General features: G+C 30.8%; 6 protein-coding genes and 1 long non-coding RNA gene across 17 annotated transcripts in view; 3 read left to right on the forward strand and 4 right to left on the reverse strand.

Moving 5' to 3' along the window:
* LOC111697365 (organic cation transporter protein) overlaps positions 1–926 on the forward strand; it is an 11145-nt gene extending 10219 nt beyond the window's left edge. For both annotated transcript variants that reach the window (XM_023467347.1, XM_023467348.1), the window contains exon 13: positions 622–926. In XM_023467347.1, coding sequence (XP_023323115.1) covers positions 622–684 — 63 coding nt within the window. In that variant the 3' untranslated portion in view covers positions 685–926. The remainder of the gene's footprint in view (positions 1–621) is intronic.
* Positions 927–3776: 2850 nt separating this feature from the next.
* On the reverse strand, positions 3777–11588 carry LOC111697362 (uncharacterized). The gene is made up of 11 exons (XM_023467344.1): positions 11498–11588; positions 11303–11364; positions 11132–11186; positions 10052–10098; positions 7996–8051; positions 7263–7334; positions 7041–7053; positions 5240–5345; positions 5128–5186; positions 4607–4707; positions 3777–4243 (listed from the first exon to the last, which is right to left on the reverse strand). Exons 2-11 carry the CDS (start codon positions 11336–11338, stop codon positions 4210–4212), a joined length of 579 nt encoding a protein of 192 aa, XP_023323112.1. The 5' UTR covers positions 11339–11364; positions 11498–11588; the 3' UTR covers positions 3777–4209.
* A 2796-nt stretch (positions 11589–14384) lies between these two features.
* On the reverse strand, positions 14385–17573 carry LOC111697363 (uncharacterized). Its single transcript, XR_002764273.1, has 3 exons — positions 17520–17573; positions 15443–15585; positions 14385–14520 (listed from the first exon to the last, which is right to left on the reverse strand). It is a non-coding gene; the product is annotated as an uncharacterized LOC111697363 (long non-coding RNA).
* Positions 17574–18520: 947 nt separating this feature from the next.
* Positions 18521–36132, forward strand: LOC111697346 (uncharacterized). Of its 9 annotated transcripts, XR_002764270.1 has the most exons (15): positions 18521–18620; positions 19472–19513; positions 22219–22322; positions 23837–23972; positions 24692–25235; positions 26218–26538; positions 29448–29717; positions 29926–30237; positions 30294–30348; positions 30450–30509; positions 31229–31400; positions 31851–31944; positions 32074–33719; positions 35609–35688; positions 35960–36132. XR_002764270.1 is itself a non-coding variant. In XM_023467320.1 (14 exons), exons 1-14 carry the CDS (start codon positions 18578–18580, stop codon positions 35992–35994), a joined length of 3834 nt encoding a protein of 1277 aa, XP_023323088.1. In that variant the 5' UTR covers positions 18521–18577; the 3' UTR covers positions 35995–36062. The 9 variants fall into 9 exon arrangements, 8 of the variants coding, with proteins under 8 accessions (XP_023323088.1, XP_023323089.1, XP_023323085.1 ...); XM_023467320.1 differs by lacking the exon at positions 35609–35688 and having other exon boundaries at positions 35960–36062; XM_023467321.1 differs by lacking the exon at positions 35960–36132 and having other exon boundaries at positions 35609–35745.
* A 293-nt stretch (positions 36133–36425) lies between these two features.
* LOC111697347 (cornifelin homolog) lies at positions 36426–47572 on the reverse strand. Its single transcript, XM_023467325.1, has 4 exons — positions 47478–47572; positions 43180–43230; positions 38445–38555; positions 36426–36634 (listed from the first exon to the last, which is right to left on the reverse strand). The coding sequence occupies exons 1-4, from the start codon at positions 47550–47552 to the stop codon at positions 36518–36520; spliced, it is 354 nt and encodes a 117-aa protein (XP_023323093.1). The 5' UTR covers positions 47553–47572; the 3' UTR covers positions 36426–36517.
* A 4219-nt stretch (positions 47573–51791) lies between these two features.
* On the reverse strand, positions 51792–55594 carry LOC111697364 (cornifelin homolog). Its single transcript, XM_023467346.1, has 5 exons — positions 55520–55594; positions 54016–54066; positions 53102–53212; positions 52811–52909; positions 51792–52458 (listed from the first exon to the last, which is right to left on the reverse strand). Exons 1-4 carry the CDS (start codon positions 55589–55591, stop codon positions 52826–52828), a joined length of 318 nt encoding a protein of 105 aa, XP_023323114.1. The 5' UTR covers positions 55592–55594; the 3' UTR covers positions 51792–52458; positions 52811–52825.
* Positions 55595–62716: 7122 nt separating this feature from the next.
* The window catches only part of LOC111697354 (sialin), an 11638-nt gene continuing 2630 nt past the window's right edge, over positions 62717–71724 (forward strand). For both annotated transcript variants that reach the window (XM_023467335.1, XM_023467336.1), the window contains exons 1-11: positions 62717–62919; positions 63581–63665; positions 65163–65266; positions 66107–66189; positions 66257–66334; positions 67038–67193; positions 67983–68070; positions 69491–69576; positions 70105–70172; positions 70334–70492; positions 71312–71488. In XM_023467335.1, the coding sequence (XP_023323103.1) occupies positions 62907–62919; positions 63581–63665; positions 65163–65266; positions 66107–66189; positions 66257–66334; positions 67038–67193; positions 67983–68070; positions 69491–69576; positions 70105–70172; positions 70334–70492; positions 71312–71488 (1097 nt within the window). In that variant the 5' untranslated portion in view covers positions 62717–62906. The remainder of the gene's footprint in view (positions 62920–63580; positions 63666–65162; positions 65267–66106; positions 66190–66256; positions 66335–67037; positions 67194–67982; positions 68071–69490; positions 69577–70104; positions 70173–70333; positions 70493–71311; positions 71489–71724) is intronic.

The following is a 71724-nucleotide window of genomic DNA, read 5'->3' on the forward strand; positions in this document are numbered from 1 at the left end:
AAAATATATATATTATGAAATTTCAACTTTTTACGAATGCATCGAATTCGACATTTATTTAAGGTTGTGATATCTGAAAAAATTTATTTTAAAATAATTGAATTATTTACGATCTGAGTGGAGTTAATGCAAATGATTTTTATGGGTCCTATGCTCTTGATCGATATCAAATTTAATTCAATATCAGCATATTTATACCCTCTTTCATTTTTTGCAACACTCCCTTTCAGAAATAAAACAGATTATTTAAACCGGTTTTTTTTTGTCCTGGACCCTACCCTTTGCAAAAAAAACTGTTTAAAATTTGTTAAAATATGTTAGATAAATAAGAAAATTTGAATCTCTCTCTAGTGCTTTATTTTGACAAAAAAACATCCCGTAGACCGGTATAAGGTTAATGAAAACCTTTATCAAATAAATCAATTAGAATTTTTTTTAGTTAACTTGAGAACCCAGCTTTGTCTGGAAACCTTTATTATATAAATATCAAAGAACACTCTCGAAATTCTACCTACCAAAAACTGGGACAAATCGGTCCAGAGGTTCTTGACATCTGACACACAAACAGACAGACATACAAAGAACGATTACAACTTTATATAAATAAATTTTCCTTTTCAGGAGTCTGAGATGCTAAAGGTTAACAGCATTCCTTGGAAGAAAATCAAAAAGTGTTCACCATAGTTTTTTTTGGTTTTGCATTTCAGTTTATTTAGTTGTGCATAAGTTTTCTTTGGTTCTGCATAAGTTTTCTTTGGTTGTGCATAAGTTTTATTTGGTTCTGCATAAGTTTTCTTTGGTTGTGCATAATTTTTATTTGGTTCTGCATACATTTATTTGATTCTGCATACGTTTATTAGGTTCTGAAAAAATCTATTTGGTTCTGCATACATTTATTTGATTCTGCATACGTTTATTAGGTTCTGGATAAGTTTATTTGGTTCTGCATAAGTTTGATTGGTTATGCATAAGCTGAACTAGATTTTGCATAAGGTTTAAATGCATAACATTTTTTTTTGATTCTGCATAAGTTTTAATTGGTTTTGCATAAGTTTTTTTTTGATTCCGCATAAGTTTATTTGGTTCTGCAAAAATATTTTTTGATTTTGCAAAATTTCTGTTTGGTTCAGCATAATTTCTTTTTGGTTCTGAATACGTTTATTTGGTTCTGCTTATATATTCTATTCTCTTAGGATGAAACAAAGCAGTCCAAGAATATTTTAAAAGAAATTTTTATAGAATAAAAGTATCTAAGCAGTGCTATCCTTTTTGGTTTGTCATGAATATGATCATAAAACTATTATTATCATAAGTTTTGAGCTGACAACTTTAGAATGGAATATCCTTAATCCTGATGGGTTAATTAATCTGGAGATTAATAACAAGACAAGCATTATTTAATCTGGACATTAAGAAACAGAGGAGATCAAGCATTAATCTCGATATTCACCATTTTAAAGTTTTGAGCTCAGGTTTAACATTTTTTTGGTTGATCTGTTCTGGTTTGTTGTTGTTTTTTGTTTGTTTTATTGGCATTTATAGAAATTGTTTATTAATTGTTCTCTAAAATGTTAATTCAACAATATAATCGGAACAAATCCTGAAATTAATGTGAATACTTATAAAATCACAAAAGATGAAATGAATGATAATAAAATAAATATATAAGAGAATATGCACACTATTTAATAAATTTATCATTATTATATGTTCACTAGACAATATTTGATCGCTGAAAATAAACATATACGTAAATGAAACCTTGTTAAAATATAACTGTACCATCTCAAATGCACGGATTTCCCCGTGGAATTCTAAACACATTTAAGAAAAAAAATGTCGAATTTATTTTAGCCTTTGTTACCCCTCCCCCGTGTACAATGGATTCCCTAAATAAATTCAGCCCATTTGGTTCAGCTGTTTAGCCAGCTAAAGCTCACATATAAATGTATATGTATATATATATCTAAGAGCTACAAGCTTATTGTATACTGGCGTTGCCCGTGGAAAAATTGGTTTGAATGAAATTTTTTTTAAAAAGTAAAAAAAATATATTTAAAAATCGATTAGAAAGAACAGCAAATTAGAAATTGAATATATTTTATACTTATTATTATTTTTTTTATACAATATGTATTCTTAAGTATTTCTAAGAGGTTAGTATTGGTATCATAACCTTCTTGTATATATTTATGCTTTAATTTTTTATGATAATGAGCTATGAAACAAAACTACAATCTTACATGAAATCAATTTTACAACTATTGGAAATTTTTATTTTAAAAAAGTAAGAAGTTAAGAGATGGTCATGGTAGATAGATAGATGGATAAATAAAGTTTGTTGCAAAAATACATGCATTTGTGTACAAAACCAGTTTACAATTACAAATTGATGATTATTTTAACAGAACAAGTATAAAGCAATTAGATGGAAAATAGCTCTTGGCTGTTTTTATTATTTTTTCCACCTAATCTTAATAATAATAACAAAATATTTCAATTTAATAGATTTAAGGAGAACTATTAGAGATCAGGGTGCTTAAAGTTTTTTTTTTCATTTTTTACTTTTGGGTATTTTTGAGTTTTAATAGGCTCCACAAAACTTTGAAATATTCATGACTTTTACATTTTATGTTTTAGAACTGTGCTATATAAACACTGGACGTAAGGTTAGGTATAGTGATGGTCAGTTTCAACTTTATTAAATACAACTTTGACTGTTTCAATAACAATTAATAGTTAATGAAAACGAACAGATATTTTAAAAAACGAATCAGTTTCTTTGATGGAAGTTTACGAAGGCCATTTTTACAAATTCACAAATTCTCAAAAAATATAAGGGGTTATATATTGCTGCTTATGTCGAAAAATATTCATTGGTGATTGCTACTAATCTTACTTCTATCTGTTGCGTCTATTAGGAGAAAATTGTTAAAAACGACTCATACCGAAGAACGTAGCGTCCATACAAATTCAGAAAGTTTCAATATTCAACTCAGATCGTAAAAACAACACTTTAATTCCAAACAAACCATTTAGATATTACAACTAATGATTTTGTTCGACAAATTCTATAAAGTTGATACTTCATAATATTTTTTTAATTGTTTTAGTTAGGATGAAATTCAAACAACGATTAGTTGGCCGCCAGGTGTCTCAGCTCTAAATGTTCTGCATGATTCCATGTGGCAGAGCCACCTAGCGGACTTAAAAAATCGTTACTTTAGGTGCATTGAATATAAAACAAATAAAAATATTATAAAGTATAAACTATAATACGAATACGTCGAAATATATTCGATGTAATATAAGAATGATTTGTTTGGAAGTTTAATTTTTTTACCGATCCCAGTTGATCCAAGTCGAATATTGCAATTTTCTAAATTTTTATGGACGTAAGATTAGTAGCAATCACCATCGAATATTTTCGACGTAAGCCTATAACCCCTTAATTTTTCGCGAACTCTTCCTTGAAGAAAACATTTTTAAACCTCGCTTAAAAAATCCTCCCAGTTTTTTAAAACAATTATGGTTTTTGCTTTAAAACTATTTGTTTGTCGTTAGGTTTTTTTTCGTCGTGAAAAGTTTAAAACTATAACATTTCATGGTTTAAATTTTTCAACAGTTAGTTGAATTATCTGACAGGGATAAAAACAGTGTTTGACCCATAATTTCATAAAACTGCAAAAAAGATAAGCGAATGTTACACTAAAGTTTGGATAGTGCATGGACATGAAAAACACCAATTGTGCAGTGTACGCAAACCCAATATTTAATGATTTCACACTACTTGTATTACAACATATTTTCTTTATTACATCTTCAACAAGCTATATTCGCAAAAAAATACTTAATGCAGGTCTTGATCTATTCCGCTACAGTCTGGGGTTTAAATGTTGTATTAAAAACTGTGGAAAAATATGAAAATTTTAATCTTTCAGATTTTGGACATAAAAAAAAACTAATTGTAAAATTTACTGGCATTAAGTTTTTAGAAAATTTATCATAGCACAAAAGGATGCAATTTTTTTCAAATGTTTCTTGAACTTTCGAATACACTGCCTCAAAAATTATATCATTTGGTTCAATTTTATTTTCTGCCGCTCAGCGAATATCATTAAACATATTTTATTTTATCACATTTAAAAAAAAAATATTTGTTTTCAAACACAATTCTTTTCCACTCTTGATTCTCTGATCCGTTTGTTTTTACACTGCAGTGATCATTTCTGTATACGAAACCCTGGAAAATATGAAATTTTTTGGAATTTTTGAAAAAAAACCAATCACGTGGACGAACGGTAGATGTAATTTCAATTCCGATATATTGTAATTGAGTCTTTGCCTCAAATTCAAATTAAAACTTTGATATTTTCAATTCAGATTAATATATTTTACATAATTAATAGTTTGAAAGATTTAAAGTCACGGGGTTGCAATGATACATGGATTAGCAAATCAGAGTTTGTGACAAAGACTCACCTCGTGTATAAATGAAATAACAAAAGAAGATTAAAAGTCAAAATTGGCACAGTGGTGTGAAGCATTATGAATGGGAAATAACATTCCCTCTTTCCCCTGGTCGAAATTTATCTTTTTCTTTTACCTTTGTCTTCTGTAACTTTCCTTTTTCATTTCCAGAAACATCACTTTCACCTTGAACCACAGAATTGTAAACAGTATTCCGATACAAAACGGTAACAGAGCCTTTATCATCATCATCATCATTATAATCATCATTATCATTATCATTATCATCATAATCATCATCATAATTATAATTATCATCATCATAATTATAATTATCATCATCATTATCTTCATCATCATTATCATCATCATCATCATCATCATCATCATCATCATCATCATAATCATGATCATCATCATGATCATCATCATCATGATCTTGATCATCATCATCGTCATGATCTTGATCATCATCATGATCATCATGATCATCATGATCATCATCATTATCATCGTCATAATCATCATCATCATCATCAATATCATCATCACTATCGTCATCATCATCATCATCATCATCGTCATTATTATCATCATCATCATCATCATCATCATCATCATCATCATAATCATCATTATCATTATGATGAATATTTCCTTGATAAACTGATTAGAGAGGAGAATCATAATGGACCCGATATACAGACTAATAGTTCCTGAGTAGAAGAGATCAGATTAACAACTAATCAATAAAATGAACTATTTATACCTATGAGATACACCACAAGCCAGGGAATCATGAGATGAGGTCTGTCCTTCCCTATTCCACATATCAGTAACACGTTACATATAACACAAGCTACCAAGCAGATTATCTAAATAAATCATTTTATTTATACTTTCAGTGGTGACCATAAACCAGTGGAATAATTGTCTTTGTCTCTCCGCTAAGAATTTGATTGTCAAATCTGTATCTTTGAAAACTGATGGTTTAAACATTAAATATTTCAAGCTTATATTATTTGATTAAACATAGTTGATAGTTTGAATACCTCAGGTCTACAATATTGGGTTACAAAGATATAGTAGGTATTAGCAAGTTAGAGTTTGTGGCAAAGACTTAATTTTATTTTAAGATTATTCAGAGATAATTATACGGTAAACAGTTGCTACGAATTAAATTAATCCCTCCTGGTCCTGGTATTGAAACCCTTCAGGATAAACAGAATTGAAGGATTAAGAAGTTAAAACTTCTTAAGTCAAAACTAGGGCTGGGTTGTGGGCAACTGGGTCCATATGATTCCATTTCTGATCACAAACGTGAGCGGGGTTGAAAGTACATTTATGGGCATGAAAATACACTTTATATGTGTCATTGTGAACTTTGACAAGTTTTTTTGTGTTCGTGTACTGTACGAAATGTACTGTACTGTACTGTACTGTACTGTACTGTACTGTACTGTACTGTACTGCACTGTACTGTACTGTACTGTACTGTACGAACTGTACTACATTTCAGAAATGTTGTTAAAAGATTATGTCATATCAGTGATCAAAATAAGAGATAATTTTGACATACAGAAAAATAAACACACCCTTAAACAGTTTAAAATTCTAAAGTATATGGCATTTTTCTACAACAATTGACATTATACTTCCAATTATTCTTTTCTAATATCAATCAATCAACATTTGGGATCGTATAAGATGGAATTATATGGACCCCAGCAGCTGGGCAAGATAAGCCTTTTTCAAGCTGTTTATAGTTAAACTCTTAAAAGCAACTTTTTGGTAGCGGTTCGTTTCCATTTGTTAACGGTATTTTCTATTCTTTCTCCGCTCCTTGATAATTTCATTAACGGCGTTTAAGGAAGATAATTTAAACGGTTTATCGTTGGAAGCCCTTGGCACAGCCTGGATATCGAGCTAGAGCTTTAAAGTTTAGCGTTTAATAACCTCAGAGATATTGAACGGAATGAAAAAAAAACTATATTCGCTTGTATTATGGCGATCCCTGTATTACTTAATGTTAGACATTGCGACTCTTTACTGGGACTGTTTTGAGTAATTTTAAAGATGGAAGTTTCCTATACACTACGGTTCCCTTGAACACTATATCTTATCAGTAATGTTGAAGATGTTCTTTTATAGGTAATAAATTCTGATAATTCCTGAACGTTTTCATGCGGTAGAAATGCGCAAGTCAATGTTGTTGGGAAAGCACAACTAAAAATAATCAGTTTTCTATTTATTAATCATGGATATCGGATTCCTACTTGATCAGACAAAGCTTTAAAGGGTACCGTTGTGCATCAACCACTATAAATAAATTGCACACAGTTCAAAAAGAAATTATACCCGTTATAATAAATAATATATAGACTCAATTTATATCGTAAATCTGAAAACATATATTTCATTTTAGAAAAGAAGAAAAATGCAGGAAAATTATTGACACATCTTTTATTTTGAAATTTTGAAAATACACCTCTTGTGCTATAGTCACTAATCTGACCGCTGCGCTAGATTTCAAGAAAATATTCCCCTTAGAACTAGTTAAAAATTCTCACCTCGTTTATTCCACTGCAGAGTCGTGATAAATAATTTTCTTTTTGTTTTTTGACTAATTTTCAATAAAATGAATAACATTTTTAGTTTTAATTTACAACTAATTTGCAACTGGAAGAGAAAAATGCTTCAGGTTTGCGACAAGTTTAGCAAATCTTAATTAAAAATATTCCAAGAAAATAGTACAATAAAAAATAGTACAACAATTTGAATTATTTACATTCCTTAAGTACATTTCTACAGTGGAGGTTTTGTACTCCGTTATTTTTTTCTTTCTCACCCATTCTTCCAACTTTCTTCAACGAAGAACACAATTAACAAAATATGGATAAAGTAATTAAAATAGTGATAATTAATGATTGCCATGATGATGACAATTAAAGCCATTGTATAGTTGTGATTTCAGAGATAACAAAATCAAAATACTTTCAAAAAATGGAAATTTTTATAGTTGACACTTTTTATATATAGTTTATCTAGATAGATAAAACATTTCATAAATAGATAGATAGATAAATAGATAAATTGGATGTTTCTAAATAGATCAGACATTTCATTCATAGATAGAACATTTCTAGACAGATAGGACATTTCAATATAGAGAAAACATTGTATAGATAGATAGATAGCCAGGATTTTCTAGATAGATAGGACATTTTGATAGATAGGACATTTCTTGATAGAAAGGACATTTTATTGATAGATAGAAAATTTCTAAATAAATAAAACATAATTAGATATAGGAATCTTTTTAGATAGAAAGAATATTTCTAGATAGATAAAACATTTCTTGTTACAGAACATATTGGATAGATAAGACATTTCTATATAGATAGGACATTTTCTAGATAGATAGGACATTTTCTACATAGATAGGACATTTTCAAGATAGATAGAACAACTTTAAATTTCCCAAAAATGATAAATAATGATAAAAAAATAAATGTCTATACTTACTTCGCTATAGTGGCATTCTTCATGCTTTCTTTCAGGACTGATTGAAGTTTTGTGTTCTTAATAAAAAAGCATGTTTAAACATTTGAACCTTATCGGGGTTCTAGAATTAAAATCTAAAAAATTTGAAAAAACCCATTATTCTATTGTTTACAGAGCTGAAAACTTTATAAAGGTGGATATAGAGATCAATGCTTGATCTCCTTTTTTTCTTAATCTCCAGATTAAATAATGCTTGTTTTCCTTTTGTTACTAATCTCCAGATTAATGAACCGATCGAGATTAGGGATATCCCATTCTAAAGTTTTCAACTCAGAACTGTTAATGTAATCCAAAATGCCACTCTCCTCCAGAATCGGGATATTTAATATCCAACCATGGAATAAGAATAAAGGGAACGGAAATGGCGCTGGTCTGGCATGAGAAAGCCAGGTGCACTGCTTTGCAGACAGGTTCCTTATCACACACGCACACTCTTTTGGTACAGACACACAATATGACTACAGTCAAGGAAAGTACAGAACAATATCGTCAATTATAATTAAGCTTGAATAATGAAAATTTGGCTTATAGTGTTGACTTAAACATATAAATAATATATTACATGTATTTTAAACTTATTTTTAAGTAAACAATTAACAATAAATAAATGTACTCTCATAGACTGTACAAATAACGAGATTCTTTTGTACTGTATAAAACGACAGTACAACTTTCGGTTCCTTATTACACACGCACACTCTTTTGGTACAATTGGGATGTTAACGTTTTCATTTTTCAGAAAAACGATCGTTTCGTTATGAAAACGACGACGAAAAATCGAAAACGAAACGAATTTAATAAAAACGATAGTTTTTCAAAACGATCGTTTTTTATAAAATTGTTCGTTTCGTTAACGATCGTTAACGACAACCCCTCGTTAACGACAAACCTTCGTTAACGATGGTTAACGACGACCCTTTGTTAACGATCGTTAACGACGAACCTTCGCTAACGATCTTTAACGACGACCCTTCGTTGACGATCGTTAACGACGACCCCTTCGTGAACGATCGTTAACGAAGAGAGGAAACCGACCTGAAAACATCTGTACTTATCATTGAGTAGTTTTTAAGAAAACATCTGTACTTATCATTGTGTAGTTTTAAAGAAAACATCTGTACTTATCATTGTGTAGTTTTTAAGAAAATATCAATGAGTTTTAACTCCCCCACAACTGTTAAACTTCATGTAAGAATACACTCAATAAAGTTGCATGTAATTTTTTTCTCCAAAAACGACCATTTTGATAAAGTTCGTCGTTTCGTTAACGATCGTTAACGACAATCCTTCGTTAACGATCGTTAACGACGACCCTTCGTTAACGATCGTTAACATAATTGTCAATACAATTTTTTTTCAAAAACGATCGTTTTTCAAAAACGATCGTTTTTTTAAAAACAATCGTATAATCGTTTTAATAAAAAAGATCGTTTTCAAAAACGATCGCTATTCGTTTTCTAAAAGTTCAAAACGAGTGGGTCGTATTTAAAAACGATCGTTTACGAAAACGATTAACAACCCTAAGTACAAGCGCAAACACATGACATTTCCGCCCCTTCTTTCCAACCCGCCTAATCTATATATAAATAAGATTTTGTTCTCCTTCTTTCTTGAAAAAAGTGGGAAATTCTCACAATGACTGTCTTTGTCTCTGCAGTTTGCAGCAATAAACTGTACCTTGCTTTAAATTGATATCACAGGCTTTTATAATCAATTTTCAAGTAAAACAAGGATAACTCAGTCTTTCTTGATCAAAGTAGGGTTTAATGGTACCGTTATAAATTGACCATGTTACTCTTTAAATAGACTTTTACAAATAATTACATCAACAGTCCCTTTCTGTTTTATATCCCGTGGATTGTCCCTTTTATAAAGCAAATATTCAGTTTATAACCTAATTGCTTTCAAGAGCAAGAAAAACGCTAATTATCTGCACTATAAATAACTTTTCGATTTAAAAGAATTTCTAAAGCAAAATTTTTTTTTCGAAAATAAAATGAAAAACCAAAATACTGACCTCTTGGTTTGAGAAACTGCCAGCTTCGTATAAATTTGGTGATTTCCCTTAACAAGATAAATTTTGTTTCCCTAATTAGATAAATTTGATTTCCCTAAACAAGATAAATTTGATTTCCCTAATTAGATGAATTTGATTTCCTTTAAAAAGATAAATTTGATTTCCCTAAACGAGATGAACTTGATTCCCCTAAACGAGATAAATTTGATTTCCCTTAACGAGATGAACTTGATTCCCCTAAACGAGATAAATTTGATTTCCCTAATTCGATGAATTTGATTTCCCTTAACGAGATGAATTTGATTTCCCTCAACGAGATAAATTTGATTCCCCTAATCAAGATGAACTTGATTTCCCTAAACAAGATAAATTTGATTTCCCTTATTCGATGAATTTGATTTCCCTTAACGAGATTAGTTTGATTTCACTGAAAGATAAGTTTGATTTCCTTAACTAGATGAATCTTATTTCCCTAAACGAGATAAATTTGATTTCCCTAAACGAGATGAACTTGATTCCCCTAATTGAGATTTTGATTTCCCTAATTAAATGAATTTGATTTCCCTTAACGAGATAAATTTGAATTTCCTAATTAGTTGATTTGATTTCCCTAAACGAGATAAATTTGAATTTCCTAATTAGTTGATTTTAATTTCCCTTAAAGAGATAAATTTTATTTCCCATAAATTTTATTTCCCTAAACGAGATGATTTTGATTTCCTTGAACGAGATAAATTTGATTTCCCTAAACAAAATGAATTTGATTTCCAAAAACGAGATGAATTTGATTTTCCTAAACAAGATAAATTTGATACGAGATGATTATAATTTAAAATTATTATAATGAAGCTCTTCGCTCATATCTGCATATAAATTTGTATATACAATGTATAATGCATATATATAATTAAATGTCAGAGCTATAGGTGGCCAAACGGCTCGACCAAAGGAAAACCTTGAGTAACATCGGCAAGCAATTAACTTTTTGTAATCGATTCTTTTTTTAAAATTAGATTTAATCAAAAATTCCACTGGGAACGCTGTAGTTAATCAATATACAGCATTAATAAAATAATAAACCTGTATTTTCGAGAATGCTTTGTAGTTCCGAATGTGCGCTACTGGAGTTGAAAAACTAAAAAAAATAATGTTTTTCACTTATAAAGCTATCGACCTTAAAGAATTTTCAAGAACATATTTACTTCACAATCGTTTTTGCTGAATTATTTTTTTTTAAATTCTTAATTAAACCTTTTCCTGTTTGAGCTCATAATGTCTTAACCTCATATCCTCTATAGTTCCAAGAACCGCAACTGAAAATAATATTTATGTCTAATCATCTTGATAAATTATCAATCATCAATCAACCTTCATTTCCTATAAATCTGGATAAAAGGAACCATTAACGACACTTTTAAAAGGACTGTACACGCAATTTCAAGTTACCTTTTATTTATAAATGGACATTTCCAATTCATAACGGTATCCTTGAACCCTTTAACAAATATTTAAGGACAGAGAGAACTCATTGTACATATGTACCTGTTCAATTCTGTGAAAAAACCGTAAAATTAAGTGTACGCTGGCGTACTGTTTGAACTCAGCATTGAGTGTACGCTAGCGTACTGTGTGAACTCAACATTGAGTGTACGCTAGCGTACTGTGTAAACTCAACATTGAGTGTACGATAGCGTACTGTGTGAACTCAACATTGAGTGTACACTAGGGTACTGAGTGAACTCAACATTGAGTGTACGCTAGCGTACTGTGTGAACTCAACGAGGATGATGTCACATTTATTACTGGAAAATCTTGTTTATTTTATGTCCCTCGCGGTTTTTAAAAATTATAATTTTTATATTCTACTACTTTACGAAAGTAAATATTCCTTTTAATATAAAACATCTTTTACACAAAGAGTTCTACAATTGCAAGAGTTTTTGTTGATATATTGATAAATCTAATGTCTCAAAGGTACCATTGTGAATTTGGGTTGCTCATCTTTAAATGGAAGGTCACTTTCTTATTTTTACTGTCAATAAAAGTATTCAAGGACCAGGATACCATTTTAAATTAGAAATATAATGTAATAGTTGATGGTCAATTGGAACTAAAAGGATCTTAATTCTCATCAAGGTGCTAAACATATTTTTAAATAGTATATCTGCAATAGTAAAATAACAACTAAATAAACAATGAAAAATCTGCGAAATTTTAAGCATTATGAAAGAAAAAGTGGTGCCATAGAAAGCAACAATTAAAAGTTTTTTTGAATCTAAATATTTATATTTCCAGTTCTAATAATTTTTTACAATTTAATTACATTCTGTTTTACGTTTAAATCATTATCCTATTATCCTATATAAATTGAACTGGAATTGTGGGAACTTTGTATTTGCGGATTGCGTTTTCAATTTTTTAATTTTTTAAAATTTTTTTATGTATTTTAATTTTTTGGGTTTCGGACTAATAAAATAAATAAATGCACGATGAAGTTAACGTTTTTGTTAAAGTTTTTGTAAACGTTTAAAAAACGTTCACACTTAATATTAATTTGATATTAAAATCTGGCATATTTTTCTGGCACTTGTAGAGCATAGTTAAATATAGGGTGTCAAATCTACAGGCATACAAGATGCCAGGTTTATTGAAATAAATAGTGGTTTACTCCTTTGATTGCAAAGATTAATGTTTGATCTTTAAAAGTTCAAGTTTTAAATAATAAACGAATAAATACTTTCTATATTGTTCTGCCCAAGGTTTTTTTTTTTTTAAATAAAAAGCATTTCTTTCACAAAAAAATATTATCCTAGACACAAACATGCTTTTTCACTTATCGTCAATTTGGTCTTGTTAATAAGTAAACTAGCTTTTTTTCTTTTTTTGAGCTCTCTCTCTCTATATAGATATGTATATATAGAGAGAGACATTAAAAAACATGACAATGCTAGAATCTTTTTTATAATCCTTATATATTTGCAAACCTATGCTGTAGACCTTAGATATGAATTGTGTTAAATCAAATAATCTAAGTTCAAAATGTTAAAGGTTTTACACCTTGAGCTTTGCACCATAGAAACTAGAGCATTTGAGCTTATACAGGCTGAGGGTCTGAATTGGTGTATATATGTATATTAATTCCCTAGGTGTTAGGTACTTTCCCAAAGGCATTTTCCCAAGCGGCAACTTCCCAAATCTTTCCCATCAGCAGCACTCGGCCCCCCAGCATGTTCTAACCGCGGCGCTCGGCACCAATCGGCCCCCATTGCAGCCTGCGGCGCCTCTGAGGGCCTTACAGGGAAGGGGGTCTGAATCTATGTATTGCGTCCCACGCCCCCCGCTCTTCCACCTTACAAATAGGATAGAGTAAAGTTAAAGGATCGCACTGCATGTCAATAGCCCAATTTTTCAAGGTCAGTAAGCTCATTAAAATAAAAGTTAGACCGCTACCTTTAAAAGTATGAGTTATAATAAGGGTTGACAAAAAAATGTCAAAAAAATGTCGGAAAATGTCAAAAATATTTTTTAATTCTGACGTCTGGTTTTATGAGTGATTCCCAATTGAGGGGGGGGGGGGTCATTGACCCCCCACCCTATTTTCTTATTGGGATAAAAATCTATAACATTAGATACGTTTTAGAAACCTCTACTTCAAAAATCTGAAAAAATGGAAAATTTGCAAAAAAAAAACAAATATTTATTGCGAAATCTAGTAATCAAGCAAAAATTAGTGCAAATTGCACAAATTATATATTTTTGAAAAGCCCTTGACAGAGAAAATTTAAATGTGCAAAATCATTTGCAAAATTTTTTTAATCTAAATGTACGTGTATTCAAGAAAAACTGAAAATGTACAAATTCCCTCTTTGCAAAAATCTGTGCAAAAGTTCACTGCAAAAATTGTTAAATCTGGTTGCTTTTTTCAAGGGTTTCCATAGAGTTATAAAGTGTTGAAATTCAATAAATGGAAGTAGGTCTAAATATAGACTTAGTCTGGTATAGGTAAAAAAGTAAGACAATTTGAGCTTAAATACTTTTTGATTTATCGTAAAAAAGCGAAAAGGGGGGGGAGTCCCCGAGGATAAATAGGGTTAACATATGACTCATGTTTGTGCATCCATTTTCTATAAAGAGTTTTTCAAAAACGTTGTTTTTTTAATCTGTAGCTTTTATCTCAAAACAGTTTTTAAGTGTTTTATATGTTTTTTTTTTACCCAGACTGGACTTTTTACAGTCCTGTACCTGTACCAATATAAATAAATGAGGAGGGGGACCCCCCCTCTTAAACCTAGGTGGCTAGGAGAGCACAAAATGTAAAAGATTTTTACCTTGAATAACTTGTATTGGTTCGTGATATTCTCCTGAGTTTAATGCTATAGAGGTTAAACTACTGCAGGATGGTGCTGGCAGTAAAACTCCTTCTGCTGAAGATGGAACAGATTGAGTCTGAGACATGATGGTCGAACTGCCTAGATATTGCTGGTTTTCAGAGAAAGAAAACTTTGGCGAAAAATGCAAAATATCGCTAAAACTTTAAAATTTCGCAAGCTTTTTTGGTAATCTTTTTCGCTAAAATGAATTTTGCAAAAGAAGCGAAAACGATGCAGAATTTCACACAAAAAAATAGGACAATTTCTCGAAGAAAGCGAAACTTTTCTCAATTTTTCGCGAAATGTTCGTTTTTATTTCTACGACAGGAATGCAAAACATTTCGCGAAAAATACGAAAGTTTCGCAAGTCGATGTTTCCATTTCACTGCAAACCCTATCTAGATAAAATTTCTAAGTCAAATCTCAAGCTTAAAGATACTTCATGTGACATTCAACTTGAAGAGGGTCATCCCAGATTTAAAATAGTATCTTTCAATCCTTCACCTCATCAAAAATGTGGAATAAAACGTGTCTTTTTAAAAACTCAAAAAGTTTTTAATTTTGATAATTTTATATTGTTTTTTTTTATCACTTTTGCTGAGAACACGCAAATGAAATATAATTGCAGTTTGAAGAAACTCTAATTTTCGAAATTTTTCCTGTATATTTGAAACCTTATGATGTACACCTTTGATATTTAAAATTTATATTATTTAATTAAAGAAGTATATTTTTTGAACTATCAAAAGTCTAGACATTTTTAAAAGCATATTAAGAAGTAAAATTAACACGCAATTATTTTTAACTTGATTCAACTTTGTTTTTGATCTATTCAAATGTGTTATAGCTTGATTCAAGTTTCATACTAGGCAATTTAGATTTGAGTCACGGTGAACTGGGGTCAATTTGAATTTGAACCGGCTCGACCCTACCCTCGGTTTCAACTTTAATGGTGCGGACATGCTTGACCTTTCTCACTAGTGTGGAGTCAACTACTTTTTTAATAGTTTAAAAAACCTACTTGGATGACAAATGTTAATGAGTGGTATAGAGGTGGGATGTACTAATATGTTGGGTTGGTCGCTTGATGAAGAGAATTGTTCTGAAGAAGAAGAACAAACCGCAGCTGGGATGTGTACTTCCTCTTTTTCTTTCATACTAAATCTGAAAAAAATGGTGGTATTAAAGGACCTACGTAACCTTCCATTTAAGGTGCCACTTCTTTTGTACGGTCCTATGTTTCTCTTTGTCCCGTGCCTCTCCCTATCCTCAATGTCTCTCTCTCGCACGTTTGTCCTGGGACCGGAATTAATGAATTTGAACTACGTCGCTGAACTACCAACCTTAATCTGTTACTTTAAATTAGTGGTTCAAATTAGAACAGGGGGTAGGCAGTTCAGCGACCCCTTAAATTCATTAAATTCGGTCCTAGTATTAACGTAGGAGAGAGACAAACGCAGAAAAGGGACGAGCATGGGAAAGAGAGAAATGTTGAAGCATACAAATATATAACCACCCCAGCAAAATTTAAACATAAGGTGGAAAGCTCCCCCATTCTGGATGTAAATGATATGATTCAAGAATGCTTTAAAATGTTACTATACATATTTTCATTTATATTTGTATTTAGTCTTTTATATGTTTTTTCTAGTCCTACATTTTAACCAGTCCCACAGTTTACCAAGTGTTCTACGTTTCCCTCTGTCCAACGTTTAACTTGTTTAACCTTTGGTTCGTCTTAAAATTTTTTACGTTTTTCCCGTATTCTGTTTAATTTATCTGTCCCAGGTTTGTTCTGTCCTATGTTCGTCTGTCCCACTTTTGTCCTGTTCTATTTTCGTCTGTTCCACATTTGTCCTGTCATATCCTATGTTCATCTGTCCCACATTTGTCCTGTCATATCCTATGTTCGTCCGTCCCACGTTTGTCCTGTCCTATCCTATCATCGTCTGTCTCACTATAGTCATAGTAAATCATTTAAAGAGGAGTACGAGGATTATTTTCTTGATAACTGAATAGATAATCAGGTCTTGACGTTTGACCAAAAGGGTTTCCATCGAAATTTTTGTTGAACAAAATGTGCGAAAAGTTTATTTTCATTGAACATTTTTGCGAATTTTGATGCATTTTTGACCTCATTTTCGTTCAATTTTCGTTCGATAAAAATCGAAATTTTTCTAGTTTGCATCAAGAAAATTGTATTTTTGCGAGAAATTTTTTTTTCTTGAAAATTTAACGAATTTCGTGAAACTTTCGAGCGAATTTCGTGAAGATTGTTAAAAATTTTTAACGAACATTTTTGCGAAAATTGAACGAAAATTTCGAATCTCTATTGATCAATCAACAAAATTATATGATTTTGATTTTTTAAATAATTTTCTCACACAATCCATATTTTGTTTTCAACTCGGAACTTAACTTTCATGGATAATATTAATCAGAAAGAAAAATATTTTTATCAAAATAACAATTTTTTCATCAAAAACACAATTTATTTTTCAACTTATAATATATAATTTTCAAGACCTACAGAGTTACCCACAAAGAATGAGACTGTAAATGAGACTTTGAATATGACAAGGTAACATTATGACTATTGCCTTGAATAAAGTTTTTTTAACATTTTTAATGATTGGGGGAAAAACTAGACAGACAGTGGGTAACCCTGTACTTATTTTGAAAACTGTAGACCGCTAAATTGAATGAACCATTGAAAGAGAAACTTATTTTTTTTGTTAATCATTTAAAGTTAAATGTAAATAAAAGAGAATTAATTTAACTTTACATATATCTGTTTTTAAAATTTCAGAAAACTTAATGTTGAATTGAATTATTTGTTATATTTCTCAGAAAAAAAAATCAATCTAAAAAAAATTTATTACGAACTCTAAATTGTCAGTAAATTTAAAATATATATTTTTTTTTCATTCAGCAGAGACAATTTTGTTTCATAAGGGTTATTATTCAGTATGGGTTTTTTATTTTAAACTATAATTCTAATGAAGCGTGGGAAATTTTAAAAAAGATATTTTTAAACCCCCCGGCTAAAAAGCATAATGTCCCGTTTAATTGGGCGGTTATAAAAAAGTTTTTTTTACCTGATATTAGATATTGGTCTTGTGACATAGGATTGTGCGCATTTTGTTTTCTTTAAATAAAAAACAACGTTTTATACAAAAATTGACCGATATTTTAAGGCCTAGAAATAGGTTACATAAAAAATTTGAAATTTCTTTAACTTTTTAGTTTTTATTGGGGCCTTTTTTAATCCAACAAAGATAGATGATTAAAAATACAAAATTTAGAGATGTAGAGACAACAAAAAATTACTCGGATGAGACACCCTGATAGCAGAGAGTGTAAGTAAAGACTTGTTATTAAGTTTCTCTCTTTTTTCTCTCTCTTCGGGGTTCTCGTCTCCCTCCCCTCCACAGAACTAATCGAATTCAATTCATAAACTTTTATTGGTGTTTATCAGAAATCTTATTTATATAAATTCTTCTTTAAGGAAATTAAGTGTTGTCGGATATTTAAGTAACTTTCCACTTACAGAGCGGAGCCCCTTGTTTAAAGCTTTGTCTGATCAATTAGATACACTCTTACGTTAAACCCTAAACAGGCCTCGTGGGGGGGGGGATGCATTTGACGCCACCCCGTCTGTTTTTTACTTGTAGCACTCTTATATTTGAAATTATTACCTTGTCCTTTTTTACTTTTAAGGCATAAAAACTTAAAGGATTTTTATTAGCTGGTTAACCACAGAAAATGTATTATTTTTAATTGTAGTTTCTTTACAAATAAAGTTGAAATCTTTTTCTGTATGTTTGATCATAACTCATGGATACCTTGACTGATTTTCCTTAAATTTTGATTGGGGAACTCGAGAGAACCACGGGAATGGTCTGAGTTTGGTTATTGAGATTCTAAGTTGAGTAGGTCCACTTTTAAAGGGGAAAAACCCTAAAACTGGTTTTTTTTTACAACAAATTTCGGGTAAACGGCGGGATTAACTATGAGTTTATGAGGAACGCTGAGTTTTAATCTAGTTTCCGACTTAAAGATATTAAAATTTTGTTGTTTGACGTAAATTCGTTTTATGAATGTGATATTGTTCCACCTGATATTCTAGTAGTGTAACAATACTCCTGGGGTTAACATGCTTCTAATAGATAATCATTGTGCTAGACTCATCCTACCAGGAACAATAGTATTCACTTCATCATCAACATTGAAAACTGTACAGCGTACAATATACTGAAAACTGTACAGCGTACAATATACTGAAAACTGAACACTCATCCTACCAGGAACAATAGTATTCACTTCATTATCAACATTGAAAAATGTACAGCGTACAATATACTGAAAACTGTACAGCGTACAATTTACTGAAAACTGAACAAAATACAATATACTGAAAACTGTACAAAATACAATATATTGAAAACTGTACAGCATACAGTATACTGAAAACTGTACAGCATACAATATACTGAAAACTAAACAAAATACAATATACTGAAAACTGAACAAATACAATATATTGAAAACTGTACAGCGTACAATATACTGAGAACTGAACAAAATACAATATACTGAAAACTGAACAAAATACAATATACTGAAAACTAAACAAAATACAATATACTGAAAACTGTACTGCGTACAATTTACTGAAAACTGTACAGCATACAATTTACTGAAAACTGTACAAAATACAATATACTGAAAACTGCACAGATGGCAGTACATTGAAAACTGTACAGCATATAGTATACTGAAAACTGTACAGCATAAAATATACTGAAAACTGCACAGATGGCAGTACCTTGAAAACTGTACAAAATACAATATACTGAAAACTGAACAGATGGCAGTACATTAAAAACAGTACAAAATACAATAAACTGAAAACTGTACAGTTGGTAGTACACTGAAAGCAGTACAGAATACAGACTTCAGTAACTGAAACTGTACATTAAGCCATACCCTGACAAATGTACAAACTGCACAATACAAACAAAAATGTATAATACTATTAAATATATAGCACTGATTATCTGTTACACTGACGCCATACCTACAAACTTAGGAAAACTTTGTTCAGTATTATGGTTTTCTTTAAAAATTACGATAGGAATAAAAACATATGCTTTAATTCAAGGGACCTAGAAAAAACGACAATATCTTCCACGTTTTTGATCCCTTTTCAAGATGGTTTGTTAGTCATGAATCTTTGCGCGCATATAGGGTCAATCACGCTTACAGTTCCTTTAATATATGAAACTGATTATTCTTTAAAAATCAAATAATAAAACAATAAATGATGCAAAACGTATTTGTAACTTTAAATATTTAAATTAGAAATATAAGAGTTTTCAGTTTCTTTATTTCTTTAATCCTTTTTGAGCAGAGCTGAACACTTTAGAATGAGATATCCTTAATCACGATCGCATAATCTGATTATCCAATGTACACGCTAAAAAGTACATCTTAACATTACGCTGATTTATTAAATTTTTGACTTTTTTCTTTGATATCAAAAGTGTTTTAAAAAAATCTTGGGTTCAGCAAAACCAGGAGTTTAAGTATTAATCTTGATATTCATTATTCTAAAGTTTTCAGCTCAGATCAATCTTTTTATTTCCCCTTTTTGAGATGAAGAGGAGTTTAAATTGTCCTAAGGTTGAACCTTTTCTTTTCTTAATTCCAGGATATTATTTGATTTCGACCTCTGGAAGCAAAGTTGTTAATACAAATTCTAATAAGATAAAAACTTGAATAAAAAATGAATCCTTATAAATGTAAAAGTATTTGTCTGCAGTTTAAAAACAAAACATTTCACCAGAAAAATAAATATTTTAAGAATAAATTGAAATAAACCTGCATTATCAAATACATGGTATACACAATACACATATCTTCAGCGAGAACCAGAAAACTCTGGAATAGGAATACGACTTTAATTAGAATCAAGTTAAGAGGATGATCAGTCCAATAAACATCTCGAGAACAAAAAAGTGCTCAGTGTAAACAGCCCCATTTAACTTAATAAATGACTTTGTAAGTTTTTATTAAACTATTTTGTTAACACCAAATTCACTTTAGTATTATTATTTCACAGTTTTCTGGTAATGAATATAGTTTACCCCATTTCTTACCAAGATTTGAGGAATAAAGAAGAAAAACTTTTTTATTTGACAAAATGAATATGTATTTACTTTCAATACAATACAATACAATAATTTGGACAAATGCAGTCACAAAGTTAACAAATTCAAATTCAAATTAATTTTTCAAAAAGTAAAAGAATTCATTGTGAAAACCCAGATGTTTTTAATCAAATTTTCAATTATAACATTTTTAGAAAAGCAATAATATAAACTTTCAGCAAATTATTGTTTTTTTTTGTCACTGGAAAATACTTAAAGGAATCTAGGGTGACCATCCAGTCCTAGAGTCAAATTTCCGATTCAAGTCAAATTAAACATTTTCCATTCAAGTTGGATTGAATGCGGATTTATGATGCAGGACAACTTGAGGAAATTAAAAAAATAAATAGCTTTTCAAGCAAGAAAAACGACGATATAGTTTACATTGTTCATCAAATACTGGTTGAAAGGGCACCCTTGTGAATCGAACCTGTTCCTCTTTAAGTGGAAGTCAGTTATTTTAGAAATTATACACCAGTAATTATATAAATATATACAGGTTAATAAGGCAAGGAAAGTTAATTGCTGTTGCGTATTCTCTGCGTTTATATTGAAACCAGTTCCCTCTGGGCGATGTTTGTAAACAAAAATAGATGTTATAGTATTCTGCTAGTATGAGAGGAGGATTAAAGCATATAATTTTGATAATTCAAATAACAGTTTCCTATAACCAGAATATTTCATTAATATTTTATGTGAAAATGGATTCCATGTAAGACTGTAACATCCGGCTTGTGTTTACTTTACCGCCCAGAGACAGTACACTGCAGTACGAAAAATGCGTAAACCTCTGAAATAATTATCTTTACATAATAATTCTTTGAATGTATATATGTATACCGTAATAATCCGAATTGGTTAGAATGTTCTCTATATTTAGAATGCACAACCTCAAAATAGGAAATATATGTAGAAGTTTTTTTTAAATCTTCATATAGTCCTTCTCCTTGCAGACAGATTCAACCAATGAATCATAAAGTAATTAAATAGACAACTTTTACAAAAATTGTAAATTTTAAAGTATTTATGAGAACAGAAATTTAACAAATATTTGGTCAACCTTGAAAATGAGAGGCTTGATTTAAACTGTCATATTTCTGTGTGTTATGTAACGGAGAAAACCTGCCAAAACACTTTTTGCTCTTTAGGATTTTATAGGTTTTGTTGAATTTTGAAATCGAGTCTTTGCCACAAACTCAAATCTTTAAACTCTTTTATCATTGCAACCTGATGGTGTAAACCTTTGATATTTTCAACTTATTGATCTAAAAGAATTTATAGTTTGATATAATTAAGCTCCAAGACACGGGGTTGCAAACATAAAAAATTAGAAAATCAGAGTTTGTGGCAAAGCATCTCTCCACTAAACGATCAGAGCAAGTTTTCAATTTTGAAGGCTAAAATTTGACAGAAAGCCTATTTAATATGTTTACTATCAGGACCTCTAGTTGGAGGTTAGATGATTTTTTATAAAAGTCCAAAATTGATCACCCGACTACGATCAACTTGTAAATCCTTGAACTGGTTCAGATTGAACTGATGTTTTGGGATCTTGTACTGAACAATTGAATATTAAATATAACAGATTCTGAGCAGACCTTGGGAAGTTTACAAGATCCATACAATCCATCAATAAATCCTGTTAAGCCATATCAACCTCTAGAGGATCCCCATGAATCCATATCTAAGGGAGGGTTGGTGTTCCTAATAATCCTTTATCTTAAAGCCATTTTAATTACACCTAACTTTGTTCAATGAAATAATACGCGTTGAATGAATAACGAAAGTGTGACTGTTGAAAACTAAAAAATGTTTCCTATATATGCTAATTGCTAAAGGAATTGATTCTTTGCCACAAACTCAAATTTTCTAATCCCTATTCCTTTACAACTTAACGGTGTAAATCTTTGATATTTCAAACTTAAAATATTTAATCTATCAGTATTAATAGTTTGAAATATCTAAGCTCTACGCCAGTGGGTTGCACAAATATAAGGATTGGAAAATCAAAGTTTGTGAGAAAGACTCAATTCCTTTGAAATTTAACATGCTTTGACTATAGGAACTGTGGACACAATTTCAAGTGACCCCATCATTCAAAGAATGGCATTTTTGATTCATTAAAAAATAGTCTCATTAAAAGACAGAGAAATCCTTGTTTTTCTCTGAAAAAATTGAAAAAAGATAAAATTGAGAGAATTTAACACATTTTTTTGTAGAAAAATAACTAGAATTTCCTCATTGTTGCTCAGATAACGGTTTCAAGGCTAATGTTGGTGAATTGGGCAGGATATTAATTTACTATTCCACAAAATTGTGATTTTATTAATATTTTACCGTTCACTCTCTTTACAATATAGATCAAAGTGTATCATTCCAGGCTTTTAGGGCGCTACTATTACAACATTTAATTGTTGTTCTATTTGTGAGCAACTTGTCTTTGTACAATATTCAACAACTAGGCTTTTAGGGTGCTTCGCACCAATCGTCTATTTCAATTTTTAATTGTGGCTTTATCTGTGAGCATTTTCTCTTTGTACAGTAAAAAGCAAAAACTAAACAAAAAACTGCTAATTTTATAATATTTGTTCGCGCATTTTCAAAATTTTTAACAAATTTTGAAAATTTGGATCATTCATAAACAAATAGAATATATTGTAACAATGTGTGATTTGTTATTATATAGCATAAATATGCAAAGTACACCTACAGTATGGAAACAGTACAACAAAATGGCTGTTTTTCACTTTTTCCAGTAAATTCCTCTCTAATATTTATTCTATTCTCTTTGTTCATAAACCTTCCCTGGGATCACGTGAGGTCCCACACAAAATTTTGGCCTGATCAGTTCAGCCGTTTTGACGTTTATTTAATACAAACAAACAAACTCCAAGACAGACATATAAGCTAAATTTATATATAGATATCAACAACAAAATCGAGGACTTAACACACTATATGGAAATTAGAGACTTTACAAAAGTCTGAACAAATGAGTTCTGATGAGCATTGTTGGTTTTGGCTTATTTTGGCTTCTGATTCAGTATTGAATATAATTCCAAAACACTAAACATTTTTAAAATGTTGCATTCTAGTTAACTAGATAGATTTTTGAGCAACCCCCTGAAAGCCCAAAAAATAAAAATAAAAACACTTATTTAAAGCACTGTCATTTTTTTAATTCCAAACCGAACCCTGTAAAGGATCAGGAATCAGTTTCGGATCCATCAGAGTATAAACTAACAGATGATGTTGCTCTTCTCGAAGATTCTCTTTCTAAACTACAACAAGAAAACGAAGGACTAAAACAAGATTCTTACAAAGGAAGACAGATAACAGGGAAAAAAATTTGAAAATAATGTTAAAAACTGAGAAAGTTTTAAAAATTTAAAATTTATGCCAATAAATTATTTTTCTTCATTTTTGAGGGAATTTATCACGCCTAATATTTCCTGTTGCAGGGTAATTAAGTGAGTTTTTCACCCTATAAGAGGGTGAACAGTAATTTTTTGCACCCTGCTATTCAAATTTCAAATTTCATACCTAATTTTTTCCGTTGTAGGGTGATTAAGTTAATTTATCACCCTACAATGGGGTTTGACAAAATAACTTTATCGACTTGCTATTAAATAATTTGATTAAAATCTAATAAAACTATTTTTGTTATTGTAATGGGTATCATGTGTATGAAAAAGTTTTTGCTGTGATTTTTCTTTTTATAATTTGTTTTGACCACTAGAATCGGTTTGAAAATACTATCATTTTGTTCTTAAACAAATTAGAAACAATTAAGATCCCGGAAAAAACTTTTTCATACTTAATAATACCTATTTTAATGACATGAATCAATATACAATGATTGCTGAACAGTTTGAAATGTCACAAAAATATTTGTTTAAACTTATTTTTACTCTGTAATTTAAATGAATAATAATAGAATAGACCATACTTGTTTTATTTGACAAGGTGCATATTTTGGATTTGGATTAAAGTCAAATATTCCTAAGATAAAAAATAATCTAAATCTGTAATTATATTTTTATCCTTGTTATCTTCAGCTCCAGATACCGACAAAACACTGGAATCCACTTCAAATCCGGAGAAATATGCACCTTATCTTGATCTAGAATCCAATAAACCGCCTAATGATGCGTTTAAATACATTGAAAAAACATCAGGTTCGAAGGAAACCGAAGGAATACTTTCAAGTGAGATTCTTAAAAGCTCCAATTTGTCGTCCGCAAACTTGGATGAATTGCCCATTGAAGAATTAGTTAGTTCCCTTCAACAACTGGAAAGTTTGGACACACCAATTGCTGGAAAAGACAAAGCAAAAAATGAAAAAGAAAATGTCTATTCTTCAAAAGATAATAGGGGGATAGTAAAGGAAAGAGGTGAGAAAGAGAATGAAAGAACTTTAAATAAAGAAAGAGAAGAAGAAGAAAAACTGACAGAGGATCTTAAAAGAACAGAAGAGGAGATAAGAAGAGAAGAGGATAGATATGATACAACTGAAAACTCTATACCTGTCGAACTGTGTATGGAAAATGAAGAAGAACATAAAAATGGAGATTCTTGGATGTGTTGTGACGGCTGCAACAAGTAAGGAAAATTACAATATCAGCTTATTTAGAAGATTATAATTCTATGAAAGTTATTATTTTCTCAGAAAAAGTAATAGCTTTAGTGAAGAGGGAAAAACAGAATCAAAAAAGAAATTTAAAGATTGAAAAATATATCCTTTAGAGAAAGCTAGGGAAATTATTTTATCCTGAATTGATTAGTACTTTTTTCTCTTTTTGGAAAGTTTTACTTGATGTATCAGCAGTGAGAAGTTTCTAAAAATTGGTGATAAACTATTAATTTGATTTTTGAGAGATGATTTGTTTTTTAATAATCTTTTAATCTTTTTGATTAAAATATATATCCTTTTCATTTAGTATTTTCTGGTAGAAAGAACTTAAGCTTAAATAAAAAAGAAACACACAAATGAGACACTTTTAAGGATGATACACACAAATTTTAATTTGGGAAGGAGAGCCATTTTTAAAATTTTTACTTCAGTTTGTTTTGAGCGATTTTTCCAAGCTAATAAACTAAACAAGCCAATGCCAAAGTGTTACCTTAAAGGGACTGGTCACTTATTTGGGTAATTTTGGGGTAAACTAAATAGCTTCTTAGCTATTGATTAGTATTGGCCTTACTTTTCAAAGACAACTGTGAATGGAGAAAAAGTTGATTCCTTGTTCAGAATTCGATTGCAAAGGGACGGTCCTTTAAACCCTAATAAAATGGTGGATGTTTTAATGGAACAATGTGTGGGCACCTTAAATCTTTTCTCCATAACTTAAAAACGTCTTACACTAGAAAGCTGAAATTTCTTCACTTTTTGTAACTACAGCTGTAAACAAATTTTTGAAGTATAAATTGATAAATAAAAGGGGTCTAGGGAGGAATGCATCCCCCCCTCTCCATCTTTACAAGGTAATAAATAGCCCAATCATGATAGGGTCAACAAAATTTTTTTTTCCCCAAGCACTTTAAATATGAATATCTTCATGATATTTAGTTTGATATAATTTAGATGCAAATGTGTTGTTGACAGTATTATCTCAACTAAAAGAGCTTGTTCCCCATACCTGAATAAATGCAAAACAAAAATAAACAAAAATGAAATTAATAATTCTAAGTCAATTGAGACTTATTCATCAACATCAGAAAGTTATAATAGCGAGCAAGAGAAAAGACAAGGTGCTTTAAACAATTATGGGAATTTCACATATCACGAAGAAAACGTCAATGAGAACTCAAATTCTGAGGAAGTTCACCGTGGGAAGAATTGTATTGAAAATGGAGAACAGAAAGAAGATGGGACGTCATGGGATTGTTGTGACGGTTGCAATAGGTACATCAAAATATAAATTTTAGCAAGCCACCATGGGCCAAGTCACAAGCCTCCCATATTTGCTAGGTAGCCAGAGACTCCACCACGCAGTCGGAGCCTCTGCAATGCTGTAAACAAGCCTCCACTATACAGCACAGCTTTCTTATAACTCTTGGTTTTAACATGTAATAAAGATATTTTTCCTATTTTTCAACAACAATTTTACTTAAGAATAATGTTGTTTATTGATTGTCATGATTTGTAACTTATATTGACTCATAGAGGGGTTAATAAGATTTATGTTTTACAATAAAACATTTCAATGTAGTAAGAAGGCTATTTGGAAATTCATTTCTACATTGAACTTTATTTAGTTTTAATATTTAATCTAAGCAATACCTTTTCCAGGAATTTTTTTAAGATAGAGTTTTTTGTCGATGTCAAATTTTTGGTTATCTTAATTTGACAAAAATTTCAAAAAAGGTATTGCTTAAATCAAAAATTATAAAATTATCAAATAAAATTACTTTCAGAATTTTTTTCTCTAAATGTTTTATAATAATTGATTAATACTTATAATCTTTGATAAACTTTTTTACCACCATTTCAAAAAAATACAAAAAAATCTTCACAACATGTTAAAACCTTGAAATTTAAGGAAACTATTCAGTTTAGCTGAAACTTGTTTACTGTATTGTAGAGGCTCTTACTGCATGGAGGAGGCTCGGTCTGCCTAGCAAATAAGGGAGACTTGTGTCTGCAAAGCAGAGGCTCATGGCGTCCAGGGTTCCCTTCCTTGTTCACATGAATATTAAAAAGCTTACAGAAATATGTGCGCACATATTTTTTTAATATTACCTTTCAATCATATTTCCATTAAAAAAGTATTACAATTTTTTTTTAATCAAATGGAAAGGAAGGTGTAAAAGTTATGTCATCTTTTATTTATATTCTGCAAGATAATTGTAGTAAATGCCCTACTCCATAACAGTTTCTCGAAGAAGTATCTATCCAGGTAGGACTCAGGTTCTCTTGACTATCAATGTCGACACACGGCCATTAGTGTCTATCAATCCCAGTACCCTGGGTCCAATCTCATTAGCTATGAATGTCAACTCAGACACTAACAATTAATTGATCACATAACTACTTTTACGTAAACTATCAATGCCACTACCAATGGGCAAGATCTTGAGCTATCAATGCCTCAACTGGGACACAATCTCACAACTATCAATGTCTCAACAAGGACACCATCTTCAATCTGTTAATCAAAACAGGGAATGATTACTCTCTCACTGAAATCAAGTTGGAGTTTCTATATCAACTAGTGTATTTGAGGTTTATATGTTACAGGTTCAAGCTTAAAGACTTAATTACAAATGTTACATTGTTATCTATATCACATGATTATGGCTTTCATATTAAGTATTAGAGCACAGTTGAAATAGGCACAGTTAAGATGTAAGTCTTTATATATATCACAGGATTAAGCTAATCCTATTATGTATTTATCTAAAACACAGTTCAAATGAATAATGAATTTCCATAAAAGTTTACAAACATAGATAGCTAATAATGTACATCATACTGCAGGTTTACAGAATATTTTGTTAACCTATATTTAATTGGTAAAAATTAGGGTTATCTATCCCTTATTTTCTACATTTCCAGGGACTCCACATCTTAATATATTTCATTCTTGGTTTCTGTTGTAACTTGAGTGCACTGTTGTAGACCTCCCTTGGAAACTAATGACAGACTTCTTTTGATTTACTGTAACATTTCTGTCAGGGAACCAATTTAGAAATCTGTCCTGCAACATCCAGCAGGATTCATGGTGTACAAGGCTGCTTGCAATTCTCATTCGTTTATAGTGGGCCAACCAATTTAAACAACCTACTCTGGTTATGCGGGTCCAAACTACATAGTAAATTGTGATTTTTTATTTGTATTATCTTGTGCTTGTAACACATAGTCAGTATACCCTCTGAGAACCTCATGTCACTCTCTTTTGGCCCATCATGTCATTCTTGTCTAGGCCGTACACACTCTTTCTGTACATCTTCTTTCTGTACCTTTTCTTCCTGTACATTTTCTTTATGTTTACCTCTTGACTCCCTATATTGTTGCTCCTACCACTGGGCGCGATCTCAAACTATCAATTCCACAACTAGGACACAATCTCACAACTTTCAATATCTCAACTAGGACAGGATCTATACAACTACTATGGGGTGAACTATCAACACCACTACCACAAGGTGCAATATTTAGCTATCAGTGCCTCAACTTGGACACTATATTGCAACTATCAATGTCTCAACTAGGACATGATCCTCAACCTGTTTATCAAAACAGGGAATCATTACTCTCTCAGTGCAATCAAGTCAGAGTTTCTATATCAACTAGTGTATTTGAGGTTTATATGTCACAATTTAAAGCTTATAGACTTAATAACAATTCCTATGTCGCTATCTATATCACATGATTAAGGCAATCATATTACACATTATAACACAGAGGAAATGGGCGCAGTTAAGATATACGTCATTATATATATCACTGAATTAAGCTAATCCTCCTACATATTGATTTGAAATGCAGTTCAAATGAATAATGAATTTTACGTAGAACAAACATAGATAGTTAGTAAAAGACTTGAGTTTCTAATCTCTATATCTTTGCAACCCAATGCCATATACCTTAGTTATTTCAAACTATAAATTCTGCTAGATCAAGTAATCTAAAATTGAATTATCTAAGGTTTACATTGTCAGGTTACAAATATATATAGGAGTTAGCAAATTTTTACATGCGGCAAAGACTCAATTCCATTAATGTGTGTAGAATAAATAAAAATAAAAAGTCTTTATTATGCAAAATAATGAAGTATAAACATCTTTATGGTAAAAAAAAATCCTTATTAGATGTAAGTGTGCTGATGGAAGAATAATCTCAACTGAAAGAGCTTGTTTTGCAAACCTTGATAAATGCAAAACCAAAAGAAATCAAAATGAAACCATCAATTACATTTCAACTGAATCATACACCCCAACTTCAGAACGTTATAGTCCTGATAAGATTAAAACTACTTATGCCCCAACTACTGAAGAAGTTCAACTTAGTAAGGATTGTATTGAAAATGGCGAAGTTAAAGAAGATGGTTCATCATGGGATTGTTGTGACGGTTGCAATAGGAACCTATGAATACATTTTTTAAACAAAACAAAAAAACTGAAGAAAATTCCAAGTATTATTAATTTGTTGAAATCTAAATTTGCTTTAATATCAAAATGGGTCTTTTTTTACTTTTTTTGTGATCATTTCATAAAAACAGATATTTTCTAAATTGAGAACAACATTTTATATTCAATTTTCATTAAAAGAAATGATTTTTTTGGTAAGTTGTTCCTGCAAGGATGGTCTGATTGTGTCAACAAAACAGTTTTGTCCCCCCAGATTAGGAAGATGCAATAAAAAAGTTTCTGATGCACAAGAAATTCCTACAACACTCCCCACTGGAAACCCTTACACAGTTGACGCAGAAAAGAAAGAAGTTCCAGAAAGTGAAAAGCTCTTTGATGAAATATCCCACATGGAGTCAGATATTGCAGAAAGTTTAGGAGCTAAACCTGTAAATATCACTAAAGTTATAGACCAATATCAAAATGCAACCAACAGCCCTATTCCTGTTCAAAATAAAGAGGGAGAATACAGGTAGCTTAGATTTTGAAGAAACAAAAAAGTTATAACACAAATTTGTATAAATTTAGACAACCCATTCAGCCAAACCTTCAGCAGACTGATGTGTATCCTCATAAAAATCAGGGATCAGTTTTTAAACAAAGTTTCAAAAAATCTTATCAAATAGAGAAAGAATATTTTAGCATTATGAATCATTATAATTTAACTTTAAAAATTGAATATAGAAAGATCTTTTTGCTGAAATAAATAATATGCTTGAGAATATTAACAAAGAACATGAAAAGGAAAATCTTACCAATAGAACCCAACTATATTAAATTGTGATCTAAGACCAACATCTTTTAAATTTGCTTACATTCATAACCAGAAAACTGTGGAATAGGAAGACAACATTATCATTTTGCAGTGCATTTGATCTTCTTTAAAGCAAATAGATTCTCTTGAAAGCTATAAAATTAGTTGTTAAGTAAAATGGGTCTGTTTACATTGTGAAATTGCTGCATGTCATGTTCAATGTGCTATACAAATTCATAACTTGAATTTAAAAGTCGACTTCTTATTCCAGAGTATTTTGGTTCTCACAGTAGACACATCAAAAATTTATAGCCGAGCCAATGATTATTGATAAATCTTAATTTTATAAAACTTTGATTGTATACGAACTCAATTAGTACTTAATGAAAAGAGGCGTAAAATAAAAAAAAATTTACAGTCAGAGGCGTAGTCAGGGGGCGTGGGCTAAGCCTCCTACCCCCTGGAGCAGTGAAAATCTATGATTTTCAGGGGGTTTTCAGGCCCATATGGGTGCTGAAACCCCATGGAAAGAAAAAATGTATGCCCCTTCTGGAAAAATTCCTGACTACGCCCCTGGTTACTTAAGCATGGTCAAATCAAAGTTCATAAAAATTCATTACATTTATGGATTAATAAGGCATGAACATTGACAGTTCCATGTTCAACAAATTTGAAGAAACAGATTTCCCAAAATGTAAGATTTTTATAGAATATGGAGAGCATCAAGAACACCAATGCATATTCAGAGTTGGAAAATCAAATCAATTCTTTAACCAAGCAAAGAGTTAATGAACCAGAAGTCTATGACCCATCTAATATGACAATTCAATTGACAGCTGCAGAGGAGCATTCAAGTAAACTGGACCAAGAAAACTCTTCAGGTCAGTTGATAAAACTTCTTCTGATTAAACTTTATACACTAAAATATCCTTCCATGAGGGGTGGGCCTGAGTCTTACAAATATCTTGCAGATTCTGAATAAAAGACTTCACAACCTGAATCTCATAAAGTCTCATTCATCGTCTGCAGTATTTCTTAAAATTGACTCAATTCATCTAAAAGATGTTGCTAATCTTGAGGGTAACAACTGTTATACTTTAGTTTACCAGTATCCTATAGAGTTTCAATCTTTATTAAAATCAAATGACTTAAACAATACTGCGCTGTGAAAAAACAGTCATTTTGACAATAATTTACAGATATTGACATTTAAAAAAATGTAAAGGTATTTTGGGTTGAACCAAATAAAGATTTCCGGTTTAATATTTTTTTTTGGTGAAAATTACCCTCCTTCAATTTAACTAACATAATTTGAATTGTTTTGATTTTAGAAACTCCTGATAAACTGCTGGTGGATATATCTACAGATGATGTTCAAGATGTTGATAATGATGGACATACATATCATCTTCATCTTAAACAAAGGGAACAAGGAGATAATTTAGTTTAAAATATATGGGTTTAAAAAGAAAAAAATATTTCCCCATTTTACTTTTAGAAAATTGCAATTCCTCTTGTTTTGATAAGTCTTCCATTGTCTATTGTTAACTTCAGATTACTGAAAGAACTTGGAGACTCTGGAAAAAACTATGTCATCCACATCAAGATTCCAGAAAAATATGACTTTAACAACAACAAGAATATATATCATTTTAACTTTCCACCAATTCTTCGTAATACCCCAAACTCAGAAGACAATCAGACATATCCACCAGTGGGTCCTGTTGAAGCAAAACAATACCCTCACGGCAGTCCTAGTCAAGTTAAACAGTATCCTCCAACTGGTCCTGCTGAAACAAAACAATATCCTCCACCTGGTCCTGGTGAAGAAAAACAAACTCTTTCAGCTGGTTCTGGTGAAGTTAAAGAATATCCTCCAGCTGGTCCTGGTGATGTGCAACAATATCCACCAGCAGGTTCTGCTGAAGTTAAAGAATATTCTCCAACTGGTCCTGGCGAAATTAAACAATATTCACCAGCTGGTCCTGCTGAAGTTAAAAAATATTCTCCAGCTGGTCCTGGTGAAGTTAAAGAATATCCACCAGCTGGTCCTGCTGAAGTTAAAGAATATCCTCCAGCTGGTCCCAGTGATGTGCAACAATATCCACCAGCAGGTTCTGCTGAAGTTAACCAATATTCTCCAGCTGATCCTGGCGAAGTTAACCAATATCCACCAGCTGGTCCTGCTAAAGTTAAAGAATATTCTTCAGCTGGTCCTGGTGAAGTTAAAAAATATCCACCAGCTGGTCCTGATGAAGTGAAACAATATCCACCAGCAGGTCCTGCTGAAGTTAAAGAATATTCTCCAGCTGGTCCTGTTGAAGTTAAACAATATCTGCCAGCAGCTCCTGGTGAATTTAAAGAATATCCACCCGCTGGTCCTAGTGAAGTTAAAGAATATCCACCAGCTGGTCCTGCTGAAGTTAAAGAATATTCTCCAGCTGGTCCTGGTGAAGTTAAACATTATCTACCAGCAGGTCTTGGTGAAGTTAAAGAATATCCACCAGCTGGTCCTAGTAAAGTTAAAGAATATCCACTAGCTGGTCCTAGTGAAGTTAAAGAATATCCACCAGCTGGACCCGGTGAAGTTAAAGAATATATGCCAGCTGGACCTAGTGAAGTCAAAGAATATCCCCCAACTGGACCTGGTAAAGTTAAAGAATATCCATCAGCTGGACCTGGTGAAGTTAAAGAATATCCACCTACCGGACCTGGTGAAGTTAAGGAATATCCATCAGCTGGACCTGGTGAAGTTAAAGAATATCCACCTACCGAACCTGGTGAAGTTAAAGAATATCCATCAGCTGGACCTGATGAAGTTAAAGAATATCAACCAACTGGTCCTGGTGAAGTTAAAAAATATCCTGTAGCTGGTCCAGGTGAAGTTAAATACTATCCACCAGCTGGTTCTGGTGAAGTTAAAGAATATCCTTCAGCTGGTCCTGATAAAGTAAAACAATATCCACCAGCTGGTCCTGATGAAAAAAAGGAATATCCACCAACTGGTACTGCCAAAAATAAAGAACATTCATCAGCTGGTCCAGGTGAGGTAAACGAATATCCACTAATTGGTTCTGATGAAGAGAAAAGATATCCAACAGTCGGTCCAAATGATAATAGGAAATATCCTCCGATACCTGATTTACAAATAGAAGCAACTTTACCCCCTTCTACTCCAGCTTTGGTTCCAGTGGACCTCGGTAAGCCACCATCAGAATATCAAGGGTCGCCTTCACCTCCTCCTGTTAATCCATCAATCTCATATACAGTCCCTTCTGCTGCATGAGGCAAGCCTTCTGTTTCTGTTTTAACAAAAAAAAATTTCCTTTTGCTTTATTTCTGGTTCTAATAAGTTTCCAACTACAGTTGATTATACATCAACTAAAATAACAACTACATAAAGCGTTTGTAAATCTTAAGATTCAAAATGTGTATTAGTATTATTATTGATACATATCAAATAAAAAGTACAAGTTCGGTCTTAATTAAAAGATCTAAATCTCTGTCATAAATGTTCAAATTTGGGTTTTTGTTTTGTAATTATTTTGCAATAATTTTTGTTCGCTGTTTTTGAAATTCTTCTGAATGTAATTAATATGTATCTTCAGGAAACATCTATACTCCATTTATGTTTATAATTTGTATGAACAATTTATTGAAGCTGGAGTGTTTTTCTTATTTCTATAGATACTAGGCTTTTAGGGCGCTTCACGCCCATCTTCTATTTAAATTGTGAAAATGTTCTTTTTGTTTACATTTTAAAACAAAGATAAAAATTTCGCGGATTTAAAAAAAAAATTCGCGGATTTTCAAGAATTAAAATTTTTTTACAAAATTAAAAACCTTTAAAACTCATTTTTAAAAAATTTTTATCATTCGTAAACCTTCCCTGTGGTCATGTGATGTCCCACAAAAAATTTGGGCCCGATCGGTTCAGCCGTTTTGACGTTTATTGGATACAAACAAACAGACAGACAAGCCAAATTTATAAATAGATATAGACTAGCCTTAGAGGGCGCTTCGCGCCCATCTTCTAAATTAATGGTAAACATGTTCTCTTTGTGTACATCGTAAAACAAAACAAAAATAATTCGCGGATTTTCACAAAAAACTTCGTGGATTTTCAAAATTTTCAAAAATTTAATGAAGATCGAATTTTGATGGAGACAAATATTTGAAATTTTGATCATTCATAAACCTTCCCTGTGGTCACGTGAGGTCCAACAAAAAATTTGGGCCTGATCGGTTCAGCCGTTTCGACGTTCATTGGATACAAACAAACAAACAAACAGACACCCGGCCAGACAGACAAGCCAAATTTATATATAGATTACATAGACAAAAAACACATAAATGATGCAAAACAATAGGTATGAGCAAATTTAGCTACATTTATTTTGAGTACTTTAGAATACATATTTTTGGTTATTTGAAAATTTCATCGGTATATTTAAATGCAAATAAGTTTAATCTGTTACTTTATTGTTATATTGCAACCTTTATGTTCTAACTAAGACCAGCCGACTTCTTAAAAGCTTTCCGCAGAGTTCAACATTTTTACGCAAAAATAGTGTTTGCGGAGGCCAAAATAAATTGCGCAATCACTGCAAAAAATTATGCAAAAAAAAAACAGTATTGGAACTCTTCATGCAATATCTAAATATTTGATTTAAAGTTTCATAACATTGCACGCACCTCTGACCCTTTAATAAAAATAAATTCAACCTAAAGTCTGACTGCGTCAAACTTGTTGCACCGGCTAGTCCTATTGAGTGTCTGCTTTATTTACCCAATATCCGGGCGATACAGTACAAACTGGGACCGGAAAGGTTGACCGGCTCGGAAATTTAAGTGTACTATGGCTGCCAGTGATTGTAATAATAATTTTAAATTATTAACGAACATGTCTTTTTTAGAAATTATTAAAATAATTTTACAACTGTAGCTCAAATAATAAAAAGTAATGGACTATTTAATTTTTTTTGAAATTTGTATTCCTTAAATTTAATTTGAATTGAAGAAGTGCTTGGTGACAATTCAGAACCAATAGAAATTGCAAGGGCAGTAACACTCAGTTCTATCTATCTAGATAATCAACCAATTAGAGATTGATCCAGAAACCCCTCCTCCTATTCAAAAAGGGTTGAATTAACAGCGACTTTTTAAATGGTAGGGATATGGAGTGACCACAAATACACAACACCCCCTCCTCTAGTATATTTTGGAGAAAATAAAAAATACTTTTAAACTACAATTACCTACAGCATTTTCTCTCCATTTTCTATATTAAATTGAACAAACTATTTGATTTATTTAAATACTGGCACTTCTAGACCACACAAAAATTACAATTTAAATTTTTTTTTCAAAAAAAAATGTAGTTTTCGGTAAATACAAGCTTCATTGTTTTTTTTAGTGTTAAAAACTTTTCATTATTCAGAATTTCTGCAAGTGGATGAGTTTGCCAGCTGCTAAAAAAAAGTTTAAATGTTGAAAATGTTAAAATTTAAAGTTAAAATTAAATAAAAATAGTTCAATGTTTATTTTAAATATTTTTTCAGTGAACGTTAAAGATTAATTTACAACCATTCATGGCCTTGGTCAAGGGTTGAGTTGGATAATCTGAAAGTTTTATAAGAATTTGTTTGTGGATACATTTTTTCCAAGCATAGTGTGAGGGTAAATTGACATAAAAAAGATACTGAAAATTTCATAATTCAAACCTTAAACATACTAGGCAACTACATAGCTATAATTTTATATCACAAGGTGCAGTAACGGCCCAACAAGTATTTTGATTTTAAAAACATTTTATCTGAAGATAAGAATGAACGATGGTATGAAATACATTGATGTTTTTAGTAAATAGATATTTAAATGAAAATTTTAATAATATTTTTTTAAAAAAATTCGTTCACATTGTTCTTTTTATGACCTCTTATTTGTTTATATATTCAAATCATTAAATCCAGATATGTAGCTCAACTATTCACACCTATTAGTGCCTTGGTGGTCCACGAGCATTATAACCATTTTCACTTCTGGCTTTGTGCTCCATAGCAATCTGACAATTAGTACAGGCAGGCAAGCAGCAACCACACACCCAGTCCATAACCTAAAAATGGAAATTATAATTTAAAAATTGATCCCTATCTAAAATTTAGCCAATTTTTTATCCCGCAAACAGAACTTGTATAGAATACTAGAAAACTAGTTGACAAACTTGACACAAAAAATCGTTAAAAAATCAAGTATTGGAACCCAGTTTTAAACTAGTCACAAACTTGGAACATAAAGTTGAGTTTATCATTGAATTTTAGTTTACTTTACTTAACAAACTTCAGTTCATGAAGTAGTTTAGCACTGATACTTTAAAGTCAAGTTTTTTTACGAGTTTTATTGCCAAGATGCTGTTCACATTTTATTTAGAATTGTTTAACCCTTGGACGGCTAAGATTTCCAAATTTATTTTGATGGAACCAATATGTAAGCAATAAAACACGTATATTTTAGATCAAACTATTTTTCAAAATCATTTTTGAAAAAAATGATGATTTTTGTAAACTTTAATTTTTGCCCTGCAACTGTAAACTTGATTCTTTTGTTGTAAAATCATTATATTAAGCTTATTGGTCCGTGACCGTATACCATGTTTGTTCATTTTTTGGATCATGATAAAATATTAATTTTGCACTGTAATATTTTTTACCAAAAGTACGTTAACATGTTTAGGAAAACATAATATTTTTTCAGACCCTTTGTTAATATGTTCTAGCCTATTTAGAATAATATTTTCTTGAGATTATTTATGTTAAAACTATAAATTCAAGGCGCTTTGCGCCCTTCTTGCTAGGATTTTAGGGCGCTTCGCGCCCATCTTCTATTTAAATTGTGAACATGTTCTTTTTGTTTACATTTTAAAACAAAGAAGAAACAAATTTTGCGGATTTTTAAAAAAAAAAATTCGCGGATTTTCAAAGATTTAATTTTTTTTACAAATTAAAAACCTTTAAAACACATTTAAAAAAAAAAAATTATTCATAAACTTTCCCTGTGGTTACGTGATGTCTCACAAAAAATTTGGGCCCGATCGGTTCAGTCGTTTTGACGTTTATTGGATACAAACAAACAGACAAGCTAAATTTGTATATAGATAGAAAATCTATTTAGGAGTAATAGACAGCTCAAAGTAGTAAATTGAATATAATAAAAATAATTTGTATATTGAAATGTTTGGACTCATCTGCAGTGAAGGGAAGGGCACCGTTTTGAATTGTTTACGTTTTGACTTTTGAGTGGTATTTGGATTATTTTCAGAAACATCTGAAACGACTTTTAGATAAAAAAATTTCATTTTAAAACGAAGAATAAAAAATAAATATTTTAGTTTCAAAACGTAAAATTATGTTTTCCCTTTTCTGTATTTGATATAAAAACAAAAAACAAAATAAAAACTTCTTTCAAAACAATCATTTTTCAGATTTTCAAAAACAATTTCTTTTGACGCTTAACCATCGTTTCGAAAATTTCACATAAACGTTTAAAAAATCGAAAGTGTCCAACTGTTTTCATATAAACTGAAGACTCTGCACTAAACCCCATTAGTTTAAATATCACATTGCCTGAAGAAATTGTAGAAATTATTTTATTACTTTACAATTACGTATTTACCGTTGTAATTATTTCCATCATATTTGCAAATTTCATTATCAGTGCAAAAATTTTTTTTCATTAATTTTCATAATCGATATCTCCGTGATGGTTATTGGTACCCAGATTGAATATCAAAATCAAGAGTTGAAGATTAACAATATGCAAGAATGGTTCGATGTTTTTAAATTTTATGATATTGGAGCTTTTTCTTTTTTCATACCAAAAATCGGTGTTTCTTTGCATTTGTTACAAAAATTTCATTTTCAACTTACCGGTTCTCCTTCTATTCCATAAATTTCCCTCGTAGCAGTTCTAGTTAAAGATACAGCAACAGTTGGAACACATAGAACTAGCAGGGTCCACATTAATCCACTGTTTCCAGTCTTAATACATAGTTTAGTTTATATATATAACTAGCAGGGTCCACATTAATCCACTGTTTCCAGTCTTAATATATAGTTTAGTTAATATATATATATATAACTAGCAGGGTCCACATTAATCCACTGTTTCCAGTCTTAATATATAGTTTAGTTATTATATATACATAGAACCAAATAGATTATCAAGTACAATAGGTGGCAACAGAGAAATGAACAAATTATACACAACGTCATAAGTGTCAAATATAACAAAGAAAACGAAATTGTCTCACATTAGTTGACATGTTTTCTAAGATTAAATAAAAACAGAAACTAAAAAAACATAAAATTGCACTTATTTTACTGTAAGAAAAGCACTTTATTCTAAAATTATCACTATTATTGATAATTTTGTCGGACACACAAACTGAATTGACACTTGTGACGACAGAAAACAACTGTACTGAGAGTGTACAAATTCTACGTTGCCATCTATTGTACTTAACAATCTATTTGCATAGAACTAGCAGAGTCCACATTAATCCACCGTTCCCAGTCTACATATATAGTTTAGTTAATATATAATAGAACTAGCAGGGTCCACATTAATCCACTGTTCCCAGTCTACATATATATAGTTTAGTTAATATATATACATAGAACTAGTAGGGTCCACATTAATCCACTGTTCCCCGTCTACTTATATGGTTTAGTTAATATATACATAGAACTAGCACGGTTCACATTAAAAAAATGTTTCCAGTCTACATATATATAGTTTAGTTAATATATATAGAACTAGCAGAGTCCACATTAATCCACTGTTACCAGTCTACATATATATATAGTTTAGTTAATATATACATAGAACTAGCAGGGTCCACATTAATCCACTGTTTCCCGTCTACATATATAGTTTAGTTATATATACATAGAACTAACAGGGTCCATATTAATCCACTGTTCCATTTAACATATATAGTTTAGTTAATATATACATAGAACTAGCAGGGTCCACATTAATCCACTATTCCCAGTCTACATATATAGTTTAGTTAATATATATAGAACTAGCAGGGTAACACATTAATCCACTGTTCTCCGTCTACATAGTACATATATAGTTTAGTTAATATATACATAGAACTAACAGGGTCCACATTAATCCACTGTTCCCAGTTTACATATATAGTTTAGTTAATATATACATAGAACTAGCAGGGTCCACATTAATCCACTGTTCCCAGTCTACATATATAGTTTAGTTAATATATACATAGAACTAGCAAGGTCCACATTTATCCACTGTTCCCAGTCTATATATATAGTTTAGTCAATATATAATAGAACTAGCAGGGTCCACATTAATCCACTGTTCCCAGTCTACATATATAGTTTAGTTAATATATACATAGAACTAGCAGGGCCCACATTAATCCACTGTTCCCAGTCTACATATACAGTTTAGTTAATATTTATACATAGAACTAGCAGGGTCCACATTAATCCACTGCTCTCCGTCTACATATATAGTTTAGTTAATATATGTACATAGAACTAGCAGGGTCCACATTAACCAATTGTTCCCCGTCAACATAAAAAGTTTAGTTAATATATAATACATAGTCAAGCATATATAATGCAATACGTGTTTAGCTGGGTTAAAAACTTCTTTGTTAAGTGTTTGACTATGAAAGAGTAAGTTTATTTTTTAGACAAAGCTTTGTGGAAATCTAATTTTTTCTTGTAAACGTCAACCAATTCAATCTAGAATTGTTGAACAACAGAACTTTGCATTAATTGTTTCGAGTTCCCTATATTTCAAATTGAAAGTAAATATGTCAAGAGGTGTGTGAGTTATAATCGTGCCTACACACAAGCAAACACTCAAACATGGAATACTTAAAGTTATAAATATAAATATATAAAACTCAATAATTGTAAATAGCTTTATTACTTTCATGTATAATCTTTGCATGTCTTTGTGTACTCAATTCTTCGTTATCTGATATTTGGTAAAATAAAGGTTTTTATACCAGATCAGGGGGTCACAAAACCATGTTTTTATACCAGATCAGGATGTACCAAAACCAGGTTTTTATACCAGATCAGGGTGTAACAAAACCAGATTTTTACACCAGATCAGGGTGTACTAAAACCAGGTTTTCATACCAGATCAGGATGTACCAAAACCATGTTTTTATACCAGATCAGGGGGTCCCAAAACCAGGTTTTTATACCAGATCAGGGGGTCCCAAAACCATGTTTTTATACTAGATCAGGGTGTCCCAAAACCAGGTTTTTATATCAGACCAGGATGTACCAAAACCAGGTTTTTATACCAGATCAGGATGTACCAAAACCAGGTTTTTATACAAGATCAGGGGTACCAAAACCAGGTTTTTAAACCAGATCAGGGGGTCACAAAACCAAGTGTTTAACCAGATCAGGATGTACCAAAACCAGGTTTTAAACCAGATCTGGGTGTCCCAAACCAGGTTTTTAAACCAGATCAGGATGTACCAAAACCATGTTTTTATACCAGATCAGGGTGTCCCAAAACCATGTTTTTAATACCAGATCAGTATGTCTCAAAACCAGGTTTTAAACCAGATCTGGGTGTCCCAAACCAGGTTTTTATACCAGATCAGTATGTCTCAAAACCAGGTTTTTATTCCAGATCAGGGTGTCCCAAAACCAGGTTTTTATACCAGATTAGGATGTACCAAAACCATATTTTTATACTAGATCAGAATGTATCAAAACCAGGTTTTTATACCAGATCAGGGGGTCCCAAAACCAGGTTTTTATTCCAGATCGGGGTGTCCCAAAACCAGGTTTTTATACTAGATCAGTATGTACCAAAACCAGGTTTTTATACCAGATCGGGGGTCCCATAACCAGGTTTTTATACCAGATCAGGGGGTCCCAAAACCATGTTTTTATTCTAGATCAGGGTGTCCTAAAACCAGGTTTTTTTACCAGGTCAGGGTGTCCCGAAACCAGGTTTTTATACCAGATCAGGGGGTCCCAAAACCAGGTTTTTATACAATATCTGGATGTACCAAAACCAGATTTTTATCCTAGATCAGGGGTCCCAAAACCAGGTTTTTATTCCAGATCAGGGAGTCCCAAAACCAGGTTTTAATACCAGATCAGGGAGTCCCAAAACCATGTTTTTGTACCTGATCAGGGTGTCCCAAAACATGTTTTTATACCAGATCAGGATGTACCAAAAGCAGGTTTTTATACCAGATCAGGGTTTCCCAAGCCAGTTTTTTAAACCAGATCTGGAAATTCCAAAACCTGGTTTTAAACCAGATCAGGGGGTCCCAAAACCAGGTTTTTATACCAGATCAGAGAGTCCCAAAGCCAGGTTTTTATACCAGATCAGGGAGTCCCAAAATCTTGAGGTATTATCTTTAAAAATAATTTCATAAAAGGTTTTCTATAGATCCTTAACTTTATTTTCAAAGGGTAATTCGGGGTCTTAAAATTACAATTTTTCCTGATTCACAGATAGCTCTTTTTAGGTACTGATCAAGCGTTTTTTCAAGTGGTCCATATCTCTATGTAAAGATGGCTAGCCCGATTTTAAGAGTATCCTTGCAACGTTTATCTTATCAATAATGTGAAAGATATTTTCGTTTTTAAAAGTTAAAACATGTTGATTTCTTTAAACTCCTCTATGTTTTCCTGCAGTAGAAAAGCGCATGTAACTTATTTAGAAAACCTTTAACTGAAAATAATAAGTCTTTTAGATTTTACAAACAATTTTATCTAATTCATACTTGTAATAACTTAGACCTTCGTCCAAATTTAATGAATTTGAGCCGCGTCTCAAATTCTCCAAAAACCGCTTCGAATTGAGTGCTTTATTCTTGAAAGTAAAATATAATTTTGAGCGGAACTAACCATATTTCTTTAAATTCGGCCTCTTGCCATCTTTGCATAACTGTTAGAATAGTAAAAACATCGAGAATCAAATTTTTGGACACTCTAAGTATCATTTATAACTTATAAAACAACGTCTCAATTACATTTATATTTTTAAAGCATTGTATTAAAAAATGCATATTTTTTTTCTGGTTTATACAATGCAATAATTTAACCATATGGATTAACATATATATACACTTAGTATGCAGTTAATGTATTGAAAGTTAAAATTATTTACTTATATTTTGTTCTGAATACTCACGGACCATGAAAAAATTTGTTAACCCATAAGTTTGCAACCACAGGGTGGAAACCTTTGATATTTGATAAAGACTTGCCACCAGGTTTCAAAAATATGAAGGATTATAAAATAAGAGATAGACGAATTTTGTTTAGAATTGGACAATTTCATAATTTTATGAAATGAATTAAAATCTTTAAAAAAAATCTTGCATATCTCTGGTAGTTTTGAAAGGACACAAATGTTGAATGTTTCATGGTTAGATTTTGAGATTTTTAGGACCTTGAGGAATTTTGAAATATGTTTTGCTTTAAATTATTATTATTTTGCTATTGTTGTTATAATATTATTATGATTGTTATTATATTATTATTATCATTATTATAGTCTAGTATCACTATGATATTATTATTCTAGTATCATTATAATATTTGTATTATCTGTATCATATAATTATTATTGTACCTTTTCTGCATTCTCGCACATCATGCAGAGGGGCATACAGCAACAGCAACCCTGAGCAAATAAAGACGACATTTATCATATTCTTTAATATTGTATCATTTTCTGAGATTGAAACGAGTAAAGTTTGAAGTTGAACCAGCAAGGGCAGCTGATGGGTATCATTTTAATGTTAATTTTTAAACAGTCATTTTATTTTTATGTTCATAACGCATCGCAAGAAATCCTCATTCTGTTTCGTCAAAATGTAATGTTTCTTAAGCTTGCCTTTATTACTTAATGGAAAATTTATCTTTAACAAACTTATTTCATAACAATTAGTAAAATCGTTTTAATAATCATTTAATAAAAGTAGGTAAATATCTTCTGTCAAAGAAAATGTAAAAACTAAAGCAAAAATATTGGGTATAATGTTCTGAAACATAAACACATATCAGATTCGTGGGGAGCTCTTTTAGCCCTATTCCTGCTGGGGGGTTGTCAATTTGAACCCCTCCCTTAAGTTCTATTTATTCATAGCTCAAAAGGTATTGGTCTGTAGCAATTTTCTGACTTTTCCACAATACATATATAGCCCTTCTGAGTCCCCAGGCACACTGCCTGAATGACTACTTTTTCCTGTAAGAAACTAAATCTTTGCATAAACCCACTTTCAGTTGTTAGATTTTGGTAATTTAAAGCTTTTTGGAAAGCCAATGATACAAGAAATTGGATTGCACAAGTTTTGCAAAGACATGTATGCAAATTATTTGCATACAATACAACCCATCAAAAGAAATTTGCACATCTTTAGTTTTTCTTGATCAAACACTAGGTTATAAAAAATCTTGTAAACATTTTTGTATATTTGAAATTGCATGGTCAAGGGCTTTTAAAAAATGTATATTTAATAGTTTTTTGTACATTTTTTGCACACATTTTACTATATATCACTAGATTTGGCAAAAAAAAAAACTTTTGTAAGCTTGCAATTTTTTTGCAGATTCTAAAAGTAGAACATAATAGCTTTCCAATGATGTATCATTTGTCATATTTGGACATCAAATATAATATTTAGAGGGCCCTCTTCAGCGTATCCTAGTTTTCAAGTACCCAGCTGCAGCAAGGGATATGGTTAAGTCAGAACACATACAATGATTAAAAAAGAAGCAGAAAACCAGATAACTAGTCCGCTTAGATAAACTGAAATCAAAGATGTGGTGTTTTGACGACAAAAGAGAAGTAATTGAATTTAAACTACATATTCCTGTTTACACGTTTCCAAGTCTGTTTTTTTAATTATTATAAACTTATATGCATATAAACCGATCGTTGCATGATCCAAACCGGCACTAGAATTGACTTCCTAAAGGTTTAATTATCCAGTCCTCATGGTAAACCCAAGTTAAACCCTACAAAAAATACCAATGTGGAGTATTTGCATTCTTAATTATGCTGAAAGGTTTTCCTACGTTTAGCGAAATATCAAACAATTCCGCATGGTTGCAAAAAGCTATTGCGCGCAAATTCTAAAGAGTTTTTTTACTTTGTAATTTGTTATTTCAAAAAACAATTTCAGTTTTGTACAAAAAACAACTAAAATTTCGTATTCATCGCAATATCTTGATAAAAACTATTATTTTCATAATAATGAGAAATTTTGTGCACAACTGTCTTTTAATATGATACGCAAATGATACGCAATTTAGTGCAAAAAATCATTTCGTGCTTGAACACAAAAAAAATCTATTGTTTTGTGGAAACCCTGGTTAAGTTCAAGCGGTAACGTAAAACCCCGTCGTTAATACGAACCCACAAAACAATACAATATGTATATTCCTTTTGCTTTGACAATAGAACAATATAAAATATAAATATATACAGCTCATATTTTTATGTATATATATTTAATCAAATATTAAAACACACGCTATACGACAAGTAAACCGAACATAGAATAGACTGTGTTGACTTTCAAGTGTCGCAACGTCATGGTTTTACCTCGCTAACTTACTTAATCAGGATACGCTGGGGGGGGGGGTTAGTTCAATTTGCCCCCCTCCCCCCTCTAGATCCAAAGTTTGATTTCTAAATATGACAAATGATACATCATTGGAAAGATCTTATGCTCTACTTTTAGAATCTGCAAAAAAATAAGTTTTTTTTTCAAATTCCAATAATATATTAAAATGTTTGCGAATAAAAATCTCCAAAATTAATAAGATACTCATTTTTATAAAAACCCTTGACCATGTAATTTAAGAAAAACTAAAAATGTGCAAATTTTTTTTGACCCGTTGTATGCTAATAATTTTCAAAAATTTCTGTGCAAAACATGTGCAATCCGTTTCCTATGTGATAGGCTTTCCATAAAGCTAGAAATTATCAAAATTGGAAAACTGAAAGTGTGTCAAACGTTACTTTTGTGTTAAAAACAAAAGGAATAGGGTTAAATTTAATGTAGCCCTAAACATATACAAAATAGAACTCTAAAGAACTTGTTTCCAGCATTGGCAAAATTATTATTTATATTAGCTTGTAAGCTTGCAACCTTTAGATCACTTTGCAGTCTTTGTTTGAATTTTCAAACACGTACATTTTTAATTTTGTGAGAGTTTGCTTAACAATGTTTTCTTCTTTACTTTAATTTTTATGTCTACCGAAGTATGATTAACAAGGTCAAAGCTCTATAATAATGAATATATAATTAAAATCCGAATAATATACAAGCCTGAAGAAAAATGCCTTTTTTATTGGAATATCATAAGAAATGGTTTTAATGATACGTCAGATCAAATGTCATTGAAATGAAAACTTTGGAATTTTTCTCTTTCTTTTTTGCAACTTTTATTTTGTTAATCCAGTTAGAAGTTTTTACTGATCCGTATAATTGTGTAGTTAATAAATTAAAATTATGTTGGATTTTTATGCCCAACCAATGAATACATGAATGAGAGATTTGACCGCCAGAGCGGAACAATTTAGAAATGTGGATATTCAGATCAATTCTTGGTCTTTTCTTTTTATTTATCTCAAGTTTATTTTAAGCTTTTGTTTTTATCATGAAAATTGTATAAAATTCCACCAATAAAGTTGCAAAAGAGAATCCTTAATAGCTAATCAGAAGCCGGGAAAGTTTAATTTTACGCGCCGTTTAATGAACTTGGTCATTGGTCAGAATCTGGTAAGTATATTCAATTAGAGCGGATTAAGCATCAAATTAAAAATGTCCAAACTGGATATGTATATTAAGCGATAGGGATTAAGGGTATCCCATTCCAAAGTTCCTAGCTTAGAACCCTAAAAAAATCTTTGGTTGACCAATGAGAATTCATATTAATATGAGCAATTTCTGTTTTTCGCGGAATAAATCCTAATTTGTTTCAATTTAAAAAGGTTTCATTTTTAGAATCTCATATAAAAATACAGACATTTTAGCTGAACACTTTAGAATTGTGGATATCGAGATCAATGTTTGATCACAACTTTTTATTTCTCCAAGATTAATTTAATCTTTAATTTGTTTCCTAGAAGTTGTTTAAATTCAACATATAGAGTAGCATATCAAACCAGTAAATCCGGTTCGTATAAAAATTGAGTTTTCAGGTCTAATTATACAAAACTCTGACGTACATTTAAATTATTTATGAATGTAGAACAACTTGTCGTGGCGTTGTTGTTTACAAGTTAATACGTCTGACCCACGTTTGAATATTTAATACTTAATCACCATTTTCATTATAAATGCTGACGTATGTTTGAATAATTATCTTCTTTGTACAAAAATTTCACATATTCAAAAAATATTATTAAAATCAAATTTTCTAGAATTTAATAAATATGTTTTTATAAATCATTTTTCAATCAAGAGATGTTCTACGTTTAATCTTTTTTAGGTTACAAAATAAATGCCATTGCAGCTTGTTTGAAGAGATAGGCTTTGTTTGCTGCAATATTCAGAGTAATATTAAATTAATCAATTTTATAACATAAAGGTGTTTCTGTCATTCTTAAGATTGTTTTTAATCAAAGCATCATTTAAAAAAATGAAGTCATCCCTCTTTTATTTTAAAATTAATGGTTTATAATTGCAATTCTATGTCAATGGGTTTTACGGAATTATGCAGCACAAAAAAACAAGGGAAATTATTAGAAGTTTGCACTTTTTCAAAACGAAAAAAGAGAATATCTTTCTCATTGTTGCTAAAATTAAAGGTTAAACTTTTAAAGTAAAGTTGAGGATCGGACATGCCAGTTCCAATTAATAATGATAAGATAACCCCTATTGTCCCTTTAAATAAAAGATATTTTGAAATATTTACCCTGAAACATATTCCCATATCACTGAAGCATCCAAGAATGCTATGTTGCCATTCATTGTGCACTAGTTCAGACATCTTTAGCCTCTAATTTCAGACTGAAAAAATAATGCATATTTTGAATTAACTTCTATATTTTCTATAAACTCTTCTAAAGGAAACCAGACATAATAACAAAATAATAATAATAAAACACGATTCTTTCCGACCGCAGTACACTAACCACAGGGATCCAAAGGAATTGAGTCTTTGCCACAAATTCAGTTTTTGTAAAACCTACATCTTTGCAACCTTATGATGTAAACTTTTGATATTTCAAACTTACATTATTTGATCTGATAGCATTCATGGTTTGAAATATTAAAGGTCTACGACATCGGGTTGCAACGATATTGAAATTAGAAAATCAGAATTTGTGGCAAAAACTTTGCAAGCTCTCACACTAACATTGATGAAAAGTTTGCCAATTACTTCTCAAAAACAAGACCTTTGCACTTCTAGAAAGTACATGACTAGGGCTACACAAAAGTAAAACTGAGTTATGGAGGTAAATACAAAGGCAAAGGCGTCGCGACATTTCAAAGACAATCCAGTCTTGAAAATAAAACCAAGTTCTTGTAGCTGTCTGGATCTTTGTGTATTGAAAACTTTGTTAAGGTCATTGAAAATTCTTTCATTTAAATTGAAATTAATCACCTATTTTCAAAGAGTGATTTTAAGGTATTAATGGTAGAGACCGGATAAGTAAATATTTGAACCAATAGTGCAGTATAATGAAGACAAAGTAGTTTAAGGGTACATTTAATAACAATGAGAGTTTTACGAAGTATAATTTCTAAGTAAAAGCATATATTTGTTCCATTCTCGAATCATAAATGCTACGTTGTCGGTCTCTCCCTTTAACCTTGTTGTATAAATTAACTGATAAATTGTCTACGACATTGCATATCATTTATAGACATACAAAATGGTTTCATATTACTTGGTTTAAAGTTTTATAAGTTGTCGTCTTTGCATTTAAAAACTTTTTGTTGGGACATGAAACAAATGTAAGGGTTTATTCGAGCGATCCTATATGCTCACAATTTCGAATATTTCTTTCCAAATGCAGTTTTAATAATATGTATTGTCTGCGCCTATTTAATAGTATGTATTGTCTGCGCCTATTTAATAATATGTCTTGTCTGCGCCTATTTAATAATATGTATTGTCTGCGCCTATTTAATAATATGTATTGTCTGCGCCTATTTAATAATATGTATTGTCTGCGCCTATTTAATAATATGTATTGTCTGCGCCTATTTAATAATATGTATTGTCTGCGCCTATTTAATAATATGTATTGTCTGCGCCTATTTAATAATATGTATTGTCTGCGCCTATTTAATAATATGTATTGTCTGCGCCTATTTAATAATATGTATTGTCTGCGCCTATTTAATAATATGTATTGTCTGCGCCTATTTAATAATATGTATTGTCTGCGCCTATTTAATAATATGTATTGTCTGCGCCTATTTAATAATATGTATTGTCTGCGCCTATTTAATAATATGTATTGTCTGCNGTTGCGAAATTGCGCAAAACTTGAGTTTCGCAAAAGCGGAAAAGGGCAATTTTGCGCGAAATGACTTTTGCGAATGATTGCGCAAATTGTTGTTTTTTCGCGCAAAACTGATGCGCAAAGAAAGAAAAATTTTGCGTTTCGTTCCGCAAAAATTGCGCAAAAGTTTTGCGAATGGAAACCCTATTTCAGGATTCCTTGTAGGTAAAAAATCGCTTACTACTGTGCTTTATCATTGAGTAAACCATCAAAATACTCAATTTAATGCAGATACCAAAATTACTTTGCTAAGTATATACATTTTAAGAATTATTATGTTGTAAAGGTGTTATTTGGTAAAGCTTTTATTTTGTAAAGTTGTTATGTGGTAAAGCTTTTATTTTGTAAAGTTGTTATTTGGTAAAACTATTTCTGGTAAAGTTGTTCTTTGGTAAAGTTTTTATTTGGAAAAAATGTTATTTTGTAGATTTGTTTTTTGATAAAGCTATTATTTTGTAAAGTTTTTATTTAATACAGTTTTCATTAGGTAAAGTTTCTATTTGGAAAGTTGTTATTTGGTAAAGTTTCTGTTTGGTAAAGTTGTTAGTTGGTAAAGTTTTTATTTGGTAAAGTTTTTATTAGGTACAGTTTTTATTAGTTACAGTTTCTATTTGGTACAGATGTTATTTGGTAAAGCTTTTATTTGATAAAGTTGTTATTTGGTAAAGTTCTTATTTGGTAAAGTTTCTATTTGGTAAAGTTGTTAGTAGGTAAAGTTGTTATTTGGTAAAGTTTCTCTTTGGTAATGTTTCTATTTGGTAAAGTTGTTAGTTGGTAAAGTTTCTCTTTGGTAAAGTTTCTATTTGATAAAGTTCTTATTTGGTAAAGTTTCTTTTTGGTAAAGTTGTTATTTGGTAAAGTTTCTCTTAGGTAAAGTTGTTAGTTGGTAAAGTTTCTCTTTGGTAAAGTTTCTATTTGATAAAGTTGTTATTTGGTAAAGTTTCTTTTTGGTAAAGTTGTTATTTGGTAGAGTTAATATAATCGTAATGAAAAAGTCAGTATAAATTCCATACCGTGGTCTCTCAAGTGCTTTTTATTTTATTCCTTACGAGTTTAAGTTTTCATATTTTAAAGATATTAACCCTACAGACGATACACACCTGAACCTTGTAAACCAAATTTCAACAACTGTCTCATAAGCTTTTAAACCCTTTATTTTTGGTGATATTAAAGGGACTGTAAACGTAATTTCAAGTGACCCTCCTTGCAAAGATTACGATGCACTTGAACATAAATTATCTGATCAATAATGTGGAATATATTGTCGTTTATCAAATAATTAAATCACAAAACTTATAAAAATACTATAGTCTACTTTTCTCTTGATTCAAAGTTTGTGTTCTAATTTATAAAAATATGATTAACATTACATTTTCATAATGTTTATTTGTAACTATGAATACAAAGCATGAGAAGTAGGGCTGTTTTAAATGATTAATTAAAGGAGGGAAAGAAATCTAGAATTTTACGAATTTCTTTTTTCTAATCATAATCCGAAAGAATCATAAAATTAATTTGTATGCAATTGCAGTCTCTACTTTTTAGCAAAAATTTGCAAATTTTAGAAAATTTGAGAAAATAATTGTAACAAAATTTTATTATAATTAATAAGACTTCTTAAAAAATCATTGAAATGGTGATAATTATACATTAAACGCTTTACATGGAGTTTAACTTAGTCTTGAACGCAAATTTACATTATTTTGATTAACAGAACTAGATTTTTTAGTATTTCTGATTAAACGTGAAAAAACGCTGCAAACTTTCCGGCAATTCACATTAAATGCTATTTTCTTGATTTCTTTTTTTTCTCCCGTAAAGAACTAAAGACGTAATTTCAGGTGTCCCTCGAATAAGATGTCTGATTCACATCAGTTCCCTTTAACCCTTTATCACATCAATAATGTAGAGAATATTTTTTTTCCACCTTGAAGCGTGTTTGATTCTTACAATTGAAAATAATCTATTTTCAAAGTAAAAAAACGTCGAGCTTTTGAGTTCTTGATCTTACACAAATGTAAAAGGGTCTTCCGTGGATCGACACTTTAAATCATATCTACAGTCTCTCTACACGGAAAAAATGAATACTTTAAAAATAAATTCTGATCGAAATGTTAAATCTTTTATTTTCTTTATCTTATTATATTATTATACATAAAATAAGTCATAATTTTAATCCAAAAATTTTGGATTAAAGATTAAAGTTTAAAGATCAAAATTTAAAGATTAAAAATTAAAATTAAAGATTAAAGATTAAAGATTAAAGATTACACTGAAAGATAAAAGATTAAAGATTACAGATTAAAGATTAAAGATTAAAAATGAAAGATAAAAGACTAAAGATTAAAGATTACAGATTAAAGATTAAAGATTAAAGATTAAAGATGCAAGATTAAAGATTAAAGATTAAAGATTGAAAATTAAAGATTAAAGATTAAATATTAAAGAGAAAAGATTAAGTTGGAAATGTGGTTGTTAATTATGAAGGATTAAAGATTAAAGATTAAAGATTAGAGATTTATGATTCAAGATTAAAAATTAAAGATTAAAGATTTAAGATTAAAGATTAAAGATTAAAGATTAAAGATTAAAGATTAAAGATTAGAAATTAAATATTAGAAATTAAAGATTAAAGATTAAAGATTAAAGAATAAAGATTAAATATTAAAGATTAAATATTAAAGAGAAAAGATTAAAGTTTGAAATGTGGTTGTTAATGATTATCGTCTTCACTTATTTGAAATTTACGATTCAGATTAAAATTAAAATCAAATATGTACTTTTTTACTTAACACTTATAAAAGAGAACTTCTGATTTTATTGTTAATACAATAATTTCGACTAACGCTAATAAATTTTAGAGCAAACACATTTGCTTGAATTATTAAAGAGCATAAAGATTTGAATATTTTGGGGTTTGTCCATATAAAGTGTGCTCTTTTAAAAGTATGCTTTAAATTTTACTTTGAACCTTTTAATTATTAACTATATCAAGAGGTATTTAGAAGAACAAGAATGTTTTGAGTTTCTTGCATCAAACTAAATACATTTTCTTTTCTTACACTTGTGCGTAAAATTCGAACTAGAGTGGCTACGAGGTTACAAAGTCGTAGCAGTGACGTCACATACATTTGTCTAGTTTGCAATGCTTAAGCTTAAAAATACTTAATTTTAATAATTAAAATAGACTCTACAAAGCTAAATATTTGATTATAATAATTAAAATAGACTTTACAAAGCTAAATATTGATTATAATATTAAGATAGACCATACAAAGCTAAATATTGATTATAATATTAAAATAGACTAAATGCTGCTGATATGGATGGTTCAGAGTTTCATGATCACTGATCAATAATCATGGATCAAATGCAAGCAGCCTAAAATAAACATAAAGGTTTGATTACATTGTTTTTTTTTCACGAACATAAGTTATGGTTTGGTAAATTTATAAAAATTTTAAGATATTAAAAATAACAACATTTCATAATATTATCATGAATTAAATATAAGTATACGTTATGTAGCATTATTCGAAGATAAAGATTTTAAAGCATAAAATGTAAAGTTTAACTTTCTACATTTTGTTTGAAGTTTTTTTATAGGGGTTAATCAAAAGGACGTCACAGTAGGTTCAATTTTGGGTTGCTATTGCTTTGAAAATGAATATTGGAGATTGAAAAAGTGAAAATGTTTTTTTTTCATTCATTTAGAAAACGTCTTATTACTTACTCCAGAGCTATGACATTACGCGTTCCTAGCTTTATGTTCCATGGCCATCTGCGTATTTACACAGTTTGTGCAAAAACACCCAAATATCCAGTCAGAGACCTAAAATTATTATTTGATCTCTGTCCATTTATTAGTTGACGAATCTTCCATCGACATCGAGAATAAGCAACCTTACTATAAGACAAAAATGCTATGATTTCACTCTCCTTATTTTTTCAAACCCACTTTGCAAAAAAACGAATGGGTGTCAATCATTTGCAGAGGCTGTTTAATTATTCTTTAAATACTCACAACAGATCCTTCAATTCCATACATCTCTCTAGTTGCTGTTCTAATAAGAGGAGAAGCTAAGGAGGGTATAAGACAGGACAACAAGGCCCAGGTCAGCTCATCGTGACCAGCCTATATAGTAGTTTAAAGGGACTAAGCTTACCCCATTCAAACCTTAATCTGATCAAAAATCTGGAAAATATACCATATATTTGTTGACTCGAAAAATGTTTATTTCTGATAATTTCTTCATTACTTCTTATAAACAAGCAATGCGCAAGTAACGTTCGCAGAGAAATAGCAAATAAACAGTTTCAAGAAAAACAAACATATATATCAAAGGAAAAAGTGCGAAGTGTTTTTTAAAAACACAACACAACCATTAATTGTAGAGATTAGTATTTGCTGTAAAATAACTTATTGTTGGACTATAGTATTTCAAATATCTAAGAATAAAAGGTCTCTGGACGATTTTTGGCAGATTTTCAATAAAAGATGAATAATTTAGTAATTTAGAGACCGTTTCGTTAGTCTTTATGACAAGCCTCACCCAACCTACAACCAAAAAGTTAATTTAAAATTTTAATTAATATTTAAAACGTTCAATAGAAATACAGAATGTATGGGCCAAAACATGAGAATAATAAGTAAGGATATAAAGCTGACTAAGTGTAATCCTAAAATAAACAAAAAAAAACCAGAGGCCGAATTTAAAGAATTTGAGCCGTGGTTTAATTATGGTTGGTTTCACTTAAAATTGTATCAAATGTTTAAAGATTTAAGCCGGCGCTCAATTTAAACCGGGTTTTGACGGATTTAAGCCGCGACTTAAATTCTTAAATTCGGCCTCAGGATTGTTTTAGCTTTTAGATTTAAAAATAAGCTTGCCTAATTTAGTTATTTTATTATTTTGTTTAATTAATTATTAAATATACCTTTTCTGCATTTTCACATGTCATCCACATAAGTCCGTTACAACAGAATCCCTAAACAAATATATTTTGACAAATGAAATGCATTATTGTCGCAAATTTTATCATCCTCATACTCCCTATATTTTTGCAACATGATGGTAAAAACCTTTGATATATCCAGCATAAAACATTTAATTTAACAGAATTTAAAGTTAAAAAAAAAGGTTGCATGAGCTATAAGGATTGGTAGATCTAAGTCATACCGGCAATATTACATACTTTTGAACACTTTCAATTCATATGGAGCTGATAAATAATATTTTTAATAGTTATGGTTATGTTTATTATACTAAGCTTTTAGTGCGCTTTGCGCCCATCTTTTTTTCAACTTTTAATTGTGGCTTCATCTGTGAGCATCTTCTCTCTTTATACAGTGTCATTTTTTTTTGTTAATTTTGCGAATTTCATAGTATTTTTTGCGCATTTTCAAAATTTTACAAAATAAAATAATTTAAGATGAAATATTTTAAGATCACATATTCAAAGTCTGATTGGCCATAAACCTTCCCTGGGGTCTGCACGTGAGGTCCCATGCAAAATTTGGGCCCGATCGGTTCAGCCGTTTTGACGTTTATTGCATACAAACAAACAGACACCCAGACAAGCTAAATTTATATATAGATTAAACATTGCTTTGTATACGAAATAAGGAAAGTTGTTTAACCTTCGGCTTAATCAGAATGTGAATATTTTATTTCTAGTCCTGATCGTTTAATAATGTTCTTTAATCGGCATGTTAATCTATATATTAGATGGGGACTTGACATGAAATTTTACCCCACGTAAAACTAACAATTCAACGAAACGCTGTAAATTAGACAGAAGGAGAAGGTTAGGGCCATAGTACGACTTTGTGACAATGTAGCTCGTAGCTCCTCTGGTTTTAATTTTACGTCTGAGAGTAAGAAAATTTATCTGAGGCCGAATTTAAAGAATTTGAGCGGCTTAAATTTAAGCTGCGGCTCAAATATAGTGGGTTTCACTTAAAATTGTATTCAATGTTTCAAGAAAACCTGTTTTTGGGGGATTTAAGGCGCGGCTCAAATTCATTAAATTCGGACACTGTCTACATTTAAATATAAAAAATTCAAACATTAATTGTTTTCCTAGCTTTTAAATTAGCGGAGTTTTAATCGGAAACAGAAGATTTTAGTTTTACGTGCAATCATAGAGAAATATGCATTCAATCTAATTTACGAGAAACAACTATCCTATCTGTATCGACAATTGTTCAGTCACATTTTGATTTTGAAATCAAAATCTGTCAAAATTAGCCTAAATACTTTATATCTGTATATATGAAATTGTAAACTCTATTATGGGGGATGGTCACACAAATACAAATTGACCGCTCACATCCTTAGCGCCGACTGTGTCAGCATGGGTTGATACAAAAACTCTAAGGGAACCCCCTGACCAATTCCATTCCTGAGTGGTTCCGTAGCGAAACCTGGGAGCTGCATACCTTGAAACATATTTTAATGTCTCCACAACATCCACACACTCCAGATTGCCATTCATTCTGTACTAACTCCATCCTAAAAATATTATTCTGTATTAACTCCATCCAATAGAAATATTATTCTGTACTAACTCCATCCTAAACATATTATTCTGTATTAACTCCATACTATAGAAATATTATTCTGTACTAACTCCATCCTGGAAATATTGTTCTGTACTATCTCCATCCTAAAGAAATATTGTTCTGTACTAACTTCATCTTAAAAATATTATTCTTTATTAACTCCATCCTAGAAATGTTATTCTGCACTAACTCTATCCTATAAGAAATATTATTCTGTACTAACTTCATGTTAGAAATATTATTCTGTACTAACTCCATCCTAGAAATATTATTATGTATTAACTCGATAATAGAAATATTATTTTTTACTAACTCCATCTTATAGAAATATTATTCTGTACTAACTCCATCCTAGAAATATTATTCTGTATTAACTCCATCCTAGAAATATTATTCTGTACTAATTCAATCCTAGAAAAATTAGAAATTTAGCAATTAGTGTAAAAACGAAACGTAATACATTGGGGATATTATTTAACTATAGTATCATAAATACAAACTTAACTTTCAGCCAGTTATATTTAGGTTTGAGGCCAAAAAATCTAAAGTGATTGACTTTTTTATGACAATATGTAAGGGAACTTCTAGGATAAGTCAGAGGCGGACTGTTGTGTCTTTAAAGGGCGTGACTGAGCGTTGCGCCCTCTGTGAAATATTTTACTTTATTTGTAACTTTTATTATATCTCCCTTCTATTCCTTACTCCCTGAATAATTCCCACGTCAATTGGGACACCCTGAATCTCCCCCCCCTCTTTCCCATGCGACTAAAGCTCATCAAAAATTCAACAGAAAAACTTTGTGATTTTTTATTTATAAGAAAATACATGGAGCTCGACCCAATACTTTTTGAGTTATGTAAAAAAAACTACAGGGTCAAATTGACCCCCCCAGCAGGAATAGGGTTGGCTGGGGGTCTGAATCTATGAATAGCCTGCAATGCATGTTAATATCCCAATTTTTCTAGGCAAGCTGATAGAAGAAAATAAGACCGCTATCTTCGATTGCTTGAGTGCTACAGTGATAACCAGAAAACTATGGAATAGGAAGACGACATTATAGGAATTCTTAAGTGCATTTGATGTCATAACTTGAGGTTAAAAGTCGACTTCCTATTCCAGAGTTTTCTGGTTATCACTGTAGGAGGTTTGAAAAAATGTAAAGAAAAGATCCGAAACATAAAAAAATATTTTTTTGTTTTGCTTTGGACAAATATTGAGATGTGAAATATGTTTTAACATTCATGTTTCAAGGATTTTTTAAAAATGTTATAATTCTGACATCTGCTATGTAGCTTTAATAACTAAAAGTGTAAACATTTTTACCAAAAAATGTTTACATTACTTTTCCTTATATGTAAAAAACAGTTCAAGGTGTATACTTGTTAGTGTCAAAAATGTGTCAAAACACTAAAGAGGTCTGTTCAGGGACAATGGGTTAATTAATAATTTGAAAAAAGTTTATATTTGCGGAAAATTAAGTGTATGTAACTTCATAACTTTTCCAAAAAGGAAATAAGTATTTGACACAAATTCTGATTTTGTACCCCATATCTTTACAACTTAATGGATATATCAAATCTTTACTTCTATTAGATCAAATAATCTAAGTTTTAATTACAAAAAGCTTTACACCATCAAGAGTCGCAGATAAAGGGATTAGAATATTTGAATTTGTGGCAAAGACTCAAACCTTTTACGGACGCCGTACCCTATCCTATGCACTCAATGTGATTATAGTTGTGTCTAAGTGTGGAATTATCACAAAGCTGGCAAAAATAAATTAATATAAACTATGAACTCCATAGTATACGATATCAATATGTCAGCTATAGCTGGTCTAACGGCTCGATTAATTGATTTGTATAGGAACCCATGAATACCTGTGGGTAACAAAGTACTAAGCAAAAAATAAAATTCAAAAAAGAAATTCGGATACAGTAATTAAATTTAAGAATTTTCTACAATTTTTGACAAACTGTTTTAACCAGATGAAATGTTTATTACTTATTTAATTTTATTGAAATTAGTTGTATTCATAGAATATCCTTTATGTATCTATCTTGTCTTTTTTATTCATTTTATTTTTTATTAATTATAAATTTTAAATTGTAATTATAAGATGTAATTATTATGTTTTTGTTCAAGAAAGAGGACATTTATGTGTCTCACGAAACATGACAGTTGGCGAATGGTTTTGAATGTCTTCTTCCATACATTATATTAGATATTAAAGAATTTTCTGCAGTGTATTTCGTTAGCGAAATCTCTTTGTAACAATTTATGAAAGAAGACATTTAAAACTATTCACCAACTGTCATGTTTCGTGGGACACCCATGTATTATAGATCAGGTATCCACGTTTTTTTTTCATAGGTTATTAATTGTCATTTCTGCCTTTATCAATCAGACATGCATTATTAAACCCTATAAAGGCTGGAGGGCCAGAGTCTATGTTAAGCCTGGGGTAGGTGGAGTCACACGCCCCTTATTCGCTCCTTTCTTGATTTTCTAAATCAATGATTATCAATTAGGATGTTGATATTGATTTGCTTTTCTCTTTAATTGACAGAATACAAAGATACATTGAGGCTTTAAAAAAAAAGAATTTAACATTGCCCCATCGCTAAGAGCAAGTTATAAGAAAGAAGGAGAGACAACATTTATGCAAAATCACTGTACAACCTCGTGATCTCGTAGCGATCCTATAGTTTTCATTTAAGGATGAGAAAAGTAAATATTTCCTTTTATTGTTTAGAAATTCAAATATTTTTCTTCATCTTATAAACAGTGATATTCTAAATAATATGAATTGATTTAAACCTCAAATTCGTCTTTGACCCTTAACATTAGTTTGCGGCATTCAGAAAAGGTAACATGTTTTAGCAATATATTTTTAGGACACAAAAATCTCATAATAACAAGCTATTCCTGCTGTTTAAAAGACGACTTTAAAGTTATCAGTCAATTTATATTATTCTGGCTTATTTGGAACAACCTGTGGCCGAATTAATAGGGTAAACATAATTCCATCAAACATACGATGTAATTGAAATTTGGGATAATTATTGAATGAGAGTTTGAGGTCGGCTTTCCAGTCTCATCCTTTATGCACGCACCTTTGCCCCTTAAGTAAAAGTAAATTCAACCTATATGAAGCATAAAGTCTGACTGCGTCAACCTTGTGGCACCGCCTAGTCCTGTTCATAGAGCTAGGTAGGTACAGTATAAACTGGGAACGGAAAGGTTGACCCGGCTCGGAAATTCAAATGTACTACGGCTGTCCGTGTATGGGTATCCCTGTACTATTTGTATTAAATTATTAAATTATTATAATAGCTTGGGTTGATATTAATTCCAGTTTTCAAGAAAATATATCTAAATCATATTTTTAAAAGTGTATTCCAATAAAAGACCTTAGTAATATAAGGAAAATATCAAAACATTAATTAAATAACTGATCGCTGTTTGTATATTTAAAAGAAAATACTTTAAAATTAGGCGATACAAAATTTCTCGGAGCTTTTTCAGGGTTTATCATAAATTTGTTGATCATCCCAACATTTAATTAAATTGTTTTCAAATAATAAGAAAACAATTAAGAGAACCGACATTGTTCTGATCTTTATTATTTTCTGATTCAAGGAAAACATTTGATTACTCTCTTTTCTTTAATATTTTCTTATGATTTTTGGATTAATAACATAAACAGATAAAACACTAGATGTCGATTTTTCAATATTTAGGAGTTTTTCGTTTGCATTTACTCTGAGGTTCAAAAATCATAATGTAAAAGAGTTGTTCATGTCCAATTCTTAGAAAGGTTTAAATACCCCTCCTTAAACAAGCCGCCCCCCCTCCCCCTTCCTCCATGCAACAGAGAAATGGACCAATTATACATGACATCACAAGTGTCAAAAATAACAAGGAAGGCAACATTCTCTTCCATTAGTTGACATGTTTTCCAAAATTGAATAAAAAAGTGTAAAAACAGAAAATAAAAAAAAAACAAAATTGCACTTATTTTACAGTAAGATCAGCATTTTATTATCACTATTATTAATAATTTTGTCGGAGACATAAAACAATTGACACGTGTGACGTAAGAATACAGCTGTACTAAGAGTGTACAAATTCTACGTTGGTATCTATTGTACTTAATAATCTTTTTGCTTGTGCCGGTCTTAGTGAGGCAAAGCATGTACTGGTAGAGATGGGCATATGCGACTTTTTTTCTCTTTCGTTTATTCATCTTTAGTGAATGACCCATTTAGTTCGTTTTTTCGTTTGTTATGTAAAAAGGCTCGTTTGGTAAAACATATAATTTTCAAAAATTTGTCTTAACAAATTGTTTATTTAGTAAAAACTATCGGTTTTTAATAAATTTGTTCCAAAAAAATCATTCGTTCAGCCAAAAAATTATCGTTTTTTTCAAAATCATTTAAGAAATTAGTTCGTTCAGAACAAAAATTATAGTTTTTTTTAGGTTTGTTCGAACAACATTAAATCCTTAATTTTAAGTAATTTTCATTTGCTTTCAAATAACAATATTTTTTCATTTCTCTATTACGTATGTTTGTCCACTGCTTGTTTATTTTCTAAATGAAAAGTTTAGTTCGTTCTTAAAAATTTCGTTCGTTTAAATAAACGATGTCCATCTCTACGTACCCGCCAGATATTTTCGTAAGGCGATTATATCAATTCAATGAAAACGAATTCTTTATCCCGGTTTTAATTGTTTACAAGCTTTTTCAAATTACAATCTTACAAGAAATTAAAGAAAAGCTTTTTTAAATTGAAGGCTTCTTTTTGTTTCTATGTTTTTGTGTATATCCATTCTGTTTAAAAGCTTGATATATATTAAAATTAAAATTTAAAGTCGTATTCATTATCTTGATTTACTCACGAACCACCATATGTTAGCCCATTTTTAATTTTGATGGTGTGGCTAGACTTTTTATCGTAACCGGCCAATTAAAGGCCTTTAATGATCTGAATTTTAATAATGGCGTTAGCGGAAGATATTCTGCCGTTTACCGTTCGTTTGCAATTAACTGCATAAGTCCTTCAGAAATTGCGCAAAACACGGTTTTTCAAATTGTTTGTAATGGTGTTGACAGTTTGCCAAAACTCCAAAATTTCAAAAAAAAATCAACAAATTGCAAAAAAAGAGTTCCATCATATAAATAGTGGGGGGNTTCGTTTTCAACAGTTTTTTTTTTCATTTTCAAAAACGGTTAATCCACATCGTTTACGATTTAAAAATTAACGGTTTTTGTCATTGGTTAATGGACTCCTTCATTAATTTTCGAAAATCTCTATTTAGTTAACGGAACTTTGCCCAGTCCTACTTTTTCTATATTAAAAATACGATTCTCAAGATGGAAGAAGAAAAAACGGAACGTGAGTTTTTTTATTTCTACAAAATCCAGTTTTATAATTAATTTCATGCGTGAAGCGTGACACCATCTTAAGTATCTATTCTATATATATATCTATCATATAAAATAATTAAAAATGGATCTTTAACCAAAGCGATTGTCTTTAACCCTATCGCAATTTTTTTAAATAACCAAAAAACGAATTAGATTATGGAATGCTTAAACTTCTTTACCTTTTCATCATCATCTAAGCAACAAATATCTTTCAAATTTTTTTCCTTGTTTATATAGAGTAGGGTGAAGAGGACAGTCAAACGGCTGGTTAGTGTTTCAAAATAAACATAAATGCTTAATAACTTTTTTATTAATCAAGCTACAGGGCATACATTTATTTATTTTAAGACCCTGGAAAAAATGGATGTCATAAGATTTGTCACATGTTTATATTTGTTAAGTTATTTCCGACAATTTTTTCCAACGTACTTTGAACTTTTTTAATATTCTCCCTTGGACCATTATATGTAGTTAGATCAGAGGTCTAATTTTTATAATGAGCAGGCCTTAATATTTCAATGTTCTCCCTTGGACCAATATATGTAGTTAGATCAGAGATCTAATTTTTATAATGAGCAGGCCTTAAAAAGTTGGAAAAATAACATCAAGAGACTCAACATGCAAAGATGACAATGCCCGATTCACAACAGTACCCTTGAAAAAATCACCTGATAAATAATGTGGACGGTATCGATGTTTTTTAGGTGTAACGTTTTTTGATTATGATAATTCCAATATATATTTTCCTGCCAGAAATGCGCAAATCACTTTTGTAAGAAAGCCACAATTAAAAATAACTAGTGTACAATAAACAAAACTTTGATATCTAATTCATACTTATTCAGACAACGCTATTAAGGGTAGAGTTGTTAATCGGACATTACCGTCTTTGCGTTCGCGTTTATTCCTTTTAAGCAACGTTATTCAATGTAGCTTTGGTCCCATGCATTGTAAAATTATACCTCTTAAAACTTACAAGGATATTAATTGTTACTACTCGAGGTTTTAGAAAGTCCATCGAAATTTTCTTTAAAATCCCCAAATCACAATTTGTTACCTTTTTGACACCTCTGTCCCTCTAACCTGTGTTTCTATCTTAAAATTGATCATTTTACATTGCAGCTTCTCTATGATTTGTGCAGAATAATCTCAGAAGGATATCCTATTCAATGATTTAAGTTTAACCGTTGTGAATCGTGCAGAAGCAGTCTTTCGGGGGAGAGAGTCTTGAAAATTGAGATATAATAAAAGATACTACTTGATCAAGCAACTTTCTTTTTTACCATTTCATAAATTTATCTCATAACGTGCTTGTTCTTATAAAGACATTCTTTGGTCTAGGATACATGATTTATTTATAATTCTTCGGATTAAAAGTAGTTTAGAAAGCTAGCTATGTTAAAACATGATATTACATCATGATGCCGGGAAAGGGCTTTCTCAAAGTACCTTTCTTTCTCCTTATACAAAGTCAGAGATGTAAACATTGAACACATTATAAACCATCAGAACTCGAATAGAATGTGCCCCCCCCCCCCCTGGTACCATCTGGTGATCTATTCAATATTTATAATTCATATTTCAGTAATTAATTTACAATTATAAATTGCGTAAGAAAGGGGGGTTTGGGGCAAGGTGACCTCTATCCATCTATCTCTATATATTTGATAGTATAAGAGTTATATGTTGAGAGAAGGACTCAGTCAGTTTTATTTTAGTTCTGATCTGAAACAGATCGTGGAAAAATCGTGGTATATGTAGTGACTTTTAGTGTACTGCTGACGACCATTGTACTGTACACGACTGTACTGCAGAGTTGATTCTCTGTAACCATGGAGCTAACAGGTATAACATTTATTACACATTAATTGAACCAAGGTACTAATGTAAGGAAAATTAATTGCAGTCGCGTATATATACTCTTCGTTCTCTCTGGGCGGAATTTGTAAACAAGAATAGATGCATCAGTGTTCGTTTTGTATCCGAGGAGGTTAAAAGCATTTAATTTTGATAATTTTGATAATTTACATAATAGTTTCCTACGAGTAGAATATGTCATTGATTTTCAAATCAAATCAAATCAAATCAAATATTTATTGCACGAAGATTAAAATTTAAACAATATAAATATCACATAGAAAATTATTATCCTCGTGAATTAACAGATGAATATATTTATATATAAATTTATAAACAGATCCATGAAAAATTACTATATGTGTTTGAAAACCGCTTTTAACGTAAACCAGTTCATACTTTGAGTTGAGTAAGTAACATAAATCAGCTGCGTTGAGGTTATTCTGAACACAGTGTACAGGCCTCGTTTTAGACTTAATTCAAGATGGTTCCGATTTGTTTAAACAGAGATATCTTTCTACTCAATAAACTGTCAAATAATTCAAGGATACTATTGTAAGTCAAGCATATGCCCTATTGGCATGTCAAGGGTTGCTTGAATATTTTTATATTTAATGATAATGTATGTTTTTAATAAATATAACTATAGAGAGTTGTCTGGAGGAAAACCTAGTGAAAGGATCAGAGAAGAAACAAGAATCAAATGCACAACCAACAACTTGCATAAAATGGAGGTAAATATAGATCCAGGACTTTTTAAAGCACTTCGTTAACAGTTAATCTGATCTGTTGAAAACAAAATCAGGGTAGTCGTTCGTTTTTTAGCTAAAAATGGAACGTATGTTTCGTTAACGGTATTTACCGATCGTTTAACGATCTCAATTGTATTACTAGTGTTAGCATGGAAGATTTTTTAGAAAACGTTAACGAGGCCAGGGATCAAAGTAAGGTAAAATAAAAAATTATTTTTTCATTAATAAATCTTTAAGGAACGTGATGGTTATTTTTTGTTTTTGCTTCACTAAGAATTTGTTTTTAAATCTCATCTTTTGTTCATTTTTGGGAAAAAGGATTTGTGTGATTTTTATTACCTAATTAAGGGAGTGACCGGCAATGTATGGTAGTTGAACTGAGAATGCAGAATTGTATAGAAATTTTTCAGGATTCATTTGAAGAATAAAAAAACTTTTTAATGGTGTATAAATACCGAGATTAGTTTTTTAGGAAAAGGTTGAGATAATAAAAATTTACTCTTATTGTAAAAAGAAGTTAATTTGATAAATTAATATGAACAAATTTCTAAATAATGAGAAATTCAACATAATGAGGAAAAAGAAATAATTTATTTTAACATTGATTAATTGAGAAATTTCATCGAAACATATATTACCAAACAGCTAAATAGTTTACTGTAGAATTTTTTTTTTCTTCATTTTTTGGGAACCTCCATTAAAAGTGGAGCATATAGTTAAAAAGAAATCTGCAAGGGAAAATTAACAATGTGTCGACCATTCTTGACCAGACACAGATGATCTGGGTACCATTGTAGATCGAACATGCACACATATTTTAAATTATTTTTATTTGCCTTGAAAATAATCTATGATTAATTTTAATTTTAATGATAAACCCTTTGGGCCGGCTACGATTTTGCCTTTGAATCCATCGGGGGGTTGAATTTGTTCTTCAAACATTATAATATTTGAAGTTACTCATACTCACACTCGCCAACTCCTTTCTCTCTTTGTTCTCAGATTCAAAGCACAATATAGAACCTTAAGATTTGACAATGCACCCCAAATCCTTCTAGAATACAGGGGTAGAGTTTAATCTCTCGTTTGTAAATCAAGGCTGGGGGACTTACACAACAGACAGCTAACAGACAGTTAACAGACAGCTAATAGATAGATAATTAACATGCCTACCAGAGAACTAAGGAGGACACTGGGCCAATATACAGACAGCTCTTTACATAAAGAGCTGATTGGGGATTCCATTTTTCTGGAACAAAATTTCATTTTGGAAAATGAAATGATCCGCAAAATTGTTGCATAAACCTGAATTCCAAACTGTAATGCTGTAAACCTTTGATATTTAAAACTGAGATTCTTTTTAACAGTATTTATAGTTTTAAATGTCAAAGGTCCACGACATTAGGTTGCAAAAAATAAACGTTTATAAAAATCAGAGTTTGTGGCAAAATATTAATTCAATAAGATATTTTCTTTTAGATATATTGTTGCAATCCTTGGATCGATGGGTATGGGTCTGATCTATGGATTGAAAGTTAATATTTCAGTCGCCATCGTAGCAATGGTTAACCACACTGCTATAGGTCTTTCACAACAAATAATAAGATTGATAAATTTGTTATTTTTGTCAGAAAATATTGTAATTTGAGATTAAACTATTTTCTACGTTTTAACCGAAGGAGTCAGCATTCATGGTGCTTGGTAAATTATGTTAAAAAATGTAAAATTTGATTCTTTGACCATTATCTTCACTGTCAACAGGCGCCCCCTCTAGTTTTTTTGCCCAAGCACTCTTTTTTTTGGTTCTTTCCACCTTGAAATGTCACTTTTCAGAAGAAAAAAATCAAAGGATTTTTTGGATAGGGTATACAGACAGAGCAAAAGTTGCATGTCAAAGGATAAATTTGTATGTTTTCGCGGAATCTGAAAACTATGGAATTTGCAAGCACATTATATTTACGAGAAAACTTGCTTTCGTTGGAAACCCTACACTTGAAATTACATACAGGGTTTCCCAAAAAACATTGGAATTAAATGACGACTTTATATCGTCTTTGTTCCAAGCGGGATTATTTCGTAAATGTGATTTTGTAGTATCACAGTTAAAACTAGAAGCCTCTGGGTTTACAACATGTGGTGCACTATTTTTTTAACCTCCGAAGTTGACGGAGATATTAAGAAATTTGTCCAGATTCCAGTTAATTAAAGATCAACAAAACTGCTGACTTGTTTACGGTCAATTTCAAAGTTAAAAAGAAGGTATATACCACATCTTGGAAAGCTCACTAGACGTTTAATCATTTTATGATGCACATTTATCAATTATCAGAAATAAAAGACGATATTCAAGTCATCTCTCAATTCCCATGTTTGTTGGGACTTCCTGTATTTACGAAATTACAATTTGTTGTTTATCCAAACAGCATTGACTGCCGAGAACAGTTCTCATATTGGAAACTTCTCTGTAACAGATGATCATGGATTGGACAAGGGAACAACAGAGGAGGTAGAGTCAACATTTTTTTAACGAACAAAAATCAATTCTTTTTTTACGTTTTTATTTTTCTGAGTAGATGGGACCCTTTGAATGGAGTTCTAAACAGCAGGGCGCAATATTAAGCGCTTACTTTATAGGATACTTCATAACCCAGGTAAGTTGGAACACGCATTTTACTCAAGACTAGGGATGGGCATCATCGGTTTTTAACTTTCATGTTTTTATTTTTAAGAGGCCCACAACTATTTGGAATAATTATCATATAAAAAAGTGTCTTCTCTTAAGTTTGCTTTATCATATTATGCAAAAACCAACACATTTTTTTCAAATAAATGTTCTAAAAGTGATTAATATAATGAAAGGAAAATTAAAAATTAAATGCAAGAATACAAATATAATATCTGCACATTTCCCCTCAAATGACACAAATTTTCAAGATGGGGCCAATTGCCTTCATTTTTGAAGCTACTTTCTTCAGATTTTACATGAAGGTCAGATTATCAATTAACTTTAGGAATGCATTTTCAAATTGGGAAAAAAAAATAAAAAATTCAATATTATGCGTCCCGCATTTTTCGCGTTTTTTGAAAATATAGGTTTTCCTGATTTTATGTTGATTATGTTGGGTAAAATCCTTCCTGATTATTTTGATGAATTAAAATTTTTGTTGATTTTTCCTTCTTTTGTTTCCCGCCATTTTTCCCTTAGAAATTAAATTTGAGGTCATATCTTCGTTTTTGAAGTTTTTCTGCTCAAACGTTGGATTCAGATCATAATTGATTAGACATAGGTTAATAGGGTACAGTTTTAAATCTGACATTCACCACTGCATTATGTAAATAAATTCCTCTGTTTAGTTGCCTGGAGGAAGACTGGCTGAACTGTATAGTGCTAAGTATGTATTCCTGGTTGCTGCTCTTATGAACGGTCTTGGAGCATGTCTTTCTCCTTTGATGGCGTTCTGGGACTACAAGGCGCTCATTGCCATGAGGGTCATGCAAGGTCTTGGGGGGGTAAGTTAACGCACATTGATCCAATTTTTGCATGATCCAAGCCAACACAAAATGTATTGTATATACATTTAGTTCGTGCTTTCCAGTCTGGACTACCCAACGTACAGTCGAGTTGGGCCCAGTGCGTGTTTTGCGACAAATGTAGCCCGGCAAGATCACAGTGATCAGAGTCTGGCAACCATTGGAGAACTATCGGAGAATTATTTTCAACGGATAACCCCTGCACTTATTAACTCATTGTAGACCCCACATTTGTATTGGAGACCCACAGGTTTTTGTCGAAGCCCTCAAGCTTTTCACCAGGGACGAAAAAATAGGGTTTACAATCAATTTATGGAACGAAATAAGGGGTTTCCAATTACCATGGCAGAACCTTTCAGTACTCCAAAGATCATTATTTCAGAATCCTTTCTCGAAACCATTTTTGGAAGCTGTTTGCCGAGATAATTTTTCACAAGCATTTTTTTGTATTCTACTTTCCCACAAGCATTTTCTTATAAGCATTTTCCCACAAGCATGTTCCCATGCATGTTCCCATAAACATGTTCCCATAAGAACATTTCCATAAAATTTTCTTTTAATCATTTTCAAAAATATAAGAAAGTGATAACCAGATAACTCTGGAATAGGAAGACGACTTTTAGACTCAATTAAGACTATAAATAGTACATTTAACAGATGACACAACAATTGTGTGGTTTAAAAACGCCCAATTTACTTTATAAGTGATTTAATAAAGATTTTTCTACTAATTTTTTTTTAAATTGTTTTATTATCTTGTCTATTAAGGGGTTTACGTTCCCGGCTATGAATGTAATGATAGCCTCCTGGAGTCCTCCTGATGAGAGATCAACCATCTCATCAATTGCATACTCAGGTAATTAAAGAGATTGTTCACAAGTTTTAGTAATGGTATAATTTTTTAAAAATTTAATCTGTTTAGAGTTTAAATTTATTCGGAAACCAGAAAAACGTATTATATCACTTCATGACATAACTTTAAAGGAATTATATCTTTGCCGCCACAAACTCTGATTTTTTAATCGCAATATCTTTGCATGCAAGCGTTAGATATTTCAAACTATGAATTTTGTTTGATTATATAATGTTATATATATGATGTCAGGTTGCATAAATTTAGAAATTGAAATATTGAGTTTTTGTCTTTCTAATACTCTCATATTGACTTCAATATTCTCATATATTGTTGTTTTACTGTATTTTTCCAAAAAGGTAAAACTATAAAGAAGATAAAGATTAAATTTGATCGACACTTCTTTAACGGTCGTTAACGACGACCCTTCGTTAACGATCGTTAACGAAGAGAGGAAACCGACCTGAAAGACATCTGTACTTAAAATTTAAAATGTACTGCTAACAAAGTAAATCTAAATACACATTTTAGAATGTAAAATCAAAATACTGAACATTTTACAGTGTAAAATCAAAATACTGCACATTTTACAGTGTACAATCATAATACTGCACATTTTACAGTTTAAAATCAAAATACTGCACATTTTACAGTGTAAAATCAAAATACTGCACATTTTACAGTGTAAAATCAAAATACTGCACATTTTACAGTGTAAAATCATAATACTGCACATTTTACAGTTTAAAATCAAAATACTGCACATTTTACAGTGTAAAATCAAAATACTGCACATTTTACAGTGTAAAATCAAGTACTTTTTACACAGCTAGCAAATTAGCAACTTTGTAAAATCAAAATACAATTTTGTACAGCGTAAAATCAAAATTCACCTCTTCAGTGTAAAATCAAAATACACTTTTTACAGTGTAAAATCAGAATACACTTCTGCAGTGTAAAATCAAAAAATGTTTACCGTGTAAAACCAAAAAATTCTTACTAATGTAAAATCAAGTACACATTTTACAGTGTAAAATTAAAAATACTGCTAACAAAGCAAATCCCAATACACATTTTACAATGTAAAAAAATACAAAAATGCTGCACATTTTAGTGTACAATCAAATACTTTTTACACAGCTAGAAAATTTGCAACTTTTTTGATGAGAATAAATATTCGTTAGATACGAATAGACTTTAATTCAAAACAAATAAAGAAGACTTAGTCTTCTATTGGTTTCTACCAAAGAATGAAGAAATTTCAAGCCATTGTAATATAATGTAAAATAGACCTTAGATATTTAAAACTGTGATTTCTTTTAGATCAAATGGTTAGTGTTTGTAATACAAAAGGTTGAACTTGATATAGGAATTGGAAAATTTAAGGTTTTGGCAAAAACTCAAGAAAACATTTATTTTTAAGGAACCTCATTGGGAACTGTTGTTTCAATTCTTTCCTCTGGATTGCTATCTTCAACACTAGGCTGGGCATCTGTTTTCTATATTCAGGTAGAAAACCTGAAGAAAAAAATTAATACAATCACGAAACTTCTCATTGCACTCTTAGAAGATTTTCTAAACATGTGTGTAATGTGTACATCGTTTTTGTAACAAAATATTTCTCAACGAACAAAATTGTTTGTGAACTAAAGTATTATTCGTTTTATTTAACGAACAATGATTATGAACTAAAATTAATGGCATCGTTCAGAAAAAAAATATCGTTTTTCAATAAATTCTTTAATTCCTTCTAAAAGTTGTTACAGTGATATCTATACCTTTTTTAAACGCCAGTTATGACTTTAGACCAAAAGCATGGAACACAGCCATTGTGCAATGTAAACAGACCCTTTTCAATTTGTTAGTAAGTTAATAAAAACTAGTAAAATCCTTTGCTTTGTAACAACATCATATACACATAAGTATTGATAAAAAGTCGTCTTACTATTTCCAAGTTTTCTGGTTATCACTGTAGTGAACATAGATATTTCGGTTCCAGGTGTATTTTCCTTAGTTATGATATTTTCTGAATCACAGGGTGGTTTGTCTCTGGTTTGGTGTGCTTTATGGACTGTTCTGGTAACTGATTCACCGGCAGATAACAGGTTGTTAGCTTTTATTGACATGTAAACCTTTAACCCATATCCTGATTGGGCTATTTTTGTTTTATAAAAATTATTTATTCATTTATTATGTAGATTATCAAAACTTTATTCAGGATAATTGTAAAAAATAAAAGAAAAGGAAAGATTACATAATTCTCTAGGTTTGCCAGTGATATTGAGAAAAAGATGATATCTGACAGTAAACCTAGCAGTACTCGGAGCTCTAGATCCGCTGCTCCATCTATACCCTGGAGATCCATCCTAACTTCAATACCATTCCTCACCCTCGCATTCTCACACTTTTGCAACAATTTTGGATGGTATCTCTTTTCTCTGTATTTTAAGTTAATTAGTTAAAGATTGATTATGAATCTTTTTTTGGTTCTTTTTTTTATTTCGTTCGGCCCCCTTGCCTGTCCCAGCCGCAGCACTCGGCCCAAGGGGGGGGGGGTAGGGTCAAATTGGTTTAAGGGTGAAAAAATAATTTGCACTTATAAATTACAAGGTTATTCGATCAAGTATTCTAAATGATTTTTGGCGTTAAAGCTAGAAGGAAATCCTAATCGATTGTACACTTGTATGTTTAGATGGATGGATTTTCTAATCCTGATATCTTTGCAACTCAATGTCGTAAGCCTTTGATATTTCAAACTTAGATTATTTGATCCAAAAGAATTCAAAGTTTGACATATCTAAGGTCAACGACATTGTGTTGCAAATATATTTGGATTTTACGAAGAGAGTTTGTGGTAAAGACTCAATTTGTTTGTCAAGGCCAGCTCATTAAAAATTAAATGTTTTTTTTTACGTTTTGCCTCACTTAGCTTTATAGGGCTAAAGAACCATCAAATAATCGACATAATCTAATATGTGAACACAAAGAAAAGAAAGGCAGATAAAACTTGATTTTTCTAGATTTGACCATTATTGTACTTTAAGGATGCCAATTTTATATTGAGTAGTAAATATTGTTGAATTATTTGTCAAAACTTGGTTCAAATTCAATATTTAACAACAACTCTCAAATGTAGATTTATTTTAGAATTTAGTTGTGTAAGTTCAAAAGTAACATTTAACAAGAACAGAAGACAGTAAATATAGCGCCTGAAATACCAAAATCACAATGGTTTGTATTTCAGGTATATGCTGCTGATCGAGCTGCCCCTGTTTATGAGAACAGGTCTGGAGGTGGATATGACAATAAATACAATCATCTCTAGTGTTCCTTTCTTTGCTAACTGGATGTGGTCTGTAGTCTACAGCAAAGGTCTTCAATGGGCAAGATCAAAGGATTTGATCAGTCTCACCCTTGCAAGGTATCCCAGTGTTTTGACAGAAATGCTAACCAAAAAAACCTATTATGATGACTTTAAACTAGTTGAAAATTGGTTTCATTCTCTTTGGGTAATTCTTTTTAAAATATTTTAAGGCGTTGGAATGTTTTATAGATATGACATTTCATAGATAGGAAATTTCATATGTAGGAGATTTCAAAGAAAAAGAAATTCAAAATCATAGACAGAACATTTAATAGATATGACATTTCATATAC

Source organism: Eurytemora carolleeae, unplaced genomic scaffold (assembly GCF_000591075.1).
Source record: "Eurytemora carolleeae unplaced genomic scaffold, Eaff_2.0 scaffold10, whole genome shotgun sequence".
In the NCBI taxonomy this organism is placed as follows: Eukaryota; Metazoa; Arthropoda; class Copepoda; order Calanoida; family Temoridae; genus Eurytemora; species Eurytemora carolleeae.

Excerpts from the sequence above, each read along its gene's own strand:
- LOC111697362 (XM_023467344.1), bottom strand. The coding sequence starts at position 11,338 with ATGAGGTTAAGACATTATGAGCTCAAACAGGAAAAG. Across the intron at positions 11,187-11,302 it reads ATGAGCTCAAACAGGAAAAG|TTTTTCAACTCCAGTAGCGC; the intron begins GTTTAATTAAGA and ends TATTTTTTTTAG. Across the intron at positions 4,244-4,606 it reads GAAAGTTACAGAAGACAAAG|GGTTTCGTATACAGAAATGA; the intron begins GTAAAAGAAAAA and ends CATATTTTCCAG.
- LOC111697346 (XM_023467317.1), top strand. The coding sequence starts at position 18,578 with ATGCTTCTAATAGATAATCATTGTGCTAGACTCATCCTACCAG. Across the intron at positions 25,236-26,217 it reads TGTTGTGACGGCTGCAACAA|ATGCAAATGTGTTGTTGACA; the intron begins GTAAGGAAAATT and ends GATATAATTTAG. Across the intron at positions 30,510-31,228 it reads TTAACAAAGAACATGAAAAG|AATATGGAGAGCATCAAGAA; the intron begins GAAAATCTTACC and ends AGATTTTTATAG.
- LOC111697364 (XM_023467346.1), bottom strand. The coding sequence starts at position 55,591 with ATGGAGTTAGTACAGAATGAATGGCAATCTGGAGTGTGTGGATGTTGT. Across the intron at positions 54,067-55,519 it reads ACATTAAAATATGTTTCAAG|GGATTCTGTTGTAACGGACT; the intron begins GTATGCAGCTCC and ends ATATTTGTTTAG. Across the intron at positions 53,213-54,015 it reads CATGTGAAAATGCAGAAAAG|GCTGGTCACGATGAGCTGAC; the intron begins GTATATTTAATA and ends ACTACTATATAG.
- LOC111697347 (XM_023467325.1), bottom strand. The coding sequence starts at position 47,552 with ATGTCTGAACTAGTGCACAATGAATGGCAACATAGCATTCTTGGATGC. Across the intron at positions 43,231-47,477 it reads ATATGGGAATATGTTTCAGG|GGTTGCTGTTGCTGTATGCC; the intron begins GTAAATATTTCA and ends TTATTTGCTCAG. Across the intron at positions 38,556-43,179 it reads TGTGCGAGAATGCAGAAAAG|ACTGGAAACAGTGGATTAAT; the intron begins GTACAATAATAA and ends CTATGTATTAAG.